Source organism: Solanum pennellii, chromosome 3 (assembly GCF_001406875.1).
Source record: "Solanum pennellii chromosome 3, SPENNV200".
Classification (NCBI taxonomy): domain Eukaryota; kingdom Viridiplantae; phylum Streptophyta; class Magnoliopsida; order Solanales; family Solanaceae; genus Solanum; species Solanum pennellii.
In genome coordinates, this window is record NC_028639.1 from 56,624,739 (window position 1) to 56,687,741 (window position 63,003).

Genomic DNA, 63,003 nt, shown 5'->3' on the forward strand with positions numbered 1-63,003 from the left:
AAATGTGGCATCTTTTAATTGGTTTTGCAAAAGCAAATTGTTACACTCACGTGCGTTAGTTGTGTGTTAACAAAACATTTGAAAAAATGGATCAAAATTGTCTATTTACAAAGGTATTTAATACTTTTATGGGGTAATAGGACATCAACAAAGTTAAGGTGTTTTTTTAAAAATTTGAAACAACTTCAGTGTTGACTTTATGTCTTTTCTCATACTAATATTATCTTTACTTTCAAACAGTTACATATATTACCACTTTTAGTATTTTATACCATATATTTTTTGAAGATACAATTAGTTATCCACATCCCATAAAACTACGATTGATTAATTATCTGCTTAATTAACTATTTCACTCAAAATCAACCACTATCTCTTAGTTCTCTCCTCCCATATTTATCACTCAATTATGTATCCTCCTTTCTGATTCAAGAATTTCAACGTACAATTTCATTCGAACAATATCTATTCTATTCTCTTCTTCTGAAGATATCATCACCATTGCGGATATACTCTCATGAGTCCAAATATTATTCTGTATTATTCATTTATAACGAGATCAAATCAAAGTAACTGCTACAGAAAAGACATTCAATTCAGAGTGGATCTTGACTGTTTGTCTCCGGAAGAAATGGATCTTAGATTTGATTATGTTATGCTACAACGTAAGAGGATCAAAGGGAGTATTGTAGAAAATTTTTGTTTGTTGGTGTTCTTCTAATGCTTTCTTTGGTTATTGTGTCATGGATGTGGTAGTACCAATATTATTTGGATATACCCCTAGATTCGAGTTGTATTTTAGTAATTGGGTACATGAACATGTATATGTATCCACCATTAAATTTTGATACATAATTTTTAATAACACGATGATATTAATGATACGACGGATACTCTACAATCATGATTTGTCCTAAATTCACTTGTTTCAGCTATATTTCAAATATAGATACACATAATTATTTGTATATGCTTATTATGTATTCGTGATGCATGTTTTGGATATAACATATGAATTTAGATACACATAATTATATGAATATGCTTCTTAAGTATTCGAGATACATGTTTTTGAATAGGCATAATACATAAATGTGCCCTTTAACTTGGCTTCAAATCATATTTATACCCTTCACTTTGGATGTGCACAAATAGACACTTAAACTTGTATAAAGTTGAACAAATAGACACATCCCGTACATGTCATCCTATATGTCATTTTTTGTCCTATGTGATGTCCTACATGTATTGTTCCATGTAGGACTCATGTGTTTATTTATTTAAAAGTTGTATAGTAAAGTGTCTATTTGTGCATTATGAAAGTTGGAGGTCAAAGTTAAAATTTGAAGTCAAAACGAATACATGAAATTAATATTAGATATATATAAATAGATACATAAAATTAATACTAAATACGTATAACAATTACATGAAATTAATGCTAGATAAATTTATGATACATATGAATGTACTTGTATGATACCCATGTATCTAAATGTTTAGTTTGTTGGAGACATCATATATTGATAAAAGATATATCAAATCAATGAATTTATTATTTTAAGAGTAATAATATTGAAATTAACCAAATTACATTACCAAGATATACATGTTTTTATCTTATATTAATAATATTAATGAATATACTATTCCAAAGAATAATAAAATGGAATTAGTTATGTTTGTATTTTGAAAATCCTCAATTAATCCTCTAATTAAGGAACTCAGTTACAACCAATGAATTTAAATAAATTAATTTTGTATCTTAATTTAAAATTTAGCGGATACATGTATCTCATGAATTCTGAATCATGTATCCTAAACATGAAATATGGTAGATAAAATATGATAGAGAAAGTAATATGTGAAACTATTGAAAATCTTGATAATTAAGGCTTAAACTAGTGTGATATATGTGGTTTGCCCTAAAATTAAAATACACACTTTAGTTAATGTTTTAATTATTAAAATCAAATATAATTCACATTTATCGATTTGGTTCCATTCTTTTGTTCAGGTTTGTAAAAATGCCAATGGTATTTGTGCTTCATTTTTCCCCCTACCATATAGAATAATTTTTCATTATTTTTCAATTTATAATCCATTATTAACCTTTTATTGCGGTGGCTATAATTATTTTGGATTATGGGAAATTATTCTTAAGATTTATTAACTTTAATTAAGTGTATAAAGTTTATAAGAAACACAAAAGAAATGTATAGGTAAATCGTATAATTGTTTCTTCAAATAAATGAGTTTAGATTAATGACTTTAATTTCGCAAATTAGCTTATGGAGTAAAGTTCATTAGCATATTAGAAATAATTATATGAACATTATTTATAAATGCTAATACATTATACATATATAATTATAAAATTTGTGTATATAAGATTGCTTTGATTCAATTTGTTTTTAAATATAATCTTTTAAATTTTTTTACATATAAATCAAAATCCATATAAAGAAAATTTGGTTTATTTAATCGATTTGAATCAATTTACATATGGATTATTTTTAAACCAAATTGTGATTATCTTGACGACGTGAACACTCATTTTAGGCCTTGTCTCCTTCCAAGAATTTAAATTTACTTTCTAAAAATATGATTTATATTCCTTACATTTTTGAAAACTAGTAAAATAAATTTTTAAAAACTAGTAAAATCACACTATTTGACTAATATACTTGAAACATATGTATAATTAAATCTGCTCTATAAAAATAATATCTTAAAATTGACAGTCACATAATATTATAAATTATTAGATTCCACATACGAGCTACTACGTATTGGTGTACATATATTTTCACATTATTTGATATTTTTGAAATTGAAGTTGTGTTTGGTTATAATTTTTACGAATAATATAAGATTGTTTGAATGAAGTTCTATTTTAAAAATATGTAAGCTAATTTAAATATAGTTATTTTTATAATAATAAAATAATCTCACACCGAAACGGGTTCATGTCCATTTTATCCATTTTGCCACTAAGAGGAGTTGCTTGTATCTTTAACATAATGGTTAACAATGAAATCACATGAGTACTGGTGTCTAAGTTTCTTGTATGATTCATCAACAATAAAAATGAAATCACATGAGTGGTGTCTACGCAGTCGTAACAAGTACGATATAAGATTAATTTGTTGGAAAAGATACCCATTTCATCACAACACTGGGGAATTTCCTACTATGCAAAAATTGAAGAACCAAATAAAACTATTTAAACTTCTCCTATACCAATTTCCCTCACAATTCATTAGTAAGTTGGAAAATCAAACCAACCCCAAATCTCCTCCTATAATATCAACACTCCACATTAGCTTTTTGAGCCAAAGGTTTAGCAGCAATTGCATTATCACCCGCGCCAACAGTTCCAGGCAACTTCCTCTTGGGCTTAGCCTCTTGCAACATAGAGATAACATCCCTCATCGATGGCCTATCAGCCGGGTTACGACTAGTACACAGCAATGCCACCCTCAGCAGCAACATCATTTCCTCCCTCACTGAATGACATGAAGCGCCAGCATTTTTATCCAACACATCATTTACGCCATTTTTAGTCTTGATCTTCGTTTTAACCCAATCCACAATGCTATTTCCATCGCCAAATCCTGGTTCCACCGATCTTTTCCCTGATAAAATTTCAAGTAACACCACCCCGTAGCTGTAGATGTCACTCTTCTCATCAACTTGCAATGTATATGCATATTCTGTATCAACAAACGCACAAACAAATTTAGTACAATAATAACTATATAGAAAAAGAAAAAGAAGATGAGATTATTTCAATTTGTTATCATAACACTCTGTCAACTAGTGCCCGAAATGGTTGACTTTAAGCAATAAAGTCAAGGAGTGTAGTACCAGTACTATATTTATACTAATAAATCAAAGGGTTAATCACAGATAAGTAAATTAGACAAAATCTAGGTGGGTCCAAAGAATAACAAAAAGTGTAAAATAAAAGCTTAAAGGCTAATGGAGCTATTCACGCGCAACTAGTGCGCCATGCCCTCTTTTAAGTCATGGACAGAAACTGCAAAAACAAAGAGAAGAAATATTTGCACCAATTGTCATTAAAAAAAAAAAGTATGAGAAAAGACATATTTGATACCCTTTCTTTTATTGATAAAATTTTATTACTCCCTCTTTCACTACACTAATATTAGAACATTATTTTAACATCCTAATAAAAGTTTCAACGTTTAGATATTAGTATCATATTGTGGCGCTCAAATTCCAAAAATGAATTAGTGCCCTTCAAGATCTGGTTATGATTAAAAGAAGATTCCACTAGTATGAAGCAGTTGAGGAATTTGACAATTGTGTGGGCAAAGAAGATTTAATGACGATAGTGGACGAAAAATAAAACAATATCTATCATACTTTCACTAAAAAATGCATCATGCTATTGACATGACACCACGTTTTAGCACGCAAGTGAACCCTTTTTCGTCACCCTACAGAATGAACTAAACTGATCTGAACAAACTATTTTTGGATAACAAAAAAAAAACTTGAACTTTAAAACAATCATGTAATTCCATCAAGCAAACAGACAAATATTCCTGCCATTAATAATTAAATTAAAGAACACGATAAAACGTTGAATATTACGAGTTACTTCTTAAATTTCATATCAAGTTACTTAACTTACCAGGTGCGATGTAGCCATAAGATCCAGCAATCACGGACATGGATTCATCACACTGAATCAACTTAGCAACACCAAAATCAGCTACTCTAGCCTCCAGATCGCCGTCCAGAAGAATATTACTAGGCTTAAGATCACGATGAACAATGACGGGATCACAATCATGATGAAGATAACAAATTCCATGAGCCACGCCAAGTGCAATTTTGTACCTAGTAAGCCAATCAGCCACCAAATTAGCATCCTTATTCTTACCATGCAACAGATCATCCAGGCTACCATTAGGCATGTACTCATACAGCAACATCGTGCACTCGTTGTTGCTGCAACAGCCTAACAACCTCACGATGTTCCTGTGCCTCACATTGCCTAACACATCTACCTCAGCTAAAACGCCACGTCTTTTCCTGATCGTCTCCTTGTGTTTACCCCATAGCTTCTTCACTGCTATGGTCTCACCGCCTGGCATTTCCGCCTTGAACACTGTCCCTGTTGAACCCATTCCCAGGATCTTATCTGTCATTGCCAATCTCTCAAGTACATCATCTGCCGTGAAGTTTAACCTTTGAAATGCGGTTAATTTCCATGGCCCAACTTCTCTCTCTACTGAAAATCGCTGGCTGTATTTCGCGTGGAAACAGCGGCTACCGGCGATGAGGACGAATAAACCAATACCGAATGCTGCTGCCATGATCCAGACAATAGCGCCAGCTGTTTTTTTCGTCTGTGGCTTGATTTCCGCTGCTCCAGCAGCAAGTCCGTCAGTCCCGCAAGGCTTTTGAAGGACAGCACCACAGAGGCCTTCGTTTCCGATGAAGGAGGAGAAATGTAGACTGGAGAAAATTGAGCCTGAAGAAGGAACTGGACCAGTGAGCTGATTGTAGGATACGTTGAAGTTTTCTATGGTAGTGGAATTGGCGAAATTCGAAGGAATTGTTCCAGTGAGAAAATTGTGAGACAAATCAACCTCTGTTAAGGAAGGAATTGCAGAAATTTCCCAAGGAATAATTCCGGTTAGCGAATTTCGTCGAAAATTCATGCAAATGAGCTTCTCACAATGTTCAATATCCCATGGGATGCTTCCTGTGAGATTATTTCCTTCCAGTTCGATTCTGTAGAAAGCTTTACACCCTTTGAAATTGGGGATTTTCCCTACTAGACCACTGTAACTTGCTGAAAAGATCTGTAGAGATGGTGAACTCCAGATACCCTCCGGTAATTTACTGTTGAATGAATTCTCCGATATGTTCAAATACGCCAATGTCGCAGCATTCCCTAAATCTTCTGGAATTGGACCAGTGAAATTGTTTTTGCTCAAGTCCAAGTAAGCTAAATTGGGCAAAATACCGAAGCCCAATGGTATTGACCCGTTGAGTCTGTTGTTTTGAATTCTAAACCTGAATAATGCAGTGCAATTTGCTAAGGAAGAAGGGACTTCACCAACAAACTGATTTGAAAACAGGATAAGTTTAACTAAGTTATTGCTGAGACAGAGATTTGGTGGAATGGGACCTGAGAGATAATTTGAAGAGACATCAAGTTTTTGTAGCTTTGCATTTGAACCCAACTTCTGTGGTAAAATCCCAGTGAGTGAGTTATTCCATAGAGCCAATAATTCAAGATTAGGAAGCTCACCAATCCCTTGTGGGATTTCACCAGTTAAGTTATTGTTCATCAAATTCAAGACCGTAAGCTCCTTCAATCCTGAAAATCCTTCGGGGATTGTTCCGGAGAGATGGTTATCAGACAAATCCAAAGATTTCAAGGATGTCAGTCTGGCAAAAGACGATGGAATTGTACCATAGAAATGGTTCTTGAAAAGAAATAGAGTTTCAAGGTTTGTCAAGTTGCATAATCCAACAGGGAGATTACCAGAAAGATTGGCTAATGAGATATCAAGATAGGTCAAATTTGACAAAGAAGAAAATTCAGCAGGGACAACTCCAGTGAAATTCTGGTAACCAATTTCTACATGTTCAAGTTGTTTCAAGAAACCCAACTCAGGCAAAACAGGACCATTCAATAAATTCCCAGCCAAGTGCAAAAACTTCAGTTTTGCTAACCCACCATAACTTTTTGGAATCAAACCCTTGAAATAGTTTCCCCCAAAGTTAAGATACTCAAGATTAGGGATTTGAGCAACTTCTTCAGGCAAAGGGCCAATGAAATTGTTACTATAAGCGTTTAGGTATGTTAGAGACTTGAGCCTTGATACACCAAGGGGAAAAGTTGAATTAAACAAGTTGTGACTAATATCAAGCGTCTTTAGAAAAGGCAATTCAAAAATGACTGTTTGAAGAGTACCCTCCAAAGCATTTCCACTCAAATTCAAGTGATGAAGGTGTACCAAGTTTCTGATATCTTCTGGAATTGTACCAGAAAGATTGCGGTTCGACAGATCAAGAGAGGTGATTTGGTTAGTTTTCTTGTCACATTTGATACCAGACCAGGAACACCAAATGTGAGAACCTGGTCTAGCGAATGCGAGGGTGGGATCCCAGTCATTGAAGGTATTTTGGTGATCATGCAAAGAAGATTTTAAAGTCAAAAGAGATATAAGTTGTAGAGGTAGATTGGTAATGGAGAAAACAAGTGAAATTTTTGTTAAGAAGAAGAAAAGTGTAGTAAGAAAGAATGGAAACAAGTGTTTCATGGTGATGTTGTTTATGGTGTAAATGGTTGAGAGAAATGGGGTATGTAAAGAGAGGTAAGTTTGAGAGAACAATGCTTTTTAGGAGTGCTGGAAAAATATAAGGTGTTTCATCATGATTTTGGTGAGTTAAGTTTGGTGTGAAGAGAGAGACAAAAAGAAAGGAAAGTAAAATTTGAAAAAGAATGAACACTTCTTCTTCTTCTTATCAGCTTCTATAACTCCAATACTTGTACTCACACATTTCATCACTCACTATTTCTTCATAATGATAAATATCATGTGTTGCTCTGTTTTCTTTTGCTTTAATTTCTTTGTTTGTCTCTTTTTTATTTATTTTTCTCTCAGTATTTTCATACTTTTTCTGTTCTCTTAGAAATACTTTTTGTTTTCTTAGATTTCATTTCTCTTTTTTTTTAAAAAAAATAAATTATATTTTCCCCACCACTTTTGCATCATTCCTTGTACCTTTATCTTTAGCCAACCAAAAATAAATTGAATTTGAGTAGTACTCATTTCACACCGAAAACTCGTTTGGATTGACTTATTGCTTTTGACTTATAAATCAAAATAGATTAAATTTATGGACTTATGACTATTGAGCTTATAAGAATTTTTTATCTAAAAATTGAGCTTATAAGAATTTTTTAATTTACTCAAACACTCTAAAAGTGCTTAAAGCACTTAAAATAAATAAATTCAAACGAACTCTAAGAACCCGTTTGGATTAGCTTGAAAAATAGTTTTTAAATCAAACTAAAATGACTTTTAAGTCAAAAAAACAAAAAGTAAAGGAAACCTAATTTTAGTTTTTTACTTATTTTGAGTCATTTTTAACTTATGTTAAATAATTTGACATTGTCAAACACTTCCTAACTTATTTTAAGTCATTTTGACTTATTTTAAGTTAATTTCTATATTTGTCAAACACTTTTAAAATTCAAAAACTGACTTAAAAGTAGATTTGACAAACTTTTAAGTCAATCCAAACACCTTTTAAGTGATATTACTGTAATCAAAGAAATATTAATGTAATCAAGGGCTATTAATTAATTTTTTTACTAAAAATAATTGAAAAAAGTATTTTATTTTTGGAGAATGAATCTACATTTAAATTGATAACACCACTTATTTGGTAATGAATTGACAGAATATTATAAGGGCAGGATCCAAGAAAGTTTAATTTTGATATTCCCACTTCCCCACATAATTCCTTTAATCTTATTTGCTCCCCCTTTTTATCCCTATTGGCAATTCTTGTTCCTTTAATTTTATTTATTTCCACTTTGAACTAGCAGATGAAAGCACCTTGTGACATTGGGCCATGCTACAAGGACCATATATACATATATCTTTAACTGGAAAAAAAAATTCCTTCAAAATGTTAATTTAATCACCAGGTGCCTCTAATATTAACTTTGATTAATGATGATTACTAATCAATTAATTATCTTCCCATGTGGTCACAAGTATATATACAAACAAATCTATAATGTTCCATCATTGAATTAATACTACTTTATACTATACTCTATTAGATAAGATTTAATCTATTATCCACTGTTCTCCTCTTAAAGGCAAAGCAAAGAGGAAAAACAAAAAGAGGAAAAGTGAAATAAAATAAAAATAAAAATAAAAAATGCATTTATTCCAATGTGAACAAGTATGGCCTTTTCAAAGATAGGTACATTGGGATTCATTAAATCTGTTTTTAACATTTAATATTGGTACTTTCAAAGTGAAAAATTTCCTCCATATGGAGGTTGAAATATATGAATCTCGATTAATATTTAAAGATGGTTAATAAAATATAATTTAATTTTTATGAACAAAAATGTGAGAAGTAAAAATAAATATATATGACAATTAGATTGATATTCTCTTCATCTCATACTCTATTAGTATTTGTTTACAAATTAAGTTAATTTTTCTATTTTAACTTTAAAAATAATTCTTATAGAAGTATTAAATATTGTAAGTTTACATTTTGGATTAAACCATATATTCAAAATACGTTGACTTTTAAGGTCTGTAAACTCATTATAAATATTAACGGAGTTACATGAAATGAAATAAGAGATAATTTAATTTCTCTCCCAAGTTCTAAATATTTTTATTATTAATTATAGTCATTATATTTTTTGAATATGAGTTTAATATATAAAAAAGTATATAAAAAAATGATATAGTAAATTATTTTTTTAATTATTATTATTATTATTTAAGAGGTATTTAATATTATATAAAATATAACAAATAAAGATATGACTAATCGGAGGAACTATTTTAAAAAGGAAAATGCTAAATGACTAGAGAATCTGATCAGAAAATTAAAAAAATTATAATTATATTTTATTCTAAAATAAACCAATTTTTTTTTAGTTAAAATATATTAAAATTAGAAAAATAAAAATATTTTAAAAGATGAGATGACATAAAAAGAAAAATATTTGACCAGATTCTGACAATATTGTGGCCAAAAAAATTTCCTTCTGGAAATAGGGAGGAGGAACTGGATGCATTAAATTCCAGCTATTTTACATCATTATTTTTATTTATTTTTTACTTTTGTAAACACTTAAAATGATGGGAACTATCATTAATGTTTTGTTAGGTGTATTCGATTTGATAAAGAATAAAGTTTAAATAAACATAATGATTCTCATTTCTCAGTGTTTTCCCTCTACCATACTATGAAATATACTTTTGATGATATATATAACTTAATTAGTATCTTTTGTCACCTACCATTCTACTTTACCTTTACTCATAGTATTTATCATCTTTTTGCCCACCAATTGTTAAGGTATACTTATCAACTTAAAGGAAAAGGGATAAAATTTATGTGCAACTCTAATCTATTGAAATTTACTTATAAAAAAACTTGTTTTACGGGCTCTGTCTTTGAGTGAACATCCTGTTATGAACACTTTGTGCGTACTATATAAATATTAATCTATTGTGTAATAGACTGTAAAAGATATAGAGAATAAAAATCTCACTATATATGTCCTATGCGATAGATTTGATTAAAGAAGATATTGAGAGAGAATCGATTCTGAATTTATTCTTTGTTAAAATGGATAATAATAATACTTTAATTTTAGGAACTCGATCGGTTATAAGTAAATCTTAATTTTGATTTTAATAATAATACTAAGTATATTCAATTTTTAATAAGTTAAATATGTTTATTCCCTATATAAAAAGAGTATGTTATATTTGAGTTATTTTAAAACTATATTACTGTCCACTTCTTGAACTAAAAATAAAATAACAATGTAAGCTTAACATACTACATGAATACTTAAGTAGTTGAATGATTAATAATTAGAATAATATCTGAAATATCCACAAGTAAATAATTTTTAAAAAAAAATGCACATTTTGGTTAATTAAATATGCTTATTAGAATATCATAAAAACAAAAATTGGAATTCATCAGTAATCAATTATCTAGTTTTTATAGGACAAAGAATATTGGCCAAAATAATTATTTATTACATTTTTTAAAAACTATTCTATTTGAAATTTATTAATTCAAATTTATATTAAAATATTTCACATGAAAGATAAAGCGATACATACGAAAAACTAATTTATAATTAATTCAGCAGAATAATCGTGATAAAAAATCATAGATCGTAACAGACACAAATGATGTTATTCATAAGCAAGAGAAGCAAGTGACAACATGGGATCTTCATGAGATTGGAATTAAAGTTAAGTGTGGTATTATGTATGTGACAAAGTGTAACCAACAAAAAAAACAAACAAAACTCACAAAGAAAACGGTTACTAGCTAGCACACCAATTGACACTTCTTAGCGTACAAACAAAAACCAAAAGAATTAAAGTTCGAATAATAAAAGTAAAAAAAAAGAGATTATGGTTGATGGTTCCGTACTAAAAAATGCCTATGAAGAACAATATTGTCGTCACTCTACATTTGTTCCAAACTGAATACGAGTCCAAAAAAATACGAGTCTTTGTTAGTACGAGTTCAATATATTTTGTCTAATTTTTAAAGAATATATGAAAATTAGTTTTAATAGTTTCCACAATTTATGTTTATCAAAAATATAATATAAAAATTTCAAGTTATATGTTTAAATAAAACTTCATTTAATTTCATATAATGACTTTAAATTGTATAATCAAACAAGTCCTTAATAATGAAGTAACTTTTTAGAAATTTTACAATATATATGTGAGTGATCAAATATTGTTTACACTTAATTTCAAAAATAATTAAATTCAAGGGAAAATGAGAAAATTTTAGTTTATTTTATCTTAATTTTGTAAATCAACAAGTACTTCATCTTCTCATTTTTACTTGTCTAATTTGTAGATTATGTGAGAAAAAATAATGAAAAAAAATTTGATCAGAATTTAGCTTGAATAGTAAAATAACATATTTCACATTATGTTATTTTACCTTTTGAACATTTTTACTCTTTAAATGCAAAAATAAAATAAAAAATCAATTTATTTTACAATAATAAAGCTATTATAAACTTTTTAAAATTCTAACCAATTTTTTTTACCATTTAGTATTACCCAAAAAATTATATTTTTCTCATTAAATACAATAAGTTACACGAAAAAAAGGGTAGAAAAGATAATATGAGACGCATGAAGAACTAAATTCATTAATTACTTACAAATTACAATGATTGAAAACGTTGATGTCTTGAAAAATTATTTAAAAATAAGTATTTAATATTAAAAGTAAAACTTAAAAAAAAAAATATTTTCTTAATATGTTAAAAGTGAAATAAAAATAAAAATTTATTTTAAGAGAGAGTATAGAGAACCAAACAAGGGTTTTGACTAATCCTTTGTATAATTTCAAGATACAACTCTAATAAAAGATTTGTATCTTTTGATGTTATAAATGCTATTAATTGTCTCAAAAGATGAATTTTTATTGTAGAAATACCAGTAGGGGAAATGAAAAAATTAAATGTCCATTGATTCTTGGTAACCCAATGGATTTCTCATACATAGAGAAAAATCTAACAACATCCAAATTTAAGTCCAACCTCGTAGAGTGTTTCTAATTAATTTCTTTAGAGGGTTTTGATGCTCTGTTTCAAATTATTTATAATTATTAAAAATTTAAAATTAAATATTTTTTAATAGAGATAAAATAAAATCTATTAAGTATTTGATGAAGAGTACATAATTATAGATCGTCTTTAATAATTAATAATTTTATGTCATATTTTAGGCTAGATACATCTAAATGCATATGTTTTTGCTATCTAATGCACTAAAAAGGGAGAGACGAGATAGTCTATATATCCCACACTAGATATATGTATTAGATACATTTTGAAATTCATATACATAGGAAGAGGTGGGGGGNGGGGGGGGGGGGGGGAGAGAGAGAAAGAGAGAAGCGAGCGAGAGATAGATACATACGAATTCACTTGAATATAAGGTATTTAGAACAAATTGCACTAAATTTTTTGATTCAATATATTTGAGATACATATATTTGAATGCATCAGATATTTATTTTCGAAGTCCAAATTGTGATAAAGTCACAAACAGAAAGATTGCAGTCAGTTTGATAATGATCGAGTGACATTACTTCTTCGGCTATTAAAAACTTGTATGAAGAAGGGTAATTAATTTATTTACCAAAACTAATGGAAACTATATTGTTTTCCAAAAACTCCCATATAAAAAATTAATTTACTCTTACACTAGTGACACTTATGTTTTTTATTATCTCATAAATACATAAATTATAAATATATTTCATCATGCAAAAGTTTTCAGAAATTTCATAAGGAGCAAATTACATTATATTTCTTCTTTTTTCTCAATTTATAAAAATCTTCTAAATTTGTTGTCATCCGGATGCACTCTATTCATCCAAATACATAACATTTGATACATTATACAATTAGTTTATTGAGATTAAAAAGGAAATTTAAATATTTAAATGTCAGGTCTCCTAATCATGCAAAGCAAATTGATGTCAGTCTCTTCCTAATCACAACTTTAAACAATTTAAATTTCAAATTTTTTTCTCCAAATATCTTCCAAATCGTAACATATTATAAAATAATTGACAATTTTAATTTATATAGTTAAGTATCATATTAAAAATAATATGAATATAATATACACTGATTTATTTACAAAACAGTGTTGCATATACTTAACAACAAAACTATGAATATAATACAAATTGGTTTTATCATAAAAACATTAGTGTTTATATAGCAAAAATAATATTTGACAGTGTCAGAGACATAGTCTTGTACTAGTTGAATGATGCTGATAGATAATAAAATGGGAAAAGGGTCTGATATACCCCTCAACTTTGTCATTTGGAGCTGATATACCTCTCGTTATAAAAGTGGCTCATATATGCCCTTACCGTTATACAAACGGCTCACATATACCCCTGTCGTTACAAAATGGCTCACATATACCCTTCATTTAACGGAAGTTAAAAAATTAGTTTTAAATTTATATTTATTACTTCTAATTTCTTAAAAAAAAATTATTTAGGGGTATATATGATTCTTCTATCAAAACTCAAGGTATATTTTAATTTTTTTCATACATAAATTATTTTTTGACTTCTTTTATTATAATTATTTGAATTTCTTATTCTTATTTTGTTTTTTTCTTTCATTCCTTAGTTTAAAGAATAAAAATTTAAACTATTTTTTTTGTGTGTATTGTAATTTAATTTCGTAGTCGAAGAAAATATTTAGTCATCTACAATAAGTTTTACAAGAATATTAGTGAAACATGAACAAATTGATTATCAAAATAATAATTATAAATTAGTCATTGAAAAAAAAAGTCAAAAAAAAATATGTTTGACGAGGATTAAATTTACTCATATGGGATTATATTTTTTAGAAAAAAATAATAAAAATTTAGATTAAAATTTTTTTTTTCCATTTCCGTTAGAGGAAAAGGGTATATGTGAGCCATTTGTTTACAAGTAGGGGTATATATGAGCCACTTTCATAACAAGGGGTATATCAGCTCTAAATGACAAAGTTGAGGGGTATATCAGACCCTTTTCCCTAATAAAATTTGTAATTGTCGTGTATTCAATATATGACTATGAACATGATATGATACATATTAATTTGTGTTTCAATAGATTATATTATTGTATCAAACCTAATATTTAAAATAATATATTGTACATGATAAAATTGTAATATATCATAAAATTGAAATAAACGAATTATACATTAATTTAAGAATCAAAATTACTTGAATATATTAAAAGATTTATTGAAAGCAATTAAAAAAAAGTCAATAATTTGATCTACTAAAAGCAAAGAAAAAATGGATGAGGAAATCCTTCACACTTTAATTTCTCCTCTGCTCCATATAAACTATTTTAGCTTTTTTAACTCTCAATAGTGGCGTCACCAGTAAATCTCGATCCAAAGCCCTTACCGAATCCATAAAAAACTTTTGATAAATTGTAATGTATCATAACTTTGAAACGAATGCGTTATACATTAATTTAAAAAACAAAACAATTAGATACATTAAAAAACTGAATCCAAATGTACAACAAAAATAATAATAAAAAAAGTCAACAATCTGATCTGCTGGAAGCAAAAAAATGATGACTAAATCCTTCCACGCCTTTTGTTTTGCTCTGTATTAATTTTCGTAGTTTGTTTTCATTTTCAACTATGATTTCATCCATCGATCTCGACGCAAAGTCCATATCGGAGCCACCAACAACTCGATTCTGCCCCCCTCCCCCCTCCCTTTTTTGAGATTTTTTCCACAATCGATTTTGAAGTTGAAGATGAATCATATGAAAAAGCTAAAATATTTTTTTAAAAAAATTAAAAACGATACTTGATGAAGTGGAAGGAAAATGGATGAAGAGCTACCCCTTATCATAAATCGGAAAGAGAATAAATTTGAAATTCAGAAATAGAGTGATGGAGATAATTGGTGATATAATTGAGTAATTATTGGCGTGAAAAAAAGAAAAAAAATTATTGGATAATAATTTACAGTGATATATCCGAAAAATAAAAAATAAATCGAAAAATAAATCTTTACAGTTTTTTAAAATGGTTAAAAGTAATAATAAAAGAATATGGCCAAAAAGGGTCATAGATAAGTAATTTTTCCTTTTCATTATTAGGAAGGGAACTATCACTATATATGCCAATTTTGTATACATATATATATATTTTTTTTTAAAAAAAAGGTTGAAGCCAAGTTAATGAGGAATAGGTGGGCCAGAATGAAGTGGGCCCTGGAAGGAGGGGAATTTGTTTGTCTCCCTTATACCCATCAGGCCCATATTTGCTTTTGGAAATAATTGCAATGTTGTTCCCTTAATAGTAGGTGCCTCATCACGCGTCACTCGCGTGACTGCCAAGTACCCACTATGCATCATGGGCCTCATACTACAATCCACTCTTTCTCTTTCTCCATCCGTTCGATTTTATATATTATTTATTTAAGCGTAATTTTCACATATAACAATAAAAATTATATTTATAAGTTATAATTATGATTTTCATAGTTATATTTCATAATAAATATAAATATGTATATTTCGCTATACGTATACAAAAGAAAGTAGTTATATAATATATTTTGGTATACATATACAAAAGATCAATTATATAATTTGTGTTTATATAAAGAGAGAAAGAAAGAAAGACAAAAGAAAACTGGGCAGAGGAAGATTGTATTTGTATAATCATAAGTGTGTATGGAACGAAAATATATGTATTTGTATTGGTATATATACAATTTTCTCTCGCTTTATACAAAAACAAACGCAATCTATACACTTGTATTTATATAAAGTGAGACAGGTGAATGAGAGTGGTGAGCGAGATCTGCAAAAGTAGCTAGCGAGATCTTGGAGAAGGGAGAGAAAATATATGTATATAAACAATTTTTTTCGCTTTATATAAATACAAACACATTTTATACATTTGTGTTTGTATAAAAGCGAGAGATACAATGGAGACTGCCAGCGAGAACGAGAGTGGCAAGTGAGATTCACCTAGAGAGAGGCGAAATAGCAACAGTTTGCTATGGGATACAATTAAATCAAACTATGATTCCAACATTTAATTTGAATTAATAATTTGCTATTATATACAATTTTCCTTTATTTAATCTATTGATTTTTTTTAATCTTTAATTATGCTAAATCAAACTAGTAATTAGAGTACCATTATTTGCAATTTTTTCATATCAAACTGATGATAAAATATATGTCGAAATATTGGTCAAAATTTATATTATTTATTTTAAAAAAAATTATGACAATTAAAAAAAATAGAAATTCTAAGTACAAAATACTCATAATATAATATCACTCTCTTAAGCTTGTTATAATATTCTATTCGTAAACTTGAACTAAACTTTGTTGTAATTGAACACAACACCTCCTAATAAAGTTTCAATAAAGTGTTTTCAATACAATTAAAACAATATGAATTTGTTTTATGTGCTCTTATTCATCATTAGGTAGTTAAGTTAGTCCATAAAATATGTCATTCCCTTTAATTATGTACATGCACCTCATTTAGTTGTACTGAGATTAATTCTTATCATTAAATAATATGATATATTTTATATGATTAACTTAATTATCTAATAGATGGATAAAAATACACGAAAAAATTCGTTCAAAATTTAAAGCAAAAGTGTCTATTTCAAATAATTATCAGGAGTTGGAATGTTCAATTAAAACAATTTAATATTCCTAAACAAAATATCCTTACAAGTTTAATAATGTAGCTATATATTAAGTCTTGAATAGAGTTAAAGAGTAAAATTTTCAAATAATCAATGAAGCAAACATTATTTTATTTGTTTTGTCTCAATTAAATCACTTAATATATTTAGCATATCTCAAAGATTATTATTTTCGCATTTGTGAAGTAAAATTCATCGAAAATCTTGGTTGGCATTGTTAGTTTAAATTTATGTCATATACCACCTAGTAGTCATGCAGGTATTTTTTTTAATAAAACTTAAAATGGAAATATGAAAGTCCATTGAAATCTTTGTTCATATTTCGGTAGTATCTAATTTTCTAAAGCATAATATTACAAATTAAGTATTGATATAAGATTAGAAAAAAGTGACGATGCTTCGTAATTTCCTTATCTTAAATGACATTTGAAAATTTATTTTAAAATTAGAATACATTAACTAGTTAGTTATTTACGTAATTGAATGAAAGCATTGAGATTAACAATAACAAATTTATTTATTTGATGAAGGAATATTTATAAACTTTTCTTCTTCTAATACAAAAATAAAAATAAAAAATGAACTATACATTTTTTATAAAAAAATTATAAAATTTGAAGTATCCTTCTAAAGACATATACCTATTACACATAATAAACAGAAAAATTGGAAATTTTGTTTTGGAAACAATGCTTAAAAGAATATTTTAACAAATGATCAGATTTTAAGTGTTTATTAAGTGAAAACTTGTAAGCTATGAATGATCAACTATGATTTTAAGCTGATTTTGTCCCGTAAGCATATTTTTAGTGTTTGCTATACACGTGGATAGGCTAAAAGAGTACATATAATAAACAATTTATTTGTGTGTTTTACCAACATAAATAAGTTAAAAAGTATTCTCCCCCTCTCATTTTACGTGACACCATTTTATATGATAAGTATTTAAAAGTACAATTCTTCTTTTATCCTCGTTGGTCCAACTTAATTTTAAATATTACTCTAATACATTTATGAAGAGAAAGAAAAATAAGTCTATTTTTAAAAAATAATTAATAAACAATTCCAAATCATTACTTATATTTTAAACTCTGTGCCTGATCAAATAATATCATATAAAATGGAACAAAAAGAGTACATCATAAGCAATTTTTGGTGCTTAACAAACAAAAGGAACTCAGTCTTTATCTTCAAAAAGTAATCATGGCAAAGAGAGCTTCTAATCTCATGGTAAATTCATTAAACATAGTTCCGTTTCAAATTAAATATCATGTTTTCTTTTTACATGTCTTTTTTATAAAAAAAATAATTAATTAAGATAAATTTTGATTATTTTAAACATGTGTTATACAGTACTTGAATATAATCACTCTTTATTGAATATTTCTACTATATGTTAACCTATAATTAAGATATTTGGAGCTTTCAAGAACAATTAATATTAAAATAAAATATGGGAAAAAACAATCAATTTATGTAAAATTTCTAAAATAATAATTAATATCAAATAATTAACTTTTAAACAGTATGAGAAATAATTTGAAATGGAGAAAACATAAATATAAAGGGATATAATATTCGTAGTGTAAAAGGAAATATTGAGCATGACTAAACAACAAATCCTTCCAAAAAAAAAACATTCATCATCGATAGGTCAGATAGAGTGCACGTTAAATAGTAATAGTACTATACTATATATGTACCAGGATAATTCAAATTGCAAATGCTACTTTAAACTATTTTCATAGATTTGTTTTAAAATTTCTATTAAATATGATCACATAAATTAAAATGATGAAAGTAAAAATAATATTATATTTTAAAGATATGACTCGGATGGAATTAATTTAACATATGGAGATTCAAGTATTGAAAGATCCACTAAAGTTAATTTTAATTTTTTCTTTCCTATATGATCATTTAAGTATTTAAAAGATTTCATTTGGGTCACTTTTAAATTATTTTTCCTATAAATTCATCCAACTCTAACTTTATATTTCATGTCATGTAAGCGATAAAATTTAGACTAATTTTAAATACAAAAACATTCGTTTAGTTTTAAGTATATGTTTATCTAAGATTTAGGTCTTATTATCGTAAGTCGTAACACAAATGATTTTTATTTTAGTGCAATTATTAATTAATTTAAAGTATTGAAAATAATACCTTTTTTTTTGTAAATTTTGAATGTGAAATTATATTCCTAAAAATTAAATAATTAATCTATTATCAAATGCTTGAATAAAACATATTTCAAATAAAATTGTACAGTATATTTTTTTAAGTAAATAATTACTTGACATGCATAAGTCCTTAAACCCCATATAATAGTGTGTTTAGTATTTTTTTCCTTGTCGAAATCTTTGGTTGATATACTTAAAATTAAATAGTTCAATTTCATTTTTTCTTTGTGTATATAAAATTCACATATAGATTTTGTACTACATAACATTAAAATAAGAAATTGATATAACATGACATGTCAACCAAGAAATCACGTAAGAAAAAAAAGGTTTGTATTATGAATGTTACTTTCTATGTCATAAAGCCAATGAAATGATCTTATTGAGAAGAAAAATTCACAAGTGACTTAAATAAAATCTTATTAATATTTAAATGATCATACTTGGAAGAAAATTTTAAAATTAGCTTTAAAAATTTCTCAATACTTAAATGACGATACAAGAAGAAAATTCAAAAATAACTTTTAAAATTTTCTCAATACATAATTGACGATGCAAGAAATTAATTCAGTAAAAGGTAATTATTTGATCATGGCAATAGTTTCATTGTTGTAGGCAATGGGCGAGCCACCTTATAGTCGGTGCCTCGGTGGTTCATCCAAACTTCATCTTTTCGGCGAAAAATTATATTATTTATATATAATTAAAATAATTTTTAGATATATATAATAGATGTCAAATTTCATTTGGCTACTTTGAGTGTCTATTTCTTCATATTTGAACTTCCTTATTGAAAATCGTGATCCCGCCACCACAGCAGGGACCCAATATCAATTAGGTGCATGTGTGGCGTGGTGGCACAGTGGCCTAGGCTACCAACAAAGTAGTTTTGAGTTTGTGTATCTAAGAGAATGCATGCTGATGTTGATGTTAGATGTAGTGATGGGGGTACAAAATTACAAGTGCTCAACCACATATTATTCAGTGAACATTCTTTATTTGAATTTGATGCTGCTAGATCTCTTTTTTTCCTTCTTGGGAAATACTACTTTTTTTCAAATTTTGGAGGGAGGGAAGGAGGGGGGAAAATAAACCTATTTCCATTATAGTGTAAGCAAGACTTTTTGTTTGAAAATACCTTGGATTATTTGTCCTCAATTATGAAAGTATTAATAATGGAGACACAGATTATTATGAAAATACTTATGTAAGTAATAGTAGATATTGAAATTTTATGAAACTCTAAAAGACATGCTTACTATATAGTTGAGACTCTACCAGATGTTTGCGGTATGTTTATATAAAGCTATTATATATTTTTTAAAGAGGTTCGGTAAATTCTTGGAATATTCATAAAGAAGTTATGTTAGACTCTTTTTTTATAATCAAATACAGATCCCAAATCTTTTAAGTCCGAATCATCATAATTTGAGAAATACATTACTAACAACAACCTTTAAATTACAGAGAAAATCTTCGAAGAGAAGATTGAGATAAGTCCACCGTCCTTGTGGCGGATTCAAGATTTTCTTTCAGGAGATCGAAAAATAAAGTATAAATGTGTACATAAGCCAACAAAACACAATTCCAAGAAAGTAATAGTATATAGTTTATAGGTACAAAAAGTTAATCCCGTTATAGGACTTGTTAGCACGGTTGGATTTTTTTAGGTTTAAATCTACTATTTTAGCATGTTGTTTATTTAAAAAAAAAAAACAAAATAGGTGAAGATTGGTCCTAAAATTGGGTTTGAACCCTGGACGCTAGGGTCAACTTAAAAGGATGTTGATGAGGGGGTTCAAATTTATATATCTACATAAATACATAAAATTAAATTATATATACAATGTAATTTTTTTTCAAGAGGCGACACCGAACCCACATGGGTCCGCCCTTGCAATCTTTCCTACTATAGGTGTGACAATGTCCTACATACTATAGGTCCTACAACAATCTTTACCAAGGCCGAAGGATTGTCGACCACCAGATATGCTGATCTACAATATTCAGTTTTTCGGCCTACAAGCACAAATCCTTGACGCAAAATATAATCCTGAAGTACTCCAAAGATTCAAATATAGTCAACCAAGAAGATATTAAAAAACTCGATGCTACTTTAACACAGGGGTTGATATCCATCATTGAAAGTGGCATCTCTGTTGTGCACATTAGATAAAGTGCTCTGCTAGGGAAATGGGTGATTTGACACCTATAATTGTTTCAAGCAAGTCAAGATCACTCTCCTCGAATTTTAGGATGTACTCTCGCTTTAAGTAGCAGATAAAACTCTATGTGGAAAAGTTTCTTATTGTGAAATGAATAACATTTATGAAGCTCTCATTCAAACAAGGGCTTCATATACTGTACTAAACAGAGTGAGTGGACATAGAGCATGTCCTCCTCCTAATGTTCTCCTAATGGGAACTCTCAATAACAATTCTTGTTCCTTATGCCTTCGAAATAAATAGATTCATACCTATAATGTTTATAAATAAAATTTATGATTATTCGTATTTTATTTGTGATTGTAAATTTTTTCTATCACTTGAAAAAATGTTGCAAGCCAGCATTGTAGGTACAAATCTATTTGTCTCTAGATTCTTCTCTTTTATAATTTCTCGGTGATTCAGCGCTGTTAGTGACATATTTGTTGACGAACTAAAATGATTTTGACTTGATGATGAAAGGACTTGTGGGTTTTCTTAAAATATTTGATTATCAAAGAGTCCGGCATATCTTGTTCTTGGCTGGTTATTGAATTTATAGAGATTATGACGCTCATATATTGAAATAAAAAGTTATGATTATTGCGATATTTTTCAATCTTGATTATTATTTTATGGAGGCAAATTCATTGTCTATAATTTTTGTATGCAAATTTATTAGTTATTCCATCTTTGATTATGCATAAAATAATTTATGAATTCCCTTAACTTATAATGTGGATTTGTATGTTGTAAATTAAATATCATATTTATTTAATACATAAATAATTTACCTTCTAAAGGACAATCAAACATGATATAATTAAGAGTGTGAGTTTCCAATATAAACTATCAGAAACCACAATTAGTCGTGGTATCACTATGTAAATTAATGTACTCTCCACCCACACATATGACATTTTCACCTCCACCTTCTTAGTCGGGGTCTGGTTTCAACCATTTCGTCAATATCTCTGACTTAAAAGGAGGGAGTTTCAAGTTTTAAAGAAATCAATTGGAAAATATTTATATATTAAAAATTAATATGTCAGTTAATAGACTTGTTATATATGTCAGAACGAAGTGTAAATGGTCAAAAACGTTAAAAAGTATTTGTAGACAAACATTTGGTTTAATCAATATCTAGATGAGTTTCGTAATAATTATTAGGTGATTAATTTATGTAAGAAACTTACATCTCAATATTTTCGGTATAAAACTTAAAAAAATTGATGTACAACTATGTGTTTTTCTCTTGAGATATGACTAACTGAAGAAATTGTTGGAAAAATACTTTAGTACTCAATTAACATGTCATTTATTTACAACACACTAGGTGAAATAGTCTCTCAATCAACTAAATATTGTGATGTATGGGTCACATCCACTGGGGTGGGCATAAACACTGAATTAAATTGAATTTTTTCAAAATTTTAATTTTGATATTTCGGTATTCGGTTTATTTTTTGTATTTTTTGATATTTCGGTTCAATTTTCGGTACGTAATATTTTGATATTCGGTATTCCGATTTAAACCGAAATATTATACTATAATTTATATTATATTAATTAATAATTATTAATGTTAAATAATCTTTTGAAAAAAGAAAAAAGTATGTGAAACCTTATGTAATGTCCCTATTCCTCTTCCTCTTGGAGGCAGCACCTCTTCCTATTCTAGTCTTCTTCCTCTTCCTCTTTCAGGCAGCAGCAGCCCGCCAGGCGCCAGCAGCAGCAGCAGCAGCCAGATGTCTATTTTTGATGTATTGTCTATTTTTACTTTTTAGTCCATTAAGTTGAAAAATCAAACAAAAAAATTGTAAAGTTTAAAATTTTAAAAAGCCACTAAGCAGGCCTATTAAGAAACCGAAATAAAAAAAACCGAACCGAACCAAAATATTTCGGTGCGGTATTTGATACACATTTTACAAGAACCGAAAATCGAAAAAACCAAAAAAAAAACCCGAAACCGAACCAAAATAACGAATGTCCACCCCTAACATCCACTGCTTAAAAAAGTATTAAAATTCGATGATATAGAATGCTTTGACGCATATTAAAATTGAAATTCTGATGAAAAGAATATTTTCATTCTAAATTAAAAACATTAAAAGTATTTCATCAAAAACATATTTGGTTCAGTGATATAATTGTTCTATGTCATAGTAAAATAGCCGTGTTCAATTATAAGCTACTACTTTATGAATATCTCATGACAACAAAAACCAAATCTATGCCGTCCATTGTCTTTTTATTTAAGAAAACCTATACAGTACGTCAATTTTTTTAAAATCATCTGTCGATTTTGGTCATCAATTTTAAACGTTTCTTAAGTAGTGATTAATTTGATGGTATAGAGGCATATTAAAATTGAAATTCACTTCAAGTTTTTTTCTTCAAGTATCTTCACTAAGTGCATGCATATTTATAGTTCTATTTTAATATACAGTTTGTTTAAATGGCCCACTAATCGTCATTTGTCAACTTAATTATCGGAATAATCACATCTCCAAAAGGTAATTTAGCAATACAACTATTCAAATGCCTGTAACTGAGGGGAAGTAAAATGTAAAAAAGTACAATTAACCCTTTAACCTTTTAACACAAAAAAACAAACTTTTAAAACACATTATTATATGATGAAAAGGAAAAAAAAGAGAGTAAAATTTCCTTTATTTCCAACTAACTAGTTTTAATAATATAACATAAAATAAACGACAAAATTTGCACTTTGTCCTTCTCACAAAACCATGCATATACTCAAATATAGGGAACAAACAAAGAGTACATTGTTAGGAGGTCTAGCTATATATAGATGTAACATTGTGGTCCAATTTATTGTTAGCCATGTCAGTCTATATTTGATTTTAACTTAATTAGTTTTTTGTGAGTGTAATAAAGTACTTAATTATCTATAAATCTAGGAAATGAATTGTGATGAGAATTTAAATTTTATTAGTTAGGTGATATTTGCACTTACTAAAAAAAGGAGGAAATTTTATCAAGAAGATTAAAATAACTATAGTCTTGTCGATTTATATATGTACATAATACAATTTTTTTAGGATGAGAATTAGTTAAATCTCTTCGATAAATGTGACTCTAATATCGCTGCTCACTCGTAGCAAATGTTAGAAAAATACTTACTGGTGAAAAGTAAAAAGGAATATAGTACAGTTAGTCATGCTAAAAGTTTTTTTTCTTTTTTTTCACAATGTCCAACAAAATTAATAGTGTTTCTACGTATTCTTTACCGGCGTGATTCGAAAGCTCAACTAATGAATTGATGGTGAAGACCGAAGATGCTTAACCATTTAAGCAAGTCTCGCTTATCTATTAAAAAGTTACTCATATTTTAAATCTTCTACTTTTTTAAAAAATCTTTTACTCATATATATAAAAAATAATCATTCCAATAATAGAAGATATTAATGAATTTTAATACTTCTTTACTTCCATTTTGCATGATAAGGTGATGGCCGTTGTATAATGAAATTCGCCAAATGATTGAACATCAATACTAGCTATTTACAATATTACAATAAATTATAAAGAACAATATGATCAATAAAAATTCATATAGAGCCTGTTTGGCTCAGCTTAAAAGCTGGCCAAACTGACTTAAAAGCTGGTTTTTGACTTATTTAGCTGTTTGGCAATACTCAAAATAACTTATTTTAAGTTAAAAAAAACTTATTTTAAGCCAAAAGTTAAAAGCTGGGGTAGGGGTGTTTTTTTTTTTTTTAGCTTATAAGCTATTTTCAGTTGACCACATTTTTATCTTTTTGCCCTTAATATTTTCATACAATCTCCAAATTACCCGCACAACCCTAACATCTCTTTCTTCCATTTTTCCCTTTTCACGTTTGACATAGCAACTTCAGCACTTTTATCCAAACACATAACTGCTTATTTTAAAAATAAGTTTCAGCACTTTCAAAAGTATTTTTTTAAAGCTACTTTTATTAAGCCCATCCAAACGGACCAATAATCGACTATATGTACTAAAAAGGACCACAAGGCTAGCCACTTCACTGCACAAAAAAGCTGCTAAGAACAGTGTAAACTCCAAACAAAGACACCATAACCAAGCATGACTAAAGGTGACTCCTAGTGGTTTGACTTCACAGTCATAACTTTCCTCCAACTTTGGGCCATGCTAGGGCTAATTTTCATCTTTCTCACACACAAAGTAGAGAGTAGGCCCTTAAATTTAATTCATCACCTAAAACGATTTTCCTTTGTTATTAGTGGAGAACACAATCATTAGGATTTGAAGGCGAGTGAAATTGCCATGTGAAAGACCTTATCTTAAGTCAAAAAATATTTCCCCTAATCTAATATTACCTCCACCTTATTCTAACTAAATTCATTCCCCACTTATCCGATTGTTTCTCTATTCATTTTTATCTGTCTATTATACTAAAATAGTTATTCAATGATACATGTCTAATTTGATTAATCAAGAAATAATTTACCCTTATTATTCAATATCTACATTTTTTAAAGCATTATAATTTAATATACTCAACCGATGGTATAATAATATTACTCCTATTATTTATTCTTTCTTATAGTTGATATCTATTATTGTACATAGCAGTATTTCATTATAGAGTTAGGTTATTGAGTTCTTTGTTTAAATCTTTTTGATGATTAGATAGGTAAGTAATAAAGAAAGTAATTAAGGCAAGCATGTGACTTCTTCAAGCATATTCATAATCACCCATTTTGAATTATTTGGGAGTGCGGTAAGAAATTTTGAGAATGATGAGAACCAAAAAAAAAAAAAAGGATTTCAAAGAAGGTCCCATAAATATAATTACAACTCATGTTAATATCATAAAAATAAAGTTGCTTTAAGGTGAAGATATATTGTAGTGGAAAATCCCACCTCCATGAGTTTCCAAAGTTTTAATTTTATTTTATTATTACTAATAGACAAGAAAATGATTTGGACCTTCTAAAGTATGTATAAATTAAAAAGGCATGGAAACTAAATTGACAAGGTTGTTGGGAATTACTCCAAATATAATTGACATGCTTAGCTAATGGAAAAGGGAAAAGCATCACTATGTTCTTATTTTCCTATTTATAATCATTACACATATATCAAATTCTATTTGCCCTTTGTCTTACTCAAAATTACATATTTTTTCTTCTTATATTAAATAAGATGAATTAGAGTATGGATGATTAAGTCTAATAGCATGCAACTAAGAATGCTAGAGTAGCATTTTCATAGATGTGGAGAAATATTATTGATCTATACATAACACCTATAATTAAGTGAAGCTTTTAGTAGCTATAGCTAGTGGAGAACAAAAGTGACCACTGCCAATACACTCACGGCAGGTTTAATTTCCATCTAATTAAACAATTAACTTAAATGTCAACTTGGGTAAAACCCGTTAAAAGTTGTTTAACTTTTAATTTCACCATGGTGGACTTAGGTGAGTAGGAGGATAAAAAAAACCAATATTTTACCTAGGTGAATTAGCTCTTAGCACAATATCTCACAAGTATTTTCTGGAAGATTAAATACACAATCTTCTCATTTGTCCGTGGACATAATTATCTGATATCTATTGCTGGTGGAAAGTGGTAGATATTCTGTAAAATTAATTGAGGTGCACAAAAGCTGATATGAACACCACAATCATCAAAGAAAGAAATTAAATACACAATCAGAATATCTATGTAAGAATCGAGTAGTCAAACAAAAACACTCATATTATCGACTAGGATTACGAAACTACATCAAGTTCCCTCTTGCTATCTTTCAAAAGACACATTATGTCTTCATGGAATCCATCTAATATCTACAATTTCAAGCAAGGTTGCATAAAATTCCATTAAGAAGTCCAACCTAACGACCAAAAACTTCAAACTAATAATCATTGATATTTAGAAATATTTAAGTTTGTTCACTTTTTCCTATCCTTTGGATATATACTGGACTAAGCGCTAAGTCTACTTAATCATCACAACCTTCACTTCCCCACTTTGGCTACTTTATCTGCTCAACCTTTCAAAGCATATAATCATAAAACATTGCCATTGTAGGTCACTCATAGAGTTGTTTGAAAAAAAGAAAGTTGTAGGGACATTAAACATACACCCATGGGAGTCCCCCTATGATCACTTGAATTTTATCATACTTAAGTTCTATTTGACCATGTTTTACTGTTCTATGAGGATCATCAGTCTGTGAAGTTGCGTAAAGTGGGAGCGCGATTTATCTACAAGTGGAACCAAATAAAGTATCTACACAATGATAAAAGAGAACTGACATAATGAGTAGAATGAAAATCTATACAGGATAAACTTCAACGTACATATGCAGCATCCTATGATACTGAACAGAACATTTCCTTTGAAACAGATTTTAAACATAGAACTTATTCTGTTACTGTATAGTAATTACATCTTAGATTCCACCTTAATAATGCTGCATTATACTCAGCTTGATCTCGAAAAATACCAAGGAGGAGAAACCAAAAAGTTTATTACGTAATGCAACGAAACCACCAGGTAGCAATGCAGCATTCTTACTACTAATTTGTTTATTTCCAACTGAACAAATGTTTCTACGTTTCACGTGCAAGAACAAGGGGAAATGAAGAGTAGATTGCATAGCTTATACCTGCACAAAAATTAAAACTAAATTTTGGTAAAATAAAAATGTTAAAAACAATGAATGATATGCATTAACAAGTTCAATGCCATCTCAATGTTGACAGGATAAATGCTAATCATGTTTTGGCTAAACTTATGCTTTTACCAGCACACAGAGGTACTATGTCAAAGCGAATCTCAAGATACAGCATCCGTAGGTCTGAGCATTGATGGTGGGGGTAGATTGATCTTGCTAGAGTGACTTTATTCTTCAGTCAGCATGATCCCTGAAACGTATAATTTTGTTAATAAAGATCGTCTCACGACTATAGCTGAAGATCCAGAAAGATAACACAAACGGAGACTCCAAGAACTCATATAAGGAGAAGAACAAGAGGAAATCTATTTTGCAAAGCAAAACTTCAATGCATATAGCATCGATCCAGTTCAACAGTCACCTGCATATAGAGTTTTAAAGCCACTACTTACATGATAAAGGCTGCTGAAGTGAATCAGGTTATTCCCACGGAGAAGTGAATGCAAAAAGTTTTCAAGAAGTTATTCCAATGTATTAACTACACTGGTAAGCTAGATTTTCAAATGCAATGCATTATGAAGTATGAAACTAGGTTGGAGACTCAATAAGAGTCTGTTTCACCACTCACACGCTCCCCTACTTGTGAAAACCTATGTTGCTCAAACTCTTCAAAAATGTCAACAGAATTTTGTATTTTTGGAGTATCTGATGACACGGGTGCAACATCTAAAGTGAATCCACGCAAGTTAGGTGAATACCATGCTCCATGTAGCTACTCCGTCAACATACAGCGATGCTTTTGACAATAGTTCTTTGAAATGAAAGCTTGTACTAGTGAAATACTGCTAATAGATGAAATATGAGAACCAATGACCTACATATGATTTACGGAATCTTCAAGAAAATAACTCCATAGAGTAATAAGACCAAATTTGTTTTCTGCACATTAGAGGAGGTGAGCTTAATTCTGACCAAGATCTGAAGCACTCAAAGGATGAAGATTTTTTTTAATCTTTTGATAAAAAGAAAGGAAGGTACATCAAAACTCAGGCAATAAACAAATCCTAACACTTCAAAGATGTCATGAGGATACTTACTGAATCTGCCAAATTAACCCAATTACACCAGCTGAAGTTATTAAACTGACATTTATCACTAGGTATAAATACTTGAGAATACAAGCAAGAAATCCCTTATCAAAGGAAAAAAGCACACAGGCAAGAAATAGTTTGACAGCATGCAGAAATGCTTGACTTTCCAGCACCAAATACAAGGGATCTAACTTAGTGCTGTAGCAAGGCTGGCAAAATTACGGAATCTTTTAGTTCATTTGGATTTCTAATACAGAACTCCACATGATGTAGAGCAAAATCCATAAAAGCTCAGTGGCAGAATCTTCCAGATACATACTTGATTTAGAGAATTCGGCTATTTGAAACTAAATAAAGAACATTATGAGAGCTAAGAGATTTCAGTTGGTAACATCGTTTTTGAAAAATATGATTTGGAGGCCCAGATAATTATAAACTAAAAAGCCCCTTACATAATGAGGCAGCTGCAGCAGCATCTGGTGCAAGGACGCTGCCTAGGTAGCATCTTGATTGACAGTGATCCAAAATCCAAGTTAGACCGGGTAAGGTTATCAAAAGATTGTTTCTTTAAACAAACAGGAACTTGCAGCAATTATAATTGACATCTCCTTGTTGTCCTTTAGAGGACGAAGAATTTGCCTCATCCTGATTGGTCTATATTCCTTACGTTTAAGAACACAAGCACAAATGGTGGCTTGTTCCTTCTTACCCTATACCCAAAAATAAGATGTTTTCTTACTAAAAGTGACCATCCATTTCCATTTGATGACTTGCTAGGTAAGCATGGCTTCAGAAGTTAGCCCCTTTTATGGAGTCAAACAGGCAAACCAAGCTATTAAAGCTTTGTCCGTAGGCAAGCCCCTACTGCAAAGTGAGATTATTCAAGAAAATTTTGCATATTGTGGCTAGAAGTCTCTGTGTACAATGCAAGAAAACTGTGCTTGATATGGATTTGAAACAATGAGATATTTGCATACTAACAATTGCCAAGTTCGCTTTTAAACAATGTTAAAAAAAGAATCCTTTTCTAAATTACAACCACATACTGTAATCCCACAAGTGAGGTCTGATCCGAGGAGGGTAGAGTGTACGCATACCTTACCCCTACCTCGTAGAAATAGAGAGGTTGTTTTCAATAAACCTTAAATAAGCTTTGCCAAATAGTTTGAAAAGGGGATACACATATGGAAGCAATAACAACAAAAAAACAATGCGATTAGACCTCAAACTTCATTTTTGATTATTAATCAGAGAACTACATTGCAATCAAAATCTACTAAAAAATTTTTTCAAAAGCTCTGCCTGGTAACAGAAAGCCAAACCTGCCTGCTCATCACAATGGAGATGATAATTTTTATTTTTTTTTGCAAAAGATAGGTTGAGAGATGGAGAAAAGGCACAAACACGGTTCATTTGACCACTCAGCTATCTACTTGGGCGGAGTAAAACTTATGAGTATCATAAATTTAGTAACCATCTCAGTGAACCCTACTATAAGGTGGGGGGTTTTCGACTTAGCAAACTCACGTTTCAGACTAGAGATTTCCACGCCAATTTAGGAACTACTGGAGCATCACTGCTCTCTAAGCTTCTAGTTACCGAAGCACTTATTTAACATCCTTAAGGTGAATATAAAGCAGCGCTAAGAGGAAAAAAGGCAGTAAAGAACTTCTCGGGCAGTGCTATTTTTACTGAAATTTCCCCCCTTCAAAATTAATGTATTTGTTCATAATACTAAAAGTTAAAGATCACTGACAAAGGGGAGATAGCACATACTATCAGTTAAATTTACCAGACATACAAATTACATAACATGACAAAGCAACTCTGGTATCCATTCTGATACGCAATTACTGATTTTGTGGTACAATAGCCTAATCTCATAGACACATGATTCTATTAAGACTCTGGTTATAAATAAAACATGCTGAAAGCATCTGAAGAAATATGAGCACACTAAAAATATCAGAAGAAATAGAATGTATGACATAATGTTGCTGATAGCAGCCTTAACCAATAAAAGCTTTTACCTTCAGCCTGATCACCGTCAAAATGACATCCTTACCATCAGGCGTTTTGACAGAAGAGGTGATACAGAAGACGAAGTCACGACAACCACCTCCGTCCACCGTCAAAATGTCATTGACCTCATAATTGATGCCCTAAAAATCAGTCAAGCAATTTTCTTAGATACTGAAAGAAAACAAAAAAAAAGGACAACAAGTGAAGACAAGGAAAGTGCATCTACAGTATACCGTTTCATCATTGTATCTCAACATTCTTAGGATCATTCAAGTAGTATGGCACAGGGTAGACAGTTGTCATCGCACACTGTACGGGATAATCTGGTGATATCAAATCCCTGCAGAAGTACAATGCACCAAAAATATCACCTATTGCATCCATTTTTCTATGTAATTAGTTAGCCTTCAGAAAAATTGTAGACCCTATATCAGGCAAGTATCCAAAGATACACTGGCTTGGAAGTACCAAATAACATGGTGCGTTTTTTACAAGGTAAGATGATTGAATAGTTAGTACCAAGTAGGAAAGTTGTTACAATTTCAATTAAGCATTTTCACGAAATCTAGAAATTGCCAAAAAATGTCAGCTGTCCTAGCCTTGCACCAGGAAAAAAAAGTACAACAAATGTCTAAAAAAAAATAACAACAGATATGACTTTTTGGCCTTAATTCAAAACACCTCCATTCTTTCCAACCAGACCATCCATATTACGCATGAAGGATAGTTCTCCAGATTTCCTTTGCTCTAATGTCATCCTCTGATGCTACCGGCATTCCAACAGGCTGCTCATAATGAGTGGCATTGTCCATTCCACCAAGGGCGGAGGCAGCCTTCTGTTAGGAGGTTCATCCGAACCCCTACGTCCGAAAATTTTACTTCCATTTTATGTGAGGTAGTTTGACTCGGCAAGGAGTTTAAGAAAGAAAGACTTTTAAAACTTGTGGTCCAAAATGAATAATAGAAATTTGTGTGGCTATAAATCATCTCATTAAAATAGACATTTTATAGTTAAATTGTTACTTAACATAGAAATCTTTCATTCTTTCTGGGATGGACTAAAAAGGAAAGTAATCACATAAATTGGGACAGAGAAAATATTACCATACATGGTTAAGAATTATCTTTTATGTATATATATAGTAGATATCGAACCCCCTTAGATTAGTTCGTGTGTTTAGTCCTTCATATTTCCACCAGTGCATTCCACCCCATGTAGACTTGTGTACACTGTCCACAGTACAGACTACTGAATAAGAAGATGACTAGCACATTCTGCGGTTTCTTCACATAGGAAGCCTCTATTGCATAAAACAGAAGCCTCTCTTTGCAACACATCTTGAGTGAGGCATGCCTTCTTAGTTGCTACGTATCCAAAACAAATTGCTTTAGGAGAATTAAGCTCTAGGCTTCCAAAACATCTCACATGGCCATTAATTCTCCACCGATTCAATATGCCTCTCCAATAGCTTGTAACAACTCTTCGCACTAAATTTCTTACTTTTACTAACAGCCCGTACTTTAGAATCCATTCTTCTTGCAGTAATGCTGATGTTATCCAATAAACTCAACACCTCACCGATTTCTTTCACCTCCTCGTCATTGAAATTTCTTCTAAAGCTGAGATGCCAGCTTTAGATGAACCCTTAATCTGAACTCCAATCTATGCTGCCTCCCCCACCCTCAAAAAGAATTATTCTCTAATCCTGGAACTTATCCATGCTTCGATGTACTTATTGAACCTAAGATCCCTTTAACATTCCACGCGAAGCATTGAATAAGCTTTCCCTATAAATATCTATGCAACAACAACTATTATAGTTCATCAATCACAAGCAAGTTGGGATTGACTACATGAATCATCGTTGATGATGATGCTCCATTTAAGCTCATCTTACTATTATCTACTATCTTGTTCAATACTTAAACAAACCAGCTGCAAATGAAGCCTATTTTTTAGTCATTTTGGTGAAATGAATGGAATAAACAGGTTGAGGCTGCTGGGAAGTACGCTAGATTCGTACACAGGTTGTTATGCAAACTACATACTCCAAGATCACCTTAAAATATTGCTAATTTTGACTAAAAACTTTTCACATACAGGTAGTTAGGCAAACTACAGACTCCTAAATCACCTTAATACAGACTCAAATTTTCCATAAAAGACTCAAATTAGAAAGGAATAATAAGGTTACCTCGCTTTTCTTTAACCTGTTGGTAGTTGTACTTCTCCCAAACAGCTTTATTCATTTTCTAGGCGTAATATGGGCAAAATATTCCTCTGAATCAATACCGGCGTACGTCTTAGGGGGAGTAATATGGGCAAAAATCCTTCATTTTCTTTTAAGTCAAAAAATGTGAAAGAATTTTTATAAATAAATATTATTAATTTTTTTTAAGTAAAAGAGTCCTATTGTGAACTCATGTACTTAACACTTTACTAACTGAACTTTTGAACTCATTGAAAATTCGATATTTTAAACCCTTTCTCATGTGATGGATGGTACGTGTGATACAATCACTCAATGTCAATTGTCAAATTTCACGTTATTTTTAATTGCCACATAAAAAATAAAATGATAAAATTAAATTAAATCCCAAAACTTAAGAAAATATCTTTCTTCCAATTTTTCAGTCTCTCTGAATTCAAAGGCTCTCTCTCACTAGTAAAATGGAATGCCGACAAGATCGATCGCACACTGCAACGTAATGGTAAAGTTACGACTTAAAGATGGAGTGGGTGGCTGCATGTTTGATTTGAAAAAAGTAGCTATGAACCCAAACTGTTGAGTTGCTGTCCGAGACCTAAAATTCATGAAGAATCAATTCTCATCAAAAAAATTTTTGGTTATCGGTGGTTTGCGAGCTATTGCATAGGAGGATGTTTTTACCCTGTGCGCACACAAAAGGTAGCGGCTGCGGATTTTCATTGTCATAAAAAAATATTTTTTATATATATTCAAGTCATAAATTATTAATATAATGTGCATATACAAGATACTTATTGATCCGCATAATGTTCGATCTTAAATGAATTATTTGTTTACATGTGAAGACACATCAATATCTTAAAATAATATTTATTCATGAAGTAAGTCGAGAATGTGTTTGATTGAGATCAATGATTCTTTATATTTGTAAAAAAATGAGAGATTTCTCTGAAAACGAGTATTCCAATCACATGTACGAAGATAATATTGCAATATAACTTAATCAAAGAAAGAATACATCAAATGAGATCAGATAGACATATTTCACCAGAGTTCTTTTTCATATATAATCTTCAACAAAATAGTGAAACAGGTGTTTAAGTAATACATGTTGGTGTATTATACCACAAATAATATAAATTACTGTTGAAAATAAAATGACAAAAATGAATTAACAAATTTGTAGGGCAGGGGCGAACCCACATGGAGTCCGCCGGGTGCTCGAGCATCCATTAACTTTGCTACGGAATATATATATCTATGTAGAAATAAAGAGTTTTTTGTATAAAATTAACATAAAGCACCTAATGAATAAAGGAAAAAATTAGCAAACTAGTCAGATCAATGACTTAATTAGTAAAAACCTCACCACTTTAAAAATAAGGAAAATTACGCAACAAAGCAAACTTATACTATTTAATTACTCATCATAGCTATAGTTTTTTATAATTACCACTCGCGACTAACATTACATATTAATTACGTAGGCTGACTTTGAATTTTTATAATTAGTCATGTTTGTATATGTATAATTCGCCAGAATATACAAATACATATGTATAATATACAATTATTTAACCTATATACATATACAATTCACCTCTCTCGCACTCTTTTCCCTCTCTCGCTTGCCTCTCTCCTTCCTCTCCCAATTTCGCTCGCCTCTCTCCTCCCTCTCCTAGTCTCGCTTGCCCTATATACAAATGTATGTGTATAATATACAATTATATACATATGCAATTCACCTCTCTCGCACTCTCTGCCCTCTCTTGATTGCCTCTCCTCTCTCTCTCTCGATCTCGCTCGCCTCTCTCCTCCCTCTCCTAGTCTTGCTCATCTCTCTCCTCCCTCTCCCAATCTCTCTTGCCATATATACAAATACATATGTATAATATACAATTATCTAACCATATACATATACAATTCACCTTTCTCTCACTCTTTTCCCTATCTCTCTCGCCTCTCTCCTCTCTCTCCCAGTCTCGCTTGCCTCTCTCCTCCATATAACATGTAGCTACAAATTGTAATTATCAAACTATAGCTATGAAGAGTAATTAATTATTTTTAAGTGGCTATATGTGAAAGTTTCTCTTAAAAATATTAGTAAAAATGTCAAAATGTCATTATTTTGAAAAAGAATATGTAGCCTAATTAAACCCCTATTTTATCTCCTATTGCTTGCACGTTTTCCAACTAATTTTATATATATAAAAAAAGAAATTATTTTATTTACATTTCCCATGTATATCCCATTGTTCACGTTACCGAATTATTTTTATTTTTTTAAAAATAAAATCTTTAATTTTTATTGTTCATGTTTCCCCGTATCTCTCTCTTCCAAATTTATGTAATATGTAAAAGAAAAGGTTTTCTCTCTCTTCCATATTTTCCTTTTCATATTATCATCCGACTTTCAAATCCCTCTTCTCTTCTACCGTATTATTTGTTGTTTTTTTTATCTTCAAATATCTGAATTCACACAATCCCACTAATTAAGGTATTTCATCTTTATCTTTTTTTTTTTAGATTTATTTTCTGATTTTATTGTTGTCTAAATCATTCATATTTGGTGAAAGTAGGACAATTCTCGATTAGACCTCTAAAACACTCTTCGATGAATGGTTCTAAGAGACTTACTTGAGGTATTCACCTTAATCATCAGATTTCTAGTGATTTTCCATCCTTTAAATTATGTATTACTCAAGAAATAGCGGATAATGTAGGATCCGCTTCTAAAATGAGGGAAGAGAGACAATCAGAACATAGTCTTCCTCAAATTCAAATTGAAAACATAATATCTTCGTCTACTCGTAGAGTACAAGAAAAGGACGGAGAAGACCAAATAGTTGATGAAGAGGTATTTAATTATTTTTGCATGTTTAGATTTTTGCATGTTGAGTTGATGTTAAAGAACAATTTGTTCAACAATGTGTATTGAATATATTTGTAAATGTCTTATGTACACTATACAATATTTATTAGTTTGTAGTTTGTATTTACGTTGCTATTTTATTCTTTTACTTTGTGGACAATTTATTGTTAGTTTTGATAATGTATCAATTTTGATTCATTCCTTTATATTTTTTTACATTGGTAGATATTCAATAATTTAAGAATACATTTTACATGAATATGATATTTCACATTTTATTAAAGAATTTTAATTGGATTGTTTGTATTCACCGTGATGTATTTGTTGGATTTGTGTTGTATGCTATGTAATTATTATGTATTTTTTGTATTTGTGTTGTATGATATTTATTAATGAATTCATTTTGGGTGGTTTTGGATTTAGATGTGTTTATGTTCATTATACTTTGTGAGAGCCTTGTTTGTATCAGTAAAGTAAATATACACATTGTAATGCTATTTGAATGTTTGTACATATTAATTGTATTCACTGTATTCTTACATATATCATTTGCTCAGGGTATTGCATTTGCATGCAAAGATTGTACTTCCCAAATCATTGATAAAGTCAGGATTAGAGTTGTTAAAAAAGTCAGAATTAAGTAACAAATATATGTATTCACAATTCTACTTGCTTCAAGTTATGAACAAAATTGTATCCAAGTAAATTAACAAATTTATGTACTCACAATAGTACTTGCATCATGTTACGAACAAAATTGTATTTTTCTTATTTTGATGAAGCCTGCCAACACATATGTATTCTAAACAAATATTGAAATTGTATTCATCACTTACTTCATGACCATCACTTACAAAATACATATACGTATACTAAACAAATATTGAAATTGTATCCACTTCAGAACAATCACTTTCATCATATCCATTTCGATAAGGGCTACCAGTTTTTTGTATCCAAGTACTTGCTTCATGTTATGAACAAAACTTCATCCTAGTAACAAATATATGTATTCACACTAGTGCTTACATCATGTTATGAACAAAACTACATTCTTCATATTTCAAAGAAGTCTCTCAACATATACGTATACTAAAAAAATATTGAAATTGTATCCATTTCAGAAAAATCACTTACAACATACATTACATTGATCATATCCATTTCGATAAGAGACACAACTTATTTAAATAAATTAAAATTAAATGAACTTGCAGATTGTCGCCAAAAGATTTTATCTGCTCCATTTCGTATTCTGTTAGGGATGCAATTTATTTCAAAACATTAGTCATGTATTGAAACAAAAATATTAGTATTCTCATATTAAAAACAACCAAAACAAAAATTCAACAAATCAAATATTCGTACGTTATTCATCAATTTCATATTCATACGAAAACAAAATACGGTCAGAAATAGAAAATGGACAAACACAGACTACTTGTTTTCGCATTCTATCAATTTCAATTATACGAAAACAGAATACTACGATTTACAATTGTTTTTAATTAAAATTTCAAGTGTTTTAAGCAAATAGAAAAAGAACAAGGAAGAAGCAATTACCTCGTCAAATTTGTATTCAAACAATTTGTTCGAACTTCTAGTAGAAAAATTTTTCTCCAAACATTGTTAATCAGGTTTGCTCTAAAATTGTTCCTACCAATCAATCAGAAACAAAAAAAGATATTTTGAATTGTATGGGAATATTGAAAATCAAAATTTGAGAGAATTCATCAGCTATGGAAGTGTCGATTTTTTTTTTTGAATTTTTGTAATTGATGAGAGTTTTAAGCAATACTTCATCTTTAATATTTTTCTCTCCCCTTAGTTTCTCCTTTCCGTTTTTAAATATTTGTATTCTCTCAATTAAAATAAATAGAAAATAAATAAAAAATATACATAATAAACTAAAATTGTGACATTTTTACTAAATAATGAAAGTATTGACAATGGGTCCTATTAAATATCAAAATATTGACATTTTAAAAATTTTTCCGTAAATAAATGGTCTAATTGGCCCAATAGCTCTTGGGTGGGTACTTAAGACTCTTTTAAGACTCTTTTAGTATTGTTGAACGAGGGTTCGAATCTCGTTGTTAACATGTATTTTTTATATTTTCACTCCACTACTTTCAGAGCACCCGCAACCTTAAATTCTAGATTTGCCACTGCTTTAGGCTGAAGTGCGAATATATCGCTCTCTTTAAGAAGATTACAACCCACTGCAACAAAATCTATACCAATTCAATATGTCTCTTGAATTGTCCCATTCAGGATACAACTGTCCAACAACGTCGTACAACTCAAGCAACTTCACATTAATTAAAGAGTACAAAGTTTTGCAAAAAGAAAACCTTCGTTCAACATATAATTACTCTTTTGCATGGTTAATTAGTTGAAGACTTGGAAGAGTATTCTTTGTCTAAACTCTCTCTTTCACAACACAAACTCAATATATACACAATATACGACTTGTCATCTTTTCATCCACTCTTTCTCTGGTATAATTCTTGTTCTCAAAACCAAAATAAAATCATCAGTAATTATAGGTGATGCATTATTTCTTGTAATGAATAGGAAGATATTTGGTAGTAAATTGGGTAGATGAATATCCCAAAGTTTACATAAATTACAAAGTATAATGAGGTATAATAATGAATGAAATTAGTGGTAGATCATGACAATAGTCGTTACAAGAGTTACACCAAAATAATGACCACGTTCTTGTTAACTAACTTATACCCACTAACATATGCACTTATATTCTAATTTTAATTTTAATATTAAAATGCATAAATACTAACAATACTTATATATTCATTAAGGCATTGCCATCATCAATATATGTGATGTTGAGATTTAAGATTGAAATGCATCGTAATTAAGATATCAATTTAAGTTGAGAAAAGTCATACAACACTTTTTACACAATCTACATTCTTAATGCCTCAGTGTGACTCTCACCCAATTAATAATTCACATATTTTTTCAAACCCATTTAGTAAAAGTTGGATAAAATCTCGACTCATTCACATTTTAATCATGACTCGCTCCATTTAACCCTAAACCCTTTTTAGATTTTCACTCTACTCTCTCTCTTTGATGTTCAAATACTAAAGCATTTCAATAGTCACAATAAATTTATTTTGTAATGATAAAATCTTGAATAATGCATGTAGTCAAAACAAAGAAGTGAAGACTCACATGTTAATTGCTTCTTGATTTGAGTGCAAATTTTGGTTTAAATTTTTTTATATATATAATAATAATTTTTTTTTTAAAAAAAAATCATCTTTATAATGATTTACTATTATTTATTTCTTGTGCTATCTATTGTTCATATGTATATAGTATTACTTTAGGTGATTTGAGTTCAAATGTTTCTTCACGGATTTAGTTTGAAATTTGTTCGCAATTGCACTTTCAGTGTTTACAAAGAAGAAGAAGAAGAAGAAGAAGAAGAAGAAGAAGAAGAAGAAGATTAATGGAGATTTTCGAGAAGATGGGAGTGAGAGGAGGAGGAGGATGGAGATTTTGGAGAAGATGGGAAGAGAAGAAGAAGAAGATTAATAGAGATTTTGGAGAAGATGGAAAGTGAAGAAGAAGAAGAAGAAGAAGTTTAATGGAGATTCTGGAGAAGATGGGAAGTGAGTCTTTTATGATTTGAAATAGTTTCATGGATAATAGAACGTCCATAAAGTTAAAGGTACTTTTTTGAAAATTCCGAACAATTCAAGTGTCATTTTATATCTTTTCTCATTTAAGTTTTCTTTAGGGGGAGTGAAATACGTGTTATACTCTTTTCCTACACTATAATTTTGTCTCAATTGTATATTTCTGATAATGTTTTAAGGGGTCGTTTGGTAGGGAGTATTCGGAGAAATAGTCCAGGTATTATGTGTGGTATTATTAATACTATATTTGGTAGGAATTTTGGGTCTATGTATAGTCAATCCATGGATTAGTTATACACCCTACATGGTATTAGAGGGTGTATAACTAATACCTTCCATTTGCTAGTATTAGTTCTAATACCATGGGACTAATCTAGTAAAGACAAAAATACCCCTCAAATCCTTTTAAGCATTTTGTTTATTTTCTTGATTTTATATTTTATATTTATACTAATAATTTATTTAAATAAATTAGCTTACAAATTTTATTATTTAGATATAATTTTTGTTTCTATAATATGAGTTATTTAATCTACTTATTATTACTATAAAATATTATAATCCGACTAATATGCTAATGTTGATGTATGAATTTAAGAACAATTCATAAGTCAAATATTGCCTCTTAACGAAAATCCATTAAACGTTACACAAGTAGTATATATATATATATATACACACACACACACATCTCGAATATTAAAATAGTTTAATTTATTTTGCTATATCTATTGTTTATTTTTATTTTACTTTATGATAAAGAGTTTTTTTTAAAATCTATTGATACAAAATAAAGTTCAATAAAATAGTTTAACTCCAATTTATTAAGACGATAATTTTTTACTCTCAAATAATTTAAGAGAGAAAATAGTGGACATGACAATAAAAATTTTATTCTCCTAGCTAGTTAAAAATGTTATAAAAAATAATATTGTCCGTTAGTTATCTACTTCGACCCAGTTACATGAAATAGAAAATCTCATAATAACTCAAGGGTATAATTGAAAAGAATTTTTTTGTAGAGTTTTAAACCACACATAAAACTAGGTATGAAACAATGAACAAAACACTTGATAATAATAACCACTACATTACTAATCCATGCATTACCAATCCCTACATCACTGATTTTTACATTACTAATCCATACATTATTGATCTTTCTACCAAACAACCCTAAGTGAGGCAACATTCAAAGCGTTTATGAAATGTATTTACCTAAATTGTTTCTGATAAGATTTTAACATAGAACATTACCTATGAACATTCCAATATGAGTATTATAAATCAATTGAAATAAGTTACATTCATTTATATATATTTTCTAAGTTCTATAAACTAATATGTATGTGTCGGTCGATTTAGACATTTAGTGGTGACCTTTTGCAGTACAATTTTTACCTATTAATAAAGTTATTTTTTTATATTTCTTATATTTTATAACATATATATTGTTATTCATTGAATGAGTGGAATGTTTATTGAGTCAATACATGAATAACTATTCATATTTCCTATGTTTAATTAACCTTTTTGGATAAGAATGTATCTACTTATTATGATACTTAATATGATAACTTTTGGAGTGACTTCTCAACCTATAAATAGGATTGATCTTTCACCATTATAATAACAGACGAGAGAAGAAGACATTTCAATAAGATGATCTCTACACTCTACTCCCTACTCCCTACTCCCTATATATCTTTGTCTATATTATTTTCAGTATATTACTTATATTTTATTACACATTATCAGCACGAGACTCTAGCCAATTGAGATTGAGTTTTTTTCTTCTTTAGCTCATGCTCTGGTAGATCTTGTTATGAGAATCAAGAAGGAAAAATGATAACTATGGAATCAAGGTATTATATGCATAAAGCCAAATATGTATTTTCTAGAATCTTTTTATGATTTAAAATACAACTGTGTTCGGTCAATGATATTGACCAGGAATCAAAGACATATACTATTAATAATTGAATATAACATGCTCTACGAAATTCCTTAAATGGAAGAAGGTATAAAGTTTTGGCAGCATGAGTTTGAGTATTATATTTTATGAATTTTATTTCAATGTTTTGAAAGACTCAAAGAGTAAGTCATGTTGTACTTTGGTTTATTTGTCATTAGTTGAGGATAAGACGGTGGATTCAAGTCTAATCACACCAAAAGGGTAAGACATTCGGTTAAAGTTTGATGCACCATAATGAAAAATGTTTGAGGGTAAGACGGTAGCTTCATGTTCTATCGCACCGAGAAGGTAAGACATCAATATGAGTTTTGATGCACCATGATGATAAGGATTGGGTTCGAGTCCCACAGAATTATGACATAACATGCCTTGTGTGGGTAAGACATTGAGTTTGAGTCAATGCACCATAACGATGATATAATGATGATTAAGGCTTTGATGAAAAATCATGAAATTTGTCCCATTGTATTTGCTCAATTCCCTGAGCAGTACATAATAAGTTTGAAATTCGCCCAATTGCTCCATGCTATCATATAAATGTGGTAGCACTGAATAATATGTCTGAAAGAATACAAATGATTAAATGCATGAATAAGGGTGTGGAGAGACATAATTAAAATAGTCATCATTGTGGTAATTATAAAAGCAAGAACATTATTGATTCTCTAAATAATCCTTTAAAATGTGAAGGTAATTCTTATCATCATAATGGTATGAAATGCCATTAGACTCGTGATCGTTGTATGACCTAATAAAATAAAAATCCTCCATCAAAATAAAGGAAGATAAATTTGTGGTAGATTTGACCTTTCAAAGTGATGTTGAGGTGAGTCATGCAAAAATGATAAAATTTTAAAGGCATGACAATGTGCTTATAATGCAAATTTATAAAGCACATATAAATGATTAATTCATTTCTTGAATAGAACGTGGCATGTGATAAGCATCGTGAATGCTCGATCATTCCAAAAGAGAATGAGTCAAGATGTGACAAAATCATTGTGGGTTGGATATGTGTTACCACTCACCTCTAGAATCTTGGGGATGTTTGAGAAAAATGATATATACCACAACTCACTCTTACAGAAGGTTTTTGAGAAAAATAAAGATCAGTTGGCATGATCGGTTGGTCATTCCGGTCTAATATGATGCAAAAGTAATTGAAAATTCAAGTGATTTATATGATGAAAAAATAAAAGATTCTTCAAGAATTCTCCTATATTGCTTATTCTCATAAGAAAATTATTACTGTACTAGCTAAGATTGAAATTGTATTCCTTGAAATTATTTGGAATATATCAAAAAGGTGAATATGGGCCCATTCACTTGCCATATGGAATGTCTGAAACTATATAATAAGTTACATCTATGAAATGGTCACATGTGCTTTTTTGTCAACTTGCAAATTGATTTTTGTAAGGTTATTTGCTCGAATTTCTAAATTAAGAGCACAGTCTCAAATTATGAAATCATATTGATAATGCTGGTTGGTTGAGCAGAAACTGTATGTCTCCAATTATAGCAAAATCATGGGTATGAGAGCAAAACTCCCAAATAAGATTTGCTATGAGATAAATTTATTTAACATGTAGCAACTCAAACAAGGTTTTCCGATCATAATTGGTTCAGGGTTAGGAACCAAATAATTTTCATCTAAAGTTTGAATGTGTGGTTATGATTTTAATTGCTCCACCACGCACACAGATGAATTTTCAAATAAGGTTGAGATGACTATTAGATTTCCTAACATTATGGGGAGAGATAATTGACAGTTGAAAATTATTTATGAGGTTAATTATGAATTACCTGGATCCTTGTTAAAAGAAAATATAAATTTGAAGTTCAAGTGATAATTCTTTTGCATAATGTTGCAAATCTATGGCCAGATGAGTTTACTGACCCTATGTTATATTCAGCTGCAAATAATTATGAATTACTTGGATCCTCGTTAAAAAATGTGAATTTGATTTCAAGTGATAATTTTTTTGAATAATGTTGCAAATTTATGGCCAGATAAATTTACTGACCCTATGTTATAATTCAGCTGCAAATGCTCCAATGAGAAGTTCTTGAAAGACAGAGTTTATGATATGCCTGAAGCGTAATAAACCGATCAGTTCCAAATGTAAAGTTCCTTGAAAAAGGAAAGGAGCAAATGATCAATATGGTCATGATAATGAGGCAAGTGTTATAATAGGAGCACGTTGACATAATACTTCATAAAAACCTTGGCAAAGATTCAGGTACTTGAAATGATGATATATGAAGAGATCTCAATAAGTTATGTCATATTGGAATCGAGTCAAGAGGTCGTCGACGGTATCTTTGATATGAAGTAGCACTCGATAGGATCTTGAATTCAAGTCTGTCATATAATATGGACAAATAAATGATTGGCCAAATAAAATGCGCAATATAAGTATATCATGTTTCATTTTAACAAGTTATGTTTTGGACTTATAGTCCATCGATCAAAATATAATGTCTGTGGGGTACGACGAATCATTGTGTGAAAGTATAACCGTAAGATATAAAGTACGGTATGTGCCTCGGGGCATAAATTTTATTTTGCAAAAGTCCTGATATTATTAAATTGAAATAGTACTCTCTTGTGGCGGATAAGGCTTGTTGAGTCTGACAATAGATGATATATTTGAATATGTGTAATGAATGTTTATCATGTCTAGCTATATGATGAAGGTGATATGAAAATTTTTGAAGGATTTAAAAGGTCTTAAAGTAATTTCATTGAGTACCCTAATGATTGTGAGATTGCTTAATATAAAGAAAGATCAATTTCGATCTCATGAAAATGATTGAATAATATCATATATTAGTGGAATTGATGCACATACAGATTATTGATTATGCAAATATCGAGAATTGTGTGATTCTTCTGGGTATTCCAATCACCTTGTATGAAGATAATGTTGTATGTATAACTCAATTGTATGGAGGATACATCAAAGGAGATCGGACAAAACATATTTCACCAAACAAAATTTCACGCATGATCTTCAACAAAATGGTGAGATAGAAGTACAACAAATCAGTTCAAGTGATAATCTCGCTAATTTATTCACAGGCATTGCTAACATTAACGTTTGAGAAATTGAGATACAAGACTGGAATGCGCCGTCTCCGAGATATCAAGTGAAGCTTTCATCAGGGGGAGTGAAATACGTGTCGTACTATTTTCTTTAACCATGGTTTTGTCCCTATTGGATTTTTCTGGTAAGGTTTTTAACGAGGAAACATTCAAAGCGTATTATGAGATGTGTGTACTCTTTTTTCCTTTATTAGGTTTTTTTCATAGGGTTTTTTCTAGTAAGATTTTAATGAGACACATTATCTGTGGACATCCAAGAAGGAGTGTTATAAATTCATTGAATGAGTGGATTGTCCTCTGAGTTAATACATGAATAATTATTCATATTCCATAGGTTCTATTAACCTTTTTGGATAAGAATGTATCTATTTATTATGGTACTTAATATGGTGACTTTTGGAGTGACTTCTCAACCTATAAATAAGATTGTTCTTTCACCATTATAATGACAGACAAGAGAAAAAAATGTTTGAATAAGATGATCTCTACACTCTACTACCAATATATCTTTGTCTATATTATTTCCAGTATATTACATATATTTTATAACATATATTTAAATTTATGTAACATAACTCAAATTTTTAGGAGTCAAATAATTCACAATAAAAGCTCTTTAAATTAATATTATCAGAATAACGAAATACTATTATTTTATAGAGATATTATTTTATTAATAAATTAATATTTATTAATTTAAAGAATATTTTTAAAATGTAATGAAAGTTAATTTCGATTTGCTTAGGGATTAAGCCTTAAGAAATTAAAATGAATCATCTTGCGAAAACAATATATGAATTTGAGGTCATGATTAATAAACTCAGTTACCACAATAAAATGAACTTCACTTACCTATTAGATTACTCGGATAAAAATAATACATGTTCAGAGGTGTAAGAACTCAGAAGAAATTATGGATAGTATTAAAGAAAACATTGTTAATGACAAAGTTGAAGACGATATAATACGTTCGGAACCAGTTACACATAAAAAAACACTCATCCCATCTAGAACTCTTCACAAATTTCTGGTGCAGTTCGATAAGTCAATATTATAAGAACGTTTGGATGCAATAAGAAAAGTTAGAGATGAACTTCAACTATATTTAAATTGTAATTAAAAATTAAAAAAAATACTAGAATCATATTTACTAAATTGTATTAGACATTTTTATACATAATTTTAATTTAAAAAATTATTAATTTATAATATTAATGAAATTATATATTTATATTATACCAGTGATTCGTTTCATTGAACCAAGTTAAAATTGAAGAAAAATATTATCTTATAAAATTTACTAGTCCCATGTTTAAAAAGAATGATTTATTTTTGGCTTTTGAACAATATAAAAAAGAATGACCATTTCCTTTTATAATACTTTAAATCTTCAGGTGCCAGGTTTAGATTAAAAGATCAAAAAACATTTTGACGTAATTTTAATTTAAGATCATATTTTTATAGGAAAAGGGCCTAAAATATTCTCGATGTATAAGAAATGGTACAAAATTACCCTCCATCCACCTATTGGCTTTAAAATACCCTTCTCACCCACCTATTGGCTTCAAAATACACTTGTCATCCACATTTGGGTTCAAAATTGACCATTTTTTTAACGATTTTAAATTTAAACTATTTAAATATTTTTTTTAATATGTGGCCTTGGTATAATTTAACTTATTAATATAATTTATAAATGGAAAAATGCATAAGTACCCCCTCAACCTATGTCCGAAATTCCAGAGACACGCTTATAATATACTAAGGTCCTATTACCCTCTGAACTTATTTTATAAATAATTTTCTACCCCTTTTCAGTCTATGTGGCACTAGCTTGAAAAAAAAATGTCAACACACGTTGGACCTACAAGATAGTGTCACATAGGCTGAAAAGGGGTAAAATTACTTATAAAATAAGTTCAGAGGGTAATAGGACCTTAGTATAGTATAAGTGTGTCTCTGAGATTTCGGACATAAGTTGAGGGGATTCTTGTACATTTTCCCTTTATAAATCAATCCACTACCCACCCATTACTAATTAAATTCCTCCAAATAATAAACCCGTCACATTATTAATGCAAGAACATGAAAACTAATGTCAATGAGTGTTTTTAAAAATTTGAGGCGAAAAATATCTCTAGGAGTAAATTATCATACATTCAAGTGTCTAAATAAAAAAAATTGATAAACTTAAAAATTTAACGATGTTCATCTTAATTATTCTTTCGTCTCAATAATGTGATGTTACTTCATAAATAACTTTTTTTCAAAATAATATATTAAAGGTTTTTAAATAAATCATAAATATTTATAAAATTATATTTTAAAAAAGTGCATGAATTAATTTGGGATGTTCTACTTCTTTATCTTTAATCATAAATTTCTAATTTAAGCTCGAAAGAGAATCCTATTGAAAGTGTCCTCCTACATAAGCGGCTCAATCAAAATTTAATTGAGCTTCGATTCAGACTCGAAAAATTTTAAATGTCATTTTCAGGAATTTATAATTTTGTGTTTTAGTAGTGTTAGTGGTGATTTTGATACTATAATTGATTTATTAATAGAATGGAGTTTAGTTAGTAACGAGTGGATAGTGGGTTGATTTATAAATTATATTAATAGATTAAATTATTTCCATTAGTTCAACGTTAAGTATTTTAAAAAATATTTAAAACGTCAAATAAGTGGTTAATTTTGAACTCAAAGGTGGATGACATGGATATTTTAGAGCCAGTGAATTAGAAAAATATTACGTGAATGAAAGATAATTTTATACCATTTTCGATACGTACTTTAAACACTTTTCCGTATTTTTATTTTTTAAATTGAATGTTAAATTAAAGCAGAAGATAAAAATGTATAGTGGCTGTACTTTGCGCACTAGATTCCAATTTCAGAGAGGCGGTTGCGTTCCGTCATAAGGAAGATTTTTCAGTAGTAAAAATATCAGTCCAAGAGTGAGAATAGTGTGGTGTGGATAAGATTAAGAAGATGATGAGGCGATCATTCAGTGGTGGAGGTGGAGGCGGTGGTGGTGGTGGAGGAACTAATGGTGGCGGCATGTTAAGAGCCGTTCAAAGGGCTGTGAGGACAGGTGGCACTATCAACGGTGCGGCCCAGGATTCCTTCTCTCACTCATCAACCACTAAAACAACCAAAAGTAGTACTACTACTGGCCACGCGTTTCACACCAAAGCGAGTAATAACGCCGTTTCTCTCTCCTCTTCATCGCCTTTATCTACTCTTCCGTTATCTGCTGCTGCTGCCGCCCTTGCACCGGCCACCTGGGATTCTTCTTCCGAATCTGAAGAGTGGGAATGTTTAGAGGATAATAATAATAATAATAATAATAATAGTATTTTATTTGATGATTATATTCTGGGTCCTGTTCCATCAACTGACGAAGTTCATCATGCAGTTTCTGCTCTTCATCAGTGAGTTCCTCTAATTTTCTTTTCTCTTTCGTCTTCTCTTTTTTGTCCGTTCAAATGTATGTGATAATTTGAATAAATTATAATTCCAGTAAAATCACACCATTAAAACCAGTTGATTGCTTTGTTTACATGTACAAAAGCTCTGCCATTACAAGTCTATTTTTCACGGGATAATTAATGGGTTGTTATGTACGTAAGTATTTACATTTGCGTGTCTCTAGGCCCTGGAATATATTATTAGCTGTGAAGTTAACCAGCTTTTGAGGTCAATTGGAATCAAATGGTACTCCTAGTCCGGATTATGCAATAGTGTTCAAATTTGGAGTGTTCAACTTTGATCATAAATTTGGAAATGAAATCTTTACTTAGAAAATTTACATATTTGAAAACAATGGAGAAAGAGTTGGTCACAAAAATTGACAAGTTCAAATATTTTTAAGGATATGAAATGATTGTGGTTAAAACAAAAACTTGTTTGATGTTGGAAATCTAGAAAGTGTCACATAGATTGGGATAGATACACGGTAGTTCCCTTTTGTGCCGAATGTTTCAGGAAATAATTTATTTTGTTAAATCTGTGTGACTGAAATGCGGGAGTGTACTGAAGTTGAACATTCCTAGTTATGTGACTCAATCCTACCCCCATAGCAAGTCTTCTTTTTTACTTTTTGTCTGATCTCTCTGTCCTTAAATTTTCTCCAAATAGACCAACTTTGAATGCTTTAGCCTTTTTTACATCTAGTGGATATGGTATACAAGAAGGGATCTATGAAAACGGTTTTTGAATTCCTCAAAGCAGATGGTTACAAATTACAATTATTTCCTAGATGAACAAGCTTGTTAGTAAAATGTTACCAGACTGCCAGTTACATTTTCACCCCGATTGATTAATCTGACATGACAGATGACTACTTTACAAGTGAGACCCTACTTCTGCTGGTGAGAACCGGCAATAGAAATCTAGAATTCGAGACATCAATTTGGTTGAAAAAAAATATTTGATGAACTTGGCCGTGACAGTAAATTGGGTATCAGGAAGTAAGAAGTTCTGTTACTTCCCAATAGCAAGCAGCAAGCCTTTGGTTGTCATCCTCCCAAATCTATGCAAGTGTCATTGTTTGTAATTAAGTTAATTAAGAGTATTGTTATAATTTTTTTTTAGTACCTGAAAACTTACCTCATTGAGCTCTCAACTAAAATGGAGATCTTAACTAATTTTAGAATCATGCGGCATCTCTGCCTTATTATGATAGGCAACCTTGTCTGGCCTTAGGTCTTCTCCTTCTCTTTCTTTGTCTAAATTACAACATGAGGAATTCAATGATGTGTTATGAGTTATGACTTTATGAGTATATCTTTCTTTTAGCTATATTCCAATAATTTGTACTTCTTGTATATTGCTGCAGATAATAATCTTTATTTTTGTCGTATTTGTTGTAAATATTCACTTGCTTCTGTTTATATTGTTGGACTTCCTAGGGTCCTTGAACCAACCTATTTTGCATATTCTACCGACGACGGTCTTGGTTACAAATCAAATGAGGATACATCAGATGAACTCACTAGTTCAATTAACCTGACACATGAAGTACTCTCTTCCAGTGGATCTGTGTCTGATTGGATTGAACCGTCTATTCATATCTGTAATTCGAAACTGTTACAGTCATATGGATCTAACCGAGTTTATGATGCTTTCCATTTGCTGCAGACTGAACCTTCTATTCAGGTACCTTAAGAGTGCACATTCAGGATTTTTGTCTTTGAAATTTGTTAGTGTATACATGGATATCAGAAAGAGTTGCTTAATTTCACACTTCTGATTGTAATTGTGGTGTAACAAGTAGTCTTAGACCTTTTAGCATAGAATACTAAGTTGCTCGGACTCCAAAAATGTTGCCGCACCCGTGTCAGATCCTTCAAAAATACACTATTTTTGGAGGATCCGACACGCACCCGTCGACATTTTGAAGGCTCTGAGCAACATAGATAAAATCACAATCCTCTGTTTGATCTCTTTTCAATAATCGAGGCATTGGCTCAACAGACAAAATTCTTGAAGAGAAGTAGTAATTTATCAGTTACACTTGCATTAGATTGCATGGTTTTTTTTTTTTTTGACGACAAGGGAAACCCGCAGCCGCTACCCTTTTGGGTGCGCACAGGGCAAAACCCCACTCCTATGCAATAGCTCGCAAACCACATAGATTGCATGGTTATTGTTGTTCGTAACTTATTGAAGATACTAAGATATTGTCTCAATGGTACTAGTTATATTTTTGGGCATACTGATCTTGTTGACACACAAATTCCCTCCTGATCTTTTTAGAAAATGGTCATTTCACTGTCATCTGACAAGGCTGTTTGGGATGCTGTTCTGAACAATGAGGCAGTTCGGGAAATCAGAGACTCGCTGAAACAAGGTTTGTACTAGATATGATTTGCAGAGTAATTTGTCTTTGGAAGTGTTTAGACATTTGCACCTCTGTTTATACTTTTAGCTGTTGAGTGGCCCAAGCATACTTTCCACTTGTAAAGACACCGCAGATCTGTTTAAGCATGTTATGATGACATACTTCTCTCTGTAAGGAATAAAAGCATCCTATCCTGCAGAAAGTGCATACTTAGACAATGTTCAATGACCCTAGCTTGCTATGAGCTTTTATTTGCAAAATTTGAATGAGGAAGAATCGTAAGAACTCTCTCAGTATTCATGGTTCAAAAAAACCTAGGTAAATATAATGAAGTCACTACAAGTACTTATGTTCTTATCTGCAGCAAAAATGGCAGTTGTGGCTTTTATGTCATCAAATAGTATGTTAGGATCTTACCGATATACATGTACTGATTGGATGTAAGAAGATTATGATTTTCTATTAACATTAGTAAATAGAAACACCTTCTCTCTTTTTATACAAGCATAATTCAGAATTGTTAATGGTACAGTGATTATATTTGACTACTCTGCATTTTAGTTGATGCAGCTGATAATGGCTTACAAGCTGGAAATTCTGAGGAGGGTCTCGACAAGTCTGATTCAGATGGGACTGTAGACGTAATCAGTTGGATTGTTGTGAACACCAAGGAAAAAGTGTTGGAAATAGTTGAGAAGATCATAGAGTTTGTGAATGAGTGGTTTCAGCCTCCTGAGGAAGAGAAAACATCAGATGGGGATACTGATCCATTTGAGGAAAAACTGAGGACTTCCTTCTTCCTTTCCATCGTAGTTCTGCTTGTTGTTGTTGTTGCTCGAGCACAATGTGCGTAGACAACATAATTCGACGAAATTACAGTTGGTAGTCCCCTTTCTCTGGAGTGGGGAGTGGCTGTTTACTGTCTGACAGTATATGAAGCAAGAACCAATTCAGAATTTTCTTGCGTACAGAATAAAAACTTTAGCCCAGAATTTTCCTTTGCTTTTATGGTTTTTAATGATCTCTTCAATTTTACTGTTCTGAGGTAGTTAATGAGTGGCAACTCAACATAATCTAAATGTCCCTTCTTAATATGAACTGACGTCAAATTATAGTGTGTATACTGTAGAGTAAAGAGTATCTGATGTGATTATTGCGTCTTGCTTATTATTTTATTACAAAGAAAAATGCATCACTTCTTTTCTACTATAAGATGATTTTTTTTTGGCTTCCTGGTTGGAGTCTTAAGCATTCAAATTAATAATTTAATACCAAGAAAAAATTTAAAATAAATAGGAGAGTCCTTGCCACTTTTCTTTTACTAGGGTTATCAATTATTGGTTTGAGTTTTTCCACAGATATGACAACATTATATTCTCATTATGTTGATAGAATGACCACATCTTGTTTTGTTTTCTTTCATGGAATGACAACATTGTGATGCTCTAATTTGTTCACAAAAGATCACTATAAAAGAGGGCCAACATATGTTGATGTATTCACATTATTGTGAATGATGATGAACAATGGTGCATCCCAGAGGAGTGTGCCTAAGAACACAGGTGTATTTTGGTCTTCTCCTGTTTTGGACACAAAGTATGCTTGTGTTCTCAGGTCACCCCTTTGGGATCACCTTGCTTTTTTAATTATTTTTTCTCTTAATGCTCTTTGTTTATGTTGTTGACATTTTTTTAAATTATATTCCTCAATCATCGTTCAATAATTATTGATCTACGAGATTTCAATTCTTTATATGATCGTGTCTTTGAGTGCTACTCGATAAAGATACTTCTTTAAAAATTTTACTAACCTATTCATTTACCAGATGCAGCTGAAAATTAGTTGAAGCATACTGCCACAGTATTTTTCTACAAAAAAAGTCACTCGAATAGCTGGATTCCGTCAAGTCCATTACCGTCAAGAAGCCATTGATAATTTAGTGTTTCTGAAGGCCAATAAATCAATATTTTCGTCTAAATTTTCAGAAATTTCAATCGGAATTTCTCAGTATTTACATTTAGTTGTGTTCCCTTCTTTTGTGTATATTGCACCAACAATATTAGAATACACTTTTTAAGTTCAAACTGAGTTTCCTCTCTTTAGTTCAAACTGAGTTTAAGTTTTAATTTAGAGGGGAAATAGCACTATCATGCATTCCAACAGTACGACAAGATCCTTAAATCATCTTTAGAAGAACTTTTTCAGTTCAAACTGACTTTAAGTCATCCTCTCTTCTGTTCAAACTGAGTTTTAAGTTTTAACTTAAGAGGGGAAATGGCGGTATCATGTACTCCAACAGTACAACAAGATCCTTAAATCGTCTTTAGAAGATTCAGCTGCGTTCTATCAGAGACTTGGTCTGCATTAGACTTTCCAGGCATGAAGAGAAAAGAACTCTTATCATCCGACACCTACATCACAGCAGCACAGCGGCTAACTTACGTAACCACTGGAGATAACTCAAGGTAGAAAACAAACTCCATTTTTTCGAATCCAGTAGTCCTTGCTCATTTGCCATTAGGCGCCCCTCAAAATAAACAATAACAGAGTAGAAAAAGAAGAACGCAGTAATTGAGAAAAACAAAAACCTGCTTTTAGAGACTTCCATCAACCACTAAACATTGTGAAAATCATGCACAGAACAAACTGAGAGAAAACAAATCGAATAGCCAAATCAACACGGTCCAGTGTTACCAGCTATTTGACAAGCTCCAAAACTAATTCTAGACGAAAAAATGGACAAAGAGGAGATGGTTAGCAATTAAGTAAAACAAAAACATTTTGTCAACTACCCAAAAAAATAATAATTTAGGCATCCACCTTCACTCAAATGATTTTCACGCCCAGGATGTGACCACCAAAACAAAATAGGGACAACCATCTTCACTCACAAACCAATTTTGAGTAGATCCTGATTTCATGGGAAGGACAAAGAAAGAAAAATCATGCATAATAATGCTATAACAAGTAAAAATAGACCCCCACCCCACCCCAAAAGAAATATAGGTTCAAATTCAACCTAAAGAATGCAACTGATACTTTAGAACTAACAAGTGCCTAGATGAGTTCTTCCTGTACGCCTAATATTAACTTGTCCACCAGTGAAAGGATGAATGAATCAAGAGATCTTCTGAAATGGGGAGCCATTCCTGTTATCAGTACACGCTACTAACAACCAACTAAAAGGAGTTAGTCTAAAACAGAAGGTCTAAAAACGAAAAAGAAACAAAATAATACAGCAATAGTGAACCTATATCCAAATGTACCAGATGCCAAAACCAACGCTAAACAGAAATACTAAGCTTCCACACATTATCCAAACTCACCATACAAAAATATGATCGACCACACCAGAAGCTTGAATGGTCCTAAAATCTTAGCAAAGATATTTAGGTGTACTAGTTGTCTCAAGAATACCAGACATTTGGTGGATCAGTAAAGAGATCAGAAACATTAAGGCATTAATGAGCGTAGTTACTACATGAGAACCCACACAAGAAGCCATGTCTCAAGTTCCAACCAAAACTACCCACAGTTAATTTGTGAACATCTGGGGACAGCGTCCCACCCATGTTCTTTCCCCAAAAAAATTCAATAAATTAACAGAAACATATTACATCTCAAGAAAATGATTGGATGAGAGTAAAGCCCTGAAGAGCAAAAAGTTAAAAAACACTTCTGAGGGAGATGTAGCTTAAAATGTCTCAACTACGTATTCACAAGAATAAAAGAGGAGATCTACAAATATATTAATCCTCACGAGATCTCCTATTTACTATGTGATTCAACCACTTTGCCTGCTAGTGCTTTCCATTTCTCTAAGACTTCCGCGCCACAAATCAAAATCTAAGACAACAATGTCGAATTCAAAGTGACTGCTAGCTTCCTGCTACAGCACTGCTCTTCATTGGAAGACTATTGAAATAGTCATGTACTTGATTCCCACACACCCCACCCCCTTCAAATAAAAAGTTCATAGCCAGGTTAGAAATGTCCTAGTTTAGCCCATCAGATTTAAATGCTACTAATTCTCACTTCTCCCTATTGGGCTTCAGCTAATTCCCATTTGCAAAGAAAACTTTCTTGATAAACATCACAGAAAATCTAAAATAAAGTTCTAACTAGGACTCCCAACAAGATAAGTGATTTTCAAACACAAATCAGACCAGCACAGGATAACACATTCCAATACAAGCATCTTTTCCTGTCACAAGACATCTGGAAAATGTATCAGAATGAGTAATAAAATTAATCTGAAACATGTGAATGCAGTCATCACAGTATCAAATTCACATACCCTTGGGAACCTTCAAAATATGAAGATGCATCACCTTTTGGGAGGAATAGCAGAGGCAAGCATCAGGCTGCTTTCTGAACTCTCAATAGTTAAATGACCGCACAAAGTAAAAGAGATACCAAGTTAAAGAAATAATCAAAGGAGGATTAGTGGTGAAGAAGCCAAAGCGGAGAGAAACACACAAACTGTGTATGATTAGTCATCAAGAAAATCCAACAAATCATTTAAAATAAAATTTGGAAAACAATACTGCAAGGCAAACCCCAGAAACGAATCCTACAAAAAGTAAAATTAATGTCCATAATTCACCGATATAATGTTCCAACACAAGCTGAATGAACTGAATGTCTCATCTCTCTGCATAACAGTACAACAAGGTTAAAGATGTGAGTTTGAAACTTCCAACAACTAAGTCATGGCAAGAGGGAAGAAATCAGGTGAAATGCTCCAACACATCAGCCTGTCAAAATATTACAACATTAACAAAGGGAGAAGCGTTAAGAACGAAAATTATGAAGTAACAAATAAATTATGAATTGCTCACTGCTCCAAAAAAAATAGTGAACAGAAGGGGGAACAAGGTTTGAATATAGATACTTGCAATCAGGAAGAATCCCATATCTTTCAAGAATTCATGAACATACAAACCAATACACACATATTACGTACAAGGCATCCAAATTAGAGGGACCCAATTTTTAGTAATAATAGGATTTAAAGTTTTTTTTGTTAAATTTTAACTTCCCACATATTTTCAAGACTACAATATTAAATGACATTTTGGTGTATTATACAGACCATAAATTCAAAAATCTCCTCTACTAGTTTAAATTCTGTTTCAAGCCAAAATCCGACACTAGAAGGATAGAGATTTAAAAAGAATCAAAGTTTCTGATGTATGTATACATCCTAGCATAAAGATGAGGATGAATATATATGTGTAAATGCCTGAAAACTGAACACCAAACAGCACACAGAGGATATCAAACAGAAAATTTGGAATTAGACTTGGTAAGAAATTTCCAACCTAATAGTGCAGGTGATGCATCAATTGCATCATGACTTCATTTCTGACATGAACTTTTCATATTCTGCATCCGCACCATAGGCATGCTTCTCCGCTGATGATGGAGGTGCATGAGTTGGTGGATTTGGAGCCCAGGGAACATTACTCATACCCTGTGAATGGTTCCCATTGGAGTGGGATGCAGATGGAGGAGGGGGTGGTGGTGCGACACCATAATAAGATGGATAGCTGTATGATGATGTTGGATATGCAGGCTGAGCATTAGGTGGCATTGTTGTGACAGAGTTACCATACACATTCTGAGATTGCATTTCAGGAGGATAGCTTTGTTGTGCCTCACCAGGAGATGTGAAAGTTTGTTGGTTTTCACCAGAAGAAACAGTCTGAGCAGGGGCACCAGAAGATGCTGCTGGAATTGAAGGAGGATACTGCATTCCATATGGAGGGATGGGTTGACCTGCGACAGGAGGATACATGGCTGCTCCAGGAGGAGGAGGTGGGTACTGGGCATATGGCGGAGGCACAGGTGGTCCCCATGGAACTGGAGCACCAGGTGGGGGATAGCTACCAGGAGGATCATTGCCAATGGGACCACCAGCTGCATACTGCTGGGACGGATATGTCCCCATGCTCTGATTAGGAACCGGGTATGAAGGCATTGCCGGAACAGGTCCTGGAGGCACAGCAGGCTGAGGCGGCTTACCTGCAACTCTCACAGCAATGGTTCTTCCATCAAGACGGTGGCCATTCATGCTAGTTATAGCACTATTAGCTTGTTGAACATCCGCAAACTTAACGAATCCATAACCTTTACTCAGACCACTTAGACGATCCTTTATAACTTTAGCCATCACAATGGTACCAAATGAAGAGAATAAATTGATCAAACCGTCATCTTCAAGAGTAGGTGGCAAGTAACCTATGTACAAGTTTGTCTCGTCAAACTCCTTTGGCTTTAGTATGCTTGACCCTAAGCCAGGATGTGAACTGGCACCAGCACCACCAGCACTGTTATTGCTTGCCCAAGGAGGATTGCTTCCTGAGTTTCCCGCGCCTAGAGCTAGCGTTGCTGAGCTTTGCTTTGTTAATGATTCAGGAATAGTACCTCCCAACTCTGTCAGAAAATTCTGGTACTCATCATCCATTTTCTTGCCGGTAGTATTTTTCACTGGACAATCGATAGTAGGATGTCCCCCATCACCACATATTTTACAGAGAACTTCACTCTTAAAGGTGGTGGTGCGAGAAGGACATGCATACTGCCTATGCCCTGGTTCACCACATAGCCTACAAAACTCCTCATCTCTAATTGTTCCATTCAAAGCAGCAAGTTCCTTAAGTTGTTGCCTCTTATGTTCATTGAGCACTTCATCAACAGGCTGCAAGAGCTTCTCCACCATAGCGGCAGCAGCTTCAACGGACTCCTGGTTCTCAGCTTCCACCAACACATGTAAATCTTCATTGTCAGCAGGGTCAGGTTTCAAATTCCCCTTTTGCTGGAACCTACCCTCCTTGATAGACCCTTTGCCTCGAATTACAATCTTTGCTCCCGTCTCCTTTTCCATCCTCTTCTGAGTATTCCCTCTTGGACCAATAATCAGCCCAATAAAATTATAACCAGGGAACTCCTTCATGGGAATGTAGAGCTTCTTTTGAAGCTTAGGAGGCCTATAATCAGCAGGAGGTTTAAAAGCAGGGTTCTTCTTAATGATTTGTGATATAATCTCTTGTCTCTCCCTATTCAACTTTTCTCGTGCGCGAAACTCCCTGGTGTTTATACGAATTCCCATATTATCATATATAGGTTCAGGCGAAGGCGACCTAGCACCTTCAGGTCTATCATCCAAGGGCATACCCGATTGCAATTTCCTACTAATTTCAAGTAATCTACTATTAAGAGCTTGAATTTCAGGATCAAATTCAATACCTCCAGTGAAATCTTTCATGAAATCCGGCAATTGAATAACGGGTTTGGGCTCATCGTCAGCCCACCTCGACTTCCTCTTTCTTCCAGTCCCACTTCCATCACCGCCGCCGGTCCCATCATTGGTTAATTCAGTGGGAGGTGGATCCCAACGGCTCCTCCGTCTCCTTCTACTGCTAGTTTCTTCCTCACCGCCTGATTGATCCCTGTCGGTGCCGCTGTGAGTGTTTGTCAATCCGTTTTCCGACAATAACGGCCTCTGAATCTCGCGCTTCAGAGTGACTTCACCGAGTTTTTGCTCCTCTGATGCTTGATTTGGACAGGAATTATCAGACGCCTGAAGCTGGGCATCATGGGAAGCTAGGTTTTGTGATGAGTTGTGATCTAGGGTTTCAACTGCGGGAGATTGAGATTGGGAATCCATTGTACAGAAACGTCAATTATGGAGGGCGATTCGGAACCGGGCGTGTATTTATAGACTTGTTATTTTGTAATTTAGGTTTGGATAGTATTCTATTTAGATAGAAAAAAAGGTGGGAATAGAAAAAAAAAATTGGAAAAATACATTATTTTATTTTACTTAAAAAGACTCAATATTGTGATATCGGGTAAAAAAAATTAATCCAAGATATGTGTGTTAGTGGTGGATTGTTGGATGTTTTTTTTTAAAAAAAAAATATTGGTTAAAATAAGATATAATCGAATAAATTATTGGCGATTTTTTATACTTTTGGATTTGAGGATATCTATTACTTTAAAATTGACGATAAGGACATATATAGTTCTAAAGTATAACGAAGAACATATGCATATCAATTTTAAAAGTTTAGAGGTATATTTGTCTTTCTCACTAACACTTCAAATTCTAGACTCAATTTAATCTTCATCTATATGTTTCTTCTCTACTTATGATCCTTTTTGTAGGTGATTTCTTACCCAGTTTTATTTTTTGTATGAAAAGTTATAAGAAATTATGTGATGCTCGATTTAGATGGTATTGTTGGTTAAAGTGTGGTAATTGAAGAATTTTTTTATTTATTGTTGATTTAAGGTTTGGAGATATTATTCTTTTAGAATTTTATTAGATGTACTTTTTGTAATTTTATCAGAAATTTATGCATTTTTTTTGTTGGAAGAAATATTTTGTATTCCTAAGGTTGTACTTTGTTAGGATTTTTCAGAGATTTGTTTTCCTATGGCTTTACTTTATTATATATTAGTGAATTTTGCGCGATGACAAAAAGTTTAATTAAATATTTTTATTTTTATTTTAATATTTGAATATTTAAAATACTTTAAGGAACGTTTATAATTTTCAAATTTAAATAGACTGAATTTCAAATTTCAGTTATTATTAAATTGCAAATTAAATAATGTAACAATAACGATATTGTATGAATTTTTTGTTATTCATTATAGTCGTAATTTAAAATTATAAAATATATATAATATTAAATATATTATAGAAAGTGTTTGACTTTTAAAACGAAATAAAAAGTGAAAATCACAAAAAACATTTACGTATAGATATGAAAATATATTTTATTTTGATCATATGAAAATAACTTTTATTTTGATCAAATTTTAGAGTTATAGTCGAAGATTGATATAAAAGAATGATGCAATACCTCACTTTGGTCAAAATTATCACTTATCTTTATTGTCAAATTTTTATTTTTTATTTTATTTTGATTTATAATATTCACATAAAGAATATAAAATATCTTATTTATCTTTCTCCTTAATATTATTACAATCGATTAAATATTTTTAATCTCTCAAAATCATACTATTTGTTATGAAACTATATAAATTTAGAAGAAGAAGAAAGTAGGGAGAAGAGAAAATACTTATTATTTCTCTTAAAGAGAAAATACTTATTATTTCTCTTATTATCTTTCACAAATATTCTTTACAATAAAGGAAAATAAGGAAAATCTTACTTGGTCCCAAGTAGATTCCTAATCATATTCTACTAGACTCCACATAATTAGACATTCACTATAACACAAATTGTTTATAACACTATTATAATTTATTATTTTTTCTACATTTTAGTTTTTAAAATAATAATCTTATTTATCTCTCTTCTTTATCATCATAATTAATTATTCTTTTTTCTTAATTATTTTCTTTCTTTTGATTCATAAAATTTGAAGAAAAAATAGATTTAAATATTATTATTTTTCAAAAAGTTCTTTTTTCATTTTTTTTTCCTCTTGATCCGTAAAATATGTAAATAAATAAATAAAATTTCTCTTTGACGAAGACTCATAATTATTATTTTTTCTCTTTTTCTTGACTTCTAAATATTTTTTAATTTATATTTTATTATTAGCAACTCAAAATAAGTTATAATAGTATTTAATTTAGTTTTTTTTTTAAAATATAGTTATAGTACTCTTCTTATATTATGATTACAATAAATATATTTAACTTATTTATCTCTCATCTTATCATTACTACAATTTATTGTTTTTTCATCATTGCTATAATTTAGTATTTTTTCTTAAATTACATTTTTACCCTTTACATTTTTATAATTTTTAAAAATAAAAAATCTTATTTATCTCTCCTCCTTATTGTCATAATTTATAATTATTGTTGAAGAAAATTTTCTTCTTTAAAGTTTTTTTATTGATCTATAAAATCAGTAAAAAAAATAAAATCAAATACCTTAATTGTCCCTCTCCTCACATTACTACAATTTATCACTTTTTCTTAAACCCTTTCTTTTACCTTCTATTTTTGAAAAAAGATTGTAGAAATAATAATATTATTTATTTTTCTTCCTTACTATCATGCTTAATTTTGTTGCGATTCTGTTTTACTCTTCTTAAACGTTGTAGAATTTAAATTGTAATTTTAATTCTAATGCAGTAATCTCATATTTTGTTTGTCAAAGTCCTAATTTACATTTTTTTGTTATGATTTACTAAATTCATTTGTTTTACAAATTGAGAAACTATGATTATCTTAATACTTTGAAGACACGTGATAACTTAAAAAGATGTGATTATTTTTCTCATCTCAGAATAATTGATATAATTTTATGCATATGTTATATAATAAACTTTTTTTCTGATTTTTTTTTGTAAAAAGGACTCAACTTTATTTCTATGAGCATTTTGATAAAGTTTGTTTAGAAAGTTTTTCCCAAATTTATTATATGTATTTTGTTAAAGTATATAATGCCTCAAATTATTAGTTTCTTCAAATACTTTATATTCTTTATGTAATTGGGGTTGTATATCTCTCAATCTCTCTCTCTGTATATATATAAATAAAAAAATTTATATATATAAATAAAAAAAATTATTTATATCTCTTCTGTATTACCATAAATAATTATTCTTATTCACAAAAAGCTCCTTTTTTTCTTAATTGTTTTCTTTCTTTTAATTTATAAAATTTGAAGAAAGACACACATGTTAAATATTTCTGTTAATATTCACAGAATCTCTTTTTTAAAAAATAAATATAAATAAGTTCTCTTTGATAAAAATAAGGTATCTCTTGATTTTTAAATATTTTTCTCCTTTATATTTTATGCTAAAAAAACTCAAAAGAAGTTATCTATATTCTTGATTTTTAAATATTTTTCTTATTTATATTTTATGTTAAAAACTCAATAGAAATTATAAAATAGTATCTAATTTAATATATGACATAATTAAAGTATTACCTTATTTATCTCTCTTTCTTACTTTTACTATAATTTATTGCTTTCATCTCTCCTCATCATAACTGTAATTTACTAATATTTTTTTCTTAAGTCAGTCTTTTTATCTTCTATTTTATAAATTTAAAGAGATAAACTTATTTATCTCTCATCCTTATTATCATAATTTACTATTATTATTGAAATTTGTTTTCTTCTTTACAATTATTTCTTTTGATCTATAAAATCACTGAAGTAAAATTCAATATCATGTTTATCTCTCTCCCTAATCTCCACGGCACTACAATTTGTCACTTTTTTTTAAATTCCTCTGTAATGTATTATACTTTTAAAAAATAAATTCAATGAATTTATAATATATATATATATATATATATATATATATACACACACTTTGGAAGTTCAATATATATACTTATATATTTTTTTATATATAAAATGTTATATAATAAAGAAGAAAGAGAGAGAAGTAGTTAAAGAAAAACTAAAAAAAACTAACGTTTTGTTTTCCTTTCATGTTTATTTTTATTTTAGTTACTTACAAAAAATTCTTTCTTTTTTCTTCTTGATCTTCGTTTCATTTTTTACTTAATATAATATAATTTAATTTACTCGCATTTATAATATGATATTAATATATATATATATATATATATATTCTTCTATTTAAGATGTTATATAATAAAGAAGAAAGAGAGAGAAGTAGTTACATAAAAAATAATTAAAAATAACGTTTTTATATTTTTTTTTGGGTAACGTTTTTACATTTGTTTTCCTTTCTTGTGTTTATTTATATTGTATGTAGTTACTTAAAAAAAATTCTTTCCTTTTTTTTCTTTACCTCCCTTTAACTGTTTGCTCAGTCCACTACTATATATCTTCTTTCTTTTATCTTGCAAGTTGCAATGTCCTGCCTCATCTCTTTATTTTTTTTCTAATATATCACACTAAATTTATTCTATACTATTAGAAAAAATTCACTAATATCTTCTTATTTTTAATCTTACTATTTCTTGCCTCATCTTTTTATTCACTTTTCATTTGTGAAAAAAGAAAAAGAATAAAATTAGAAAATTATACTTCAGACATTATTTTTACGATTTACAAACTGAATATTAGAGGACATTTAGATGTTTCTCGATCTTTGGTATATTGAATTTCTATATAGAATTCCATTGTACAATT

The 63,003-nt window shown here is 30.4% G+C and overlaps 3 protein-coding genes and 1 long non-coding RNA gene across 13 annotated transcripts; 1 reads left to right on the forward strand and 3 right to left on the reverse strand.

Moving 5' to 3' along the window:
- Positions 1–3,049: 3,049 nt before the first annotated feature.
- On the reverse strand, positions 3,050–7,614 carry LOC107015273 (leucine-rich repeat receptor-like protein kinase TDR). The gene is made up of 2 exons (XM_015215491.2): positions 4,664–7,614; positions 3,050–3,716 (listed from the first exon to the last, which is right to left on the reverse strand). The coding sequence occupies exons 1-2, from the start codon at positions 7,311–7,313 to the stop codon at positions 3,310–3,312; spliced, it is 3,057 nt and encodes a 1,018-aa protein (XP_015070977.1). The 5' UTR covers positions 7,314–7,614; the 3' UTR covers positions 3,050–3,309.
- A 20,118-nt stretch (positions 7,615–27,732) lies between these two features.
- On the reverse strand, positions 27,733–33,612 carry LOC107013005. 4 transcript variants are annotated; one of them, XR_003577203.1, is made up of 5 exons: positions 33,399–33,609; positions 31,437–31,543; positions 31,212–31,343; positions 28,220–30,045; positions 27,733–28,081 (listed from the first exon to the last, which is right to left on the reverse strand). It is a non-coding gene; the product is annotated as an uncharacterized LOC107013005 (long non-coding RNA). The 4 variants fall into 4 exon arrangements; XR_003577202.1 differs by having other exon boundaries at positions 28,220–28,340; positions 29,634–31,343; positions 33,399–33,607; XR_001456115.2 differs by having other exon boundaries at positions 28,220–28,340; positions 33,399–33,585.
- Positions 33,613–47,904: 14,292 nt separating this feature from the next.
- LOC107014368 lies at positions 47,905–51,982 on the forward strand. Of its 2 annotated transcripts, none has more exons than XM_015214248.2 (4): positions 47,905–48,477; positions 49,957–50,203; positions 50,804–50,897; positions 51,459–51,982. In XM_015214248.2, exons 1-4 carry the CDS (start codon positions 48,035–48,037, stop codon positions 51,740–51,742), a joined length of 1,068 nt encoding a protein of 355 aa, XP_015069734.1. In that variant the 5' UTR covers positions 47,905–48,034; the 3' UTR covers positions 51,743–51,982. The 2 variants fall into 2 exon arrangements, with proteins under 2 accessions (XP_015069734.1, XP_015069732.1); XM_015214246.2 differs by having other exon boundaries at positions 47,906–48,477; positions 51,450–51,982.
- An 872-nt stretch (positions 51,983–52,854) lies between these two features.
- On the reverse strand, positions 52,855–58,618 carry LOC107014369 (splicing factor-like protein 1). Of its 6 annotated transcripts, XR_003577460.1 has the most exons (4): positions 56,213–58,618; positions 53,908–55,645; positions 53,709–53,799; positions 52,855–53,611 (listed from the first exon to the last, which is right to left on the reverse strand). XR_003577460.1 is itself a non-coding variant. In XM_015214249.2 (2 exons), exon 1 carries the CDS (start codon positions 58,558–58,560, stop codon positions 56,242–56,244), a length of 2,319 nt encoding a protein of 772 aa, XP_015069735.1. In that variant the 5' UTR covers positions 58,561–58,618; the 3' UTR covers positions 52,855–55,645; positions 56,213–56,241. The 6 variants fall into 6 exon arrangements, 1 of the variants encoding a protein (XP_015069735.1); XR_003577459.1 differs by having other exon boundaries at positions 52,855–55,106; positions 55,186–55,645; XR_001456224.2 differs by having other exon boundaries at positions 52,855–53,799.
- Between the last annotated feature and the right edge of the window lie 4,385 nt (positions 58,619–63,003).

What these genes read in the sequence shown, in the direction of transcription:
- LOC107015273 (XM_015215491.2), bottom strand. Translation starts at nt 7,313, where the DNA reads ATGAAACACTTGTTTCCATTCTTTCTTACTACACTTTTCTTCTTCTTA. An exon ending in TTATGGCTACATCGCACCTG is followed by an intron (nt 3,717 to 4,663) that starts GTAAGTTAAGTA and finishes TTGTTGATACAG; the next exon opens with AATATGCATATACATTGCAA.
- LOC107014368 (XM_015214246.2), top strand. Translation starts at nt 48,035, where the DNA reads ATGATGAGGCGATCATTCAGTGGTGGAGGTGGAGGCGGTGGTGGTGGT. An exon ending in GCAGTTTCTGCTCTTCATCA is followed by an intron (nt 48,478 to 49,956) that starts GTGAGTTCCTCT and finishes TGGACTTCCTAG; the next exon opens with GGTCCTTGAACCAACCTATT. An exon ending in CAGAGACTCGCTGAAACAAG is followed by an intron (nt 50,898 to 51,449) that starts GTTTGTACTAGA and finishes TCTGCATTTTAG; the next exon opens with TTGATGCAGCTGATAATGGC.
- LOC107014369 (XM_015214249.2), bottom strand. Translation starts at nt 58,560, where the DNA reads ATGGATTCCCAATCTCAATCTCCCGCAGTTGAAACCCTAGATCACAAC.